The following is a 72,089-nucleotide window of genomic DNA, read 5'->3' as shown; positions in this document are numbered from 1 at the left end:
TATGTATAAATATACTAATGATAGCATCATAGTTGGTAGAGTAACTGGGAACAATGATACTTTTGATGACAATAGAAAGACATGGGCTAACACTTAGGTTAAAAATCATGACATATAAATGTACATGCACCATGACTTTCTACTACATTAGAACTTCTACTGTAGGCATTAGAAGGAAAGGTAAAGACCAGCAGGAAACCTATAAAAATGATTTCCGGGTACACAACACACACACACACACCCAAAATATTCAAACTAGAATAACTGCAGCTTTTCCTCATTCTCCTTCTCCTTCTGGCCTTTGAAGAGGCATCTCTATTTCTCTTCTCTGGGTTTGCTGAATGGCAGGTAGATTGTTGGGAAGGGGAGTGGAAGGGGAATGAGGAGGCTCTTCAATGTGAAAGGAGACACAGACGAAGATGAAGGGGGCTTACGTTAATTTTAAGAAGGGTATGGGGGGAAAATATCCAAGGAAAAGAATGATCTTAAAGGAACCAGTGAGAATAAGGGAAGGGAGCGGGGAATAGAATCTGGTGCCCTACAAGTAGGTGCCAGGCTGTAAACCGGACTAGGGAGCAGCACTTCGATGAGGTAGACTTGGAGGGGAGCAAAGTTTAGAGGGGAGGTTTAGGATGTCTGGCCCAATGACATCTGGCTGTGTATTTTTGATTTCTTCTCATGAAACACCTAAGTTAGGTCTTTACTTTTCAAGATCTGGTAGTATGAAATTTGTGTGTCTTTTGGACACTTCATGACATGGACATGGATATTTAATCTACATATATTTGGTTACATAAGCATTTTTGAAAAGTGAATTGTTTTGTTGTGTTATTGTGGTTGCTAAAACTGGTTTTCTTTGGTATGGGTAAGAAACAATCTTCACCCTTGTCTAAAAAAACTTTCTTGATCCATTTCCTCTCCTTGCATTTTGTTTCCTGTATCTCTCTCTGTTCCCAGAATGACTATCTATTACTTTCTCCTGGGATGAGCTCTATATGTACAGTGACCAACCATCCCAATTTTACTGGAACCGAGGGATTTCCCAATATGCAGGATTTTCAGTGCTAAAACCAGGAAAATCCCCATCAAACCAGGATGAGTTGATCATTCTATATATGTAATCTGGAACTGTTTATGTTCCATGTATGCTTTTTTTTAAAAAAAAGATTATTTATTTATTTGACAGAGAGAGACAGCCAGTGAGAGAGGGAACACAAGCAGGGGGAGTGGGAGAGGAAAAAGCAGGCTCTCAGCAGAGCAGGGAGCCTGATGTGGGGCTCGATCCCAGGACTCTGGGATCACGCCCTGAGCCGAAGGCAGAGGCTTAACGACTGAGCCACCCAGCCACCCCTACTTGTATGCTTTTGACAAAGATTAGACTTTTTATTCATTAAGAGGTGTTTCACAAGTAGACAGATACTCCAAAAATACAGATTTCTTTTGCTTTTACCCCTGGCAGCCATGCAATCTGAGACAGGTCAAACTCCAAGGGCCACTATGTCCTCATCTTTACAACGAGAATAATAATACATATTTCAGAGTTGTTATCAACCTCAAGTGAGATATGCATTTAAAACATGTAGAATATATAAGATACATAAAATGAATAGATCTATATTATATGTTTTCCTTTATATAAAATTATATGTAGTTATTTTTTAAAGAAACTTCTAGTTATGTTAGATTGAGGAACAATGGAAGTCCACAGATGAGGTACAACACTTCACACCATGTATGTGGGGCAGGGACGGAGAGAGATAGATACTGGTTGACTGAGGGAATAGCTTTCTTAGTAGTATCTGTTTCAGCATATGATTTTTCCTTAAATTCAATTCACCAAGATAAGAACGTTTTGTTTTTGAGAGGCTCGATAGCCCAGGAAACAATCAATACTCCATGTTTACAAAAGATAACCTTCTGTGTTAAAAACAAATATTCTATTCGTATCTTTTCCTTTAAGCTGGGGTTGGCATATTTTTCTTTTGTGGGACCAAAATCAACCCTAATTAGGGTGCAATTGTTTTTTTTTTTTAATCACAACTCTGATCTTCTAAATTCTTTTTTTAAAAAAGATTTGTTTATTTGAGAGAGAAAGAGAGAAGGAAGCGCACAGAGGGAGAATGAGAGGGAGAAGCAGATTCCCTGCTTAACTGACTGAGCCACCCAGGTGTCCTTAGAGTGCAATCATAAACATATCCATCCCTAGACAAAACTAGGATATCCAAAGCCATCCTTGGGATAGAAAGATAACCCTACCATATCACTTACTTGACCTCCGGCAACATATGCCCTATGTGATGTCTCTAAAAAAGTGAGGGTACAATTTGGTTTGGGAGCAAAACAAGCATGTACTTAATATCATCATTTTAAACCTGTGCAAAAGTTCATAATCATAAGTCCAGCCCATATTTGAAACCCAAACAAACTGGTTCTACTCCAAGCTTCTTGAGATTTATCAAGAGTTAGAAAATGGGACAATTCTGTTTTGTGCAGTAAAAGAAAATGACAAGGGATAGCCAGACTGGATCAAGTCTGATAGTTATTATATTCAGCTTATTTGTCTGGGAGCAGTTTTTTTCTCCAGATATGCACACGGTTAATCAGTGCTTTTCAAACTTGTTTGTTGGTGGTGGTGTTGTTTTCTATGGAATCCTTTGTTCAAAGGAATTAGTTCATGGAAACTTAACAATGACAAGGCAGAGCTCCTTTAGCACAGACTCATGTGGGAGGCTGACCCAGCTCCCTCTTCTGTAAAACAGTCCCTGCGGAAACGTCCATGAACCTGGGAAGCACAGCTTGAAAGCCACTGAGCTCTAGTACTTATTGCATTCAGTTTTTTAAATATAACTTTCATATATTTAAAAAAATGCATGTACATATTTCTAAAAGCCACATAGGATGATGGAGATTAAAAGAATGTCCCATCCCATACCTACCTCTCCCCGTCCCTAAATCCCAGAGGCAATCACTTTCAACTCTTAACTGTTAATTATGACAATCACTCCATATTTCTAAATGATACTCAATACTCTCATTCGTTTATTTTATTTTTTATTTTTCCAATGTTGATATTATCTATTGGACTCCTACTAAATCCTTATCTTTAGTTCTTAAGGAGACTTCCTCCAGCAGGTGTGCTTTTAATACCTCTCTCCCTCCCTGCCTCCCTCTCTCTTACTTACACACACACACACACACACACACACACACACACACACACACTTACCTTCCCTTAATCCTGCCGATTTAGATACATAACAGTTCTAGGTGAAGCACTAATCAGTGTTTACATTACCTTGGCTAGGCATATATTGCTCACGTGTAAACCACGTGGGATTTATGACTCTATTTCCTTTCCTTTACACAGTTGTTTTTTTTTTTTTTCTCTGACATTGGTAGTTGTGTCATTTTTGTGTGCTTAACTTTTATTTGCCCATATTACATTTTCTTCAAACTCCTCATTAAATATGTAACATTCCTCTTAATATAGACAATTATGTCAACTATTTTTTTAGCACCCCCCCAGCCCCACCCCGAGGTCCTTACTGTGGCAATAGTGCCCTTGAGCTGTCATCCTGGGACTGCCCTTTATAGCTTCCTGAGAAAGACATATAGGGCAAATAAATTTTTGGAGAACTTGAATGCTTGAAAATATCTTTATTCTTTTCTTCCACTAATTGCTAACTTGACTAGATACAGATTTCATTGTTTAGAAATACATTTCCCCCAGAAATTTCAAGGAATTTCTTCACTGTCTTTTAGTTTAGTATGGTTTTCAAGAGGTCATTCTGTTCCTGATCCATTTATTATTTCTTCTTTTTTTTTTTTTGAGATTTTATTTATTTATTTTAGAGAGAGAGAAAGAGCATGAACAGAAGGGGCAGGGGGAGAGGGAGAGAAAATCTCGTGGACTCCAAGCTGAGCATGGAGCCTGACACAGGACTTGATCTCACCACCCTGAAATTGTGACCTGAGCTGAAACCAAGAGTCAGTTGCTTAACTGACTGCGCCACCCAGGTGCCCCTATTATTTCTTCTTTATCCCTGGTGTTCTAATATCTCATGACAGTACACTTTGGTGTGGGCCTCCCTTTTCCCCCCAACTGATTGTGTTTGCAACTCAAGGGATTTTTACTTATATCTTCCAATTCTGGGGAAATTTTATTATATTAAGCGATTTCTGAACTCTATTTCCTCTGTTACTTCATTCTGAAACTAAACTCCTTTTAGTGGGATGTTGGACCCCTTAAACGGAGTCTCTAATTCTATTATCTATTTTCTTCCCTTAATCTTACTGTCACCTCCTCTCTGGAATAATTCCTCATCTCTTTTTTGTTGAATATTCTATTTCTGCTAATGTAACGTTTAATTGCTAAGAATTCTATTTGTCTATAATTATTCCTTTTTAAAAACACCATGTTTTGGTTCATGGATACAATTTCTTTTCTAATATCTATTAAAATATGTATTTTTTAAAGCTTTCGTTTCTTCCCCGCAGTCTTTGTTTCCTTCAATTCGTTGTTTGTTTGCTTCAGTCTCTTCTATGTAAGAGACCTTCCATCATATCTGGTATTCCCTAGTTATCTGCTTACACAATGTATTATGGGTGTTAGGACATTAACATAAGGGGATTAGACAAAGCTGAGCCTTTAATGAAACACCCTCAAGGGTAACTAGATTTCTGGAGTCAGATCTTCCAGAGAAGATACCCTCTTCCAATGTGCTATCTAGGAGGGACAAGCCTGGTTGTCAGTGTCCTGGGAGCAAAGCTAGGTAAGAAGGTTTGAAAGAGAGGTGAGTTTATTACTACTGACCATGCAGATTTCCACTTAATCTAACAGATTTTAGTATTACACCTGACCCCCACCTGCCACTGTTTCCAAGATTGCTGGGGTTTATAGCCTCTCTAGTTAAGTCACTCCAGAGAATAAGGCACCCCACCTCCTGTCTCCTGTAGGGCGAGGGTGGGGGTTGGGGGGTGTAGCTGCCAGGCTGCACAGGTTGCAGAGGGGATTTGGGAGTCCAACTGTTAAGAATCTCAACCAACTCCTGCTTTCAGCTCCACATCTCACCCGTAGCTTCAGCGATCCCATTTGCCTTCACTCCTTGTGCTTTCCCAGGTTCTCTAGGGTGTTTCCATTTGCATCTTGTTGGCCTCTCCTCTGCAGGCACCTGGGTTTCCACATCTCTGCTCAGCTAAATCAAGTACCACTTAATCCATTCCCTTGCCATTTTCCAAAACATATGACAACAGCTCTCTGCTGTTCTATGCTCTCTCATTTTCTTTATTCCAGTTAGTATTTTTTGTTTACTGTCAGTATAGGGTGGCTTTGGGAGGGAGGGGGTGAAATTAAATATGTATTCCACCCACCATTTCAACTGCAATTCTCTGTCTTCACTCTTCAGCACTGCTTTAAAAAGGGAACAAATTCTCCAACCTCTCCGAAGTGATCCTAACAAATTCACATTGGTGCATGTATGTCAGGGGAGGTGACATTGCTGAATGAAATATACTTGCTAAAATGAAAGCAAAATTCCATCAAAGTATACAATTATCTACATCAGACATGGTGAAGTATAACATTTAATTAATCTTTTTATTCTAACATAGGTTGTGGTCCCTTAGGTTAATACTTTTATCATATATCTGTAGAATTAAATATAGGAACATACATAATTATAAATAATTCCTTCATATGCAAAAACTACATATCTTAAAAAGTGAAAATAAATTTTGTTTGTAAATGAAGTTCTGCTTAAACTATCAATTAAACCATAACCCAGCCAAGACAAGAAAATTGTCTTAAAATATCAGCATTCATTTTGTGTTTGCTTTTGGTTGGAAGGCAATGTAAAATCTAACAGTGATGTCATTTCTCTGTTAAGTTGTCATAGTCATGCTCACATAGGTCAAATTTGTGTATTTTGTTATTTGAGGCAAGCTCTGTCTTGAATCATTCTATGCTCTAGTTTTTCTCCTTATAATATGGCCATCTAGAGACATTGGCTTTCTAGAAGAAATACTGTACCCTGTTTCTTTTAGAGTATCCCATCAATATTGAAGCTACCTTCTATTCTTGGAGAGGAGATATATACATTCTATTATCTCTACAGCTATAAGAGTTGGCCCTAGGAAAAGAGTCAAAAGTCATCCTTAGCAACCTTTATTTGCCTTCCACATTTGCCCTCTCTCTATGAAGTTTTCCCACCTGTCTCCAAAATACTAAGTTATCATCAGTACTGCCCTTAAACCTAGCCAAAAGATGGGGGAAGGCCCTGCCCTGGGCCTCACGCTACAGTGGTCCTTGCAGCTCAAGTCCTCCTCTGTCTGTGTATTTCCCCACAGATCTATGAGTTAGAAGAAGAATGAGTGATCCCCTTCTACAGAGTGCTCTGGGTACATGGGAGCCTGCAGTTCTCTGCCAAGACACCCTGAGACTGCTTCCAGGTCTGCCTTCTCAAGGTGGATCTGCCTCTGGTATGCATGCTTAAATACTTAGGAATGGCATAAGGACAATTTTTGGGGGGAGAGGGAGGTGGATGGAGTGGTTATGAAATAACCTACCAAGGAGCTAAAGACTCAAAGACACCGGATAAATTAACTTCCAAAATGGGATTAACCCTTTCCTTGGAGACAATTCTATAGTTTTTATCACTCCTACGGACACAGTGAGAAGAGGAGCACCCTCAGCCCCTGGGGGGAAGTTGAGGATAGTGTAAGAATAACCAGCCCAACTGTTAACAAACTTTTAACAGCTGCAAGTAGGCTGGTATCATAGGTTAGAATTTTGAGGCAGCCCAACCATAGAAAGAATCTGTATTTGCCTGACAACTATTTCCTGCAGGCTTTCACTGAGTGTTTGGGGGTGGTTGAGACAGGCTAGGGCAGGACAAGAGAGCTGACAAAGATCTCCTTAAGGTGCAGAAAAAAAATCTTCATTCCATTCATTGCAGCAGCTCTCCAATGGCTGGAGGTCAGGGCAACATGGTGGAGAGAAAAGTCTTTAGATCTGGACAGTTGGGGACTGGAGTGTGAAAGAGAGATCTCTTGTGTTTCATAAATGTTGGCTGCTGGCATGAAGACATCTCTGGAGAATTTCCAAGTTTAGTCTAGCTAAAGGGAAAGTCCTATTTCCTCCCGCAATACATATAAAGTCAATGGTGAGCTGAATTTAACTAAAGCAATAGTAAAGCTGGGTTCAGATCTAGTATACATTTAGATTATTACAATCCCCTTTTCCACCTCCTTCTCCACACATTAATGGACTGACTGGGGAAGAAATGAGCCCTTTTCTGGGAATAAATGTTATTTACTGCTATGAAAACTGTGAAGGCTGATATATAATAAAAAATTATAGACTGTGTGAAGAAGCAGAAAAATGTGCCCCCCCCAATAAAAATTAAAAACAAGCAACAGAAGCAGAAGACTTACAGATGGCCCAGATGTTGAACTTAGCAGACAAAGATTAAAAGGAAAGCTATGATAAATATGTTAAAATATATAATGGAAAAAGTAGGGAGCATGCATTAACAGTTGGGGAAATTCAGCAGAGATATAGGTACAGTAAGAAAGAACTAAATGGAAGGGCCCCTGGGTGGTTCAGTCAGTTGAGCATCTGAGTTTTGATTTCAGCTCAGGTCATGGTCTCAGGCTCCTGGGATCAAGCCCCGAGTCAAGCTCCCCGTTCAGTAGGAAGTCTGCTTGTCTCTCTCTCTCTGCTCCTTCCCCTGCTCTCTCTCTTTCTCAAATAAATAAATATTTTTTAAAAAGAGAGAGAACCAAATGGAAATGATAAAAATGAAAATTAACCTATCAAAAACACAAAATTCATTTAGTGGGTTGAATAGCAGACTGAACCCAGCAGAAGAAAGGATCAGTAAAATTTAAGACAGGTCAATAAAATCATCCAAATTGAAACACAGGAGAAAAAAAAGAGTAAAGGAAATAGAACAGAAAATCTGTGATTGCAACACAATATCAATGGTCTAACATATGTACAATTGAAGCCCCAGAAGGCTATGAAAGAGAGAATGGGGCAGAAGAAATACTTGAAGAGTTGAGTGTTTTCCAATTGAAGGATTTCAAGTGTGAGAAAAGCTAACTGAAACCCAAATAGGAAAAATGTAACAAAAAAAAGAAACAAACATAAAACCAATAATAACAACACAGTGAGGCATTTTATAACTAAACTGCTTAAAAACAAAGATAAAGAGTAAATCTTAAAAGCTATGAGAGAGGGGCGCCTGGGTGGCACAACGGTTAAGCGTCTGCCTTCGGCTCAGGGCGTGATCCCGGCGTTATGGGATTGAGCCCCACATCAGGCTCCTCTGCTATGAGCCTGCTTCTTCCTCTCCCACTCCCCCCGCTTGTGTTCCCTCTCTCGCTGGCTGTCTCTATCTCTGTTGAATAAATAAATAAAATCTTAAAAAAAAAAAAAGCTACGAGAGAAAAATACATCATATACAGAGAACAACTTTGAGAATGTCTGACTTTTCATCTAACACGTTGGTTTGCCACAAGACAATATAGTAACTGCAAAGTGCTGAAGGAAAGTACCTGTTAACACGGCCTTCACTGTTCAGCAAAAATATCTTTCAATATGAGAGTAAAATAAAACAGGCAAAAGTTGAAAGCATTCATTTTCAGCAGATATGCACTATAAGAGATGAGAAAGGAAATTTTTCAAGGTGAAGGGAAATTATTCCTGATGGAATCCTGGATCCACACAAAGGAATGAAAAGCAGTAGAATGGATAAATGGATAAACATCTAGATAAGTATTAAAGACCTTTTAAAAATTATCTTTCTACATACAAAAGCTAATGACTATTTAATACAAAAATAATCGTATATTTACCTGAGTGCCTACTCATTTACCTATGAGTAAATAACACATAAGACAAAAAGGAAACAAAGAATAGCAAATGAATAAATGGAACTATAATTTTGCAAGGTTTTTAAGACTGCTCTTTTAGTAATATTATTTGAAAGAGACAATGATAAGTTAAAGATGCATATTGTGTAATCTCAAGACACAACCACTGGGGAGAAAAACATTCCACTAAGGTATAGTGAAAACAATCAATGGAGGGGATAAAATGGAATAGTAAGATATTTAATTAACTCAAAAGAAGGCAAAAAATGAGGAACACAAGAACAAGGAACAGATGAACCAAACTGAAAACAAATACCAAGATGGTAGACTTAAACCTAACATTACATTAAATGTAATATAATAGCCACTCCATTGCCAAACTGAATAGAAAAGCACTACCAAACTATATGCTTTTTAAAAGAAATACACTTTAAACATAAAAACACAGATTTGTTGAAAGTAAGAGTACAAAAAGATACACCATAAAAATGTGGGTGTGTCTATATGAAAACACATTGAAGCCATCAGACTATCAGGAGGGGCATTTCATAGTAATAAAAGGAACAACTCATTAAGATGACACACAACTAAAAACAGCTTTAAAATACATGAAGGAAAAATTGACAGAATTAAAGGGAGAAAAGACAAATCTACAATCATTATTTAAAGGCAAGCAGAAACCCTTTTAAGGTTCTTTATCCCAACATGCACATGTACTATTACTGACCAACAATAAACTGGAGTAGGCTGTGTTTTAGGGAGACTTCTCAGGGCAGAATGCATCTCTGGGACTGTAGCCTGGAAGTCTGATACAGAGAAAAAGAAGCCTTGGCACATGACACGGACAGGGGAGTTTCCTGACAGCCAGCAATCTTGGAAGGTTCACAGGTATGACAAATCATGGACTGTTTACTTATTATGGTTTTTCAGGTGGAGTGAGTCCATAAACATCCTCATTCTTCTTCCCTAGAAGTCTTACAAATACCACTATTTTATTTGTGTTCCATGATGAGACAAAACTAAGAGGAAATGTGTCCACATTCTTGACCCCCTCCCTACTAGTTCATCTTTACCGTCTGTTGCTGACTCTGTTCTGAGTGGAATGTGGCTTCCCTGCAGTCTGGTGTGACCAATAGAGCCTTAGCAACCTGAAGCTCTGAATGTGCCACAGAGGCCACACTAACAGACACACAGCTTTACTTCCACAGGCTTATGCCGGAGGGCATGTGCAAGGCTGTGAGGGCTACACCTGTAGGTGTGAGTCCAGGTTCAGGACTCTAATGAGATTTTCCCAGGAGCTGGTGACATAGGCAGCTATCGCTGAATTTTCTATAGCTAAAAATCTTGCTTTATAACCATAGAGCTAAAGAGCTGGATGGAATATTTTCTGTCCTAGATGAAGAAAATTTAAAATTTATGACAGGATCTGGCATTTTAAGAAAGAATATGAAGTATTGGACACCTCTTTGTTGGAGGCCGGACTTGAAACAAAGCTACTTGAAATTGTGAGTATGAAGGCAGATATTTTAAAATGGAATAGGTCTCACTTTTTGAAATTAAAATAGACTTGCTAGAAGAAAAGGGAAGGAAAGAAATCTATCCTGAACCAGATGAGGTGATGGTTGACATTACAAGAATACAGTATAGTCATTGAAGGATACATTGGAAACCATCTACTCCGAAGTGATTTAAATGATAATAATCTTAAAATTTATGTCAGAAGAGTAAAACACAACTGTAGATATTATTGAAGAAAAGTTTTGATAACATTTCCAATCTTTAGGAAAGTTTAAAACTGCTTTCATGTGAAAGCAAGGGATGGAAAGAGTGAGTGAACTCAATGGAGAGGAGGGGGAGAAAGGTTGAAATGCAAAGGTATGTTTGGAAAAGTCTCTTCATAAGGATTGTCAGAACGAGGGTCTGAAAGCTTGTTGACGATGATAGATTTGTTTGCTACCCTTGGAGATGATATAGATGGTGGCCGCTAGGAGCTGGATATAATAAAAGGGTCAAATCTTAGAAGCCACTTAGATGGGAAGCTTTGAAGACACATGTATGCCCTCAAGCAAATAGTTCCTTAAAACCTTTGAAAAAATTAATCATGTATGTAGCAAATTAGCTAGAGAAGATTAAAGCTTTCATATTATATTAACACTCTTCAAAGTCATCGTGCATCTTTAGAATCAGAAAATGCAAAGATTGACAATGAGGTTCAAATGCTTGACAAGAAACCAACAACTAAACTGTATCAAGGAAAGGAAATGAACCTCACAGAAAATTAACTGTACAGGGAGGAAAGCATTGAGAGGGAGGAGAAATACTCCACAGCACATAAAAGTAACAGCCATGCCCCCTGAAGAGTCAGATACTTACAGACAAGAATGACTTCCATTTTATCTTGTACTCTTTAAGTCATAGAAGTATGACTTGATTAACCAGAACACCATAGCAGGAAGAAACACCAGCATTTTTTCCTGAACAGTACAGCAACCGGGCACACTTGGAACTTTAAAGGCTTTTTCAGTTTGCCAAAAACTCTCTTTTCTGTAGTGTAAGACTGTAGTGCAAGTGTGCTCATGTCAGATTTTATTTGTTTAAAAAAATGAATCTGCCTCTTTCAGTCCTTTGCCTGCTCTCATTACGCACGTTCTTGCGACGGCACACGCGAGTGCCAACAGGCACTCATGTGTAAACAAAATAAGGTGACCTAGGCCTTCTTTAGACAAACGTAGTCTCTTCTAGAAGTTCCTTAGTGATATTGGAAGGTGGGAAACTTAGGTATTTGAGTGGATTGTTAGTGGAGGAGTAGTGATTATAAGGTTTTAAGGACATTTTTGTTCCTGATGCGTTTTCTCAGAGCTCTAAACTTCCACGGATAGCTACTACTTTATGTGGCAGGCCTTTCTCACACACAGCTTTGGCAACCCCATACAGCCTTCTCAACACAGAGGTTAAAGGAGTAAGGAAAGCAGAAATGTAGAAGCTAGGTGCAAAGCTAATTGTATATGTGGAACGAGAACAGGGTCAAAGGGAAGGCAACCCAAGTGTGTGGCATGCCTACTATGAGCAGAGGACCTTTAGGTATGTAAATCTGCCTAATCCTTGACATGCTATCATTTAGGCATTATTATTTCCATTTAACAGATGAAGAAACTGAGTATCAGATTAAATGACTCAGGTTATTAGGATTAATAAATAAATGTACATACATCTCATCATGTATCCGCCTGATTCTAAAGCTCTAAATGCTTCCCTTGTATTGAGAAATAAAGAGGTTTCCTTTTTCAAAACAGATTAGCCACCTAACAGTATTTCCTTGGATCTTGAAGACTTGGTGATGTTCTATTGCAAGGCAAATGCTATAGGTATGGGGAGTTAGATGGGTTGGGGAGAAATATCCTTTTCCTTATCACCTAATAATGGGTGAACCAGCACCAGGTTAGACCCTGAAAAAAATCAAAAAGGAGGAAAGAGAATCTGATGGGAGGGAGAGATAGGGTGACATAATCTAATTATTTCATAATCTTACTTGAGGCTGTAAGAGTATGGGGTGTTAGAGCAGTCTCTTAATTCACATTTGACCTCTGCCAAGTCCCACACTGAGTTAATCTCTCTATATCTGGCTTTCACCGCAAAAAGAGGATAATAATATTTCTCTCATAAAATAGCTATTGTGAGTAGTGATTGAGTTATTATATGTGAAATGTGGAAAAGTTGCTTAGCACATAGCAAATTCACTTAGAGTTCCTATCATCATCATCATCATCATCCCCACCACCACCACCACCATCACTGAGAGTAATTATGTGAATCAGAATAGTCTCATTTAATGCCCATCTTTTACAACAGTGGAAGGTCTGGGGAAGGTAAGAAAAACAGCAGATTTGAATCACCTAGAGAGCTTTCATAATAACAAGGTCCAGGCCAAAGTGGACCAACTCTATCAGTCTCATCAATCTCTGGGGGTGGGTTCTGAGCATCTATTTGCTTAAAAAGTCCCCCTAGATTCTAATGTGAAGCCAGGGTAGAGAACTTCTGCTCTATATTATCAAAAATCGATATTATAAATAATATCTGCTCTGTATTATCAAAAATAGTTTTTGCTCCCTAATCTTTCTCATTGGGATTGATATAACATTTATCAGGTTAATGTTTTGCATACATACCTGACTGAGTTTTGATATGATTTCAGGAGCTTGCACGAATACGTTCTATTTCACATGAAGTTAGTGATCATGGACATTAGCTGCAAGCTTTTATAATACAAAGAAAAATGAGTTGGGTCCTCCCAAAATTAATAGAAGAAAATCTGATACTAAACTTAACAACTGCTTCGTGACATCTACCATGGCCTGATTCATTTGTGGGGTGTGTGTGTGTGTGTGTGTGTGTGTGTGTGTGTGGCGCCCAGCATTACCTAACTATTTTTGGAATGAGGTAGGATGTATAAAGCATCAGCTGTGTTATAAAACCCACAAAGACACAGTGGCACTGAGCAGGACCCTTTGTGGAAAGTCAGAGACTCGGCATGGTGTAATCCTTTTATTAACTCAAAGTAACAACGGGATAAAACACTTGCTAACATCAAAGTGGACACCTATTAAGAGCATCTCGAATTACCTGGCAAATATGTAACCATTCAGGCTCCCTTCTCTGAATTGGGGGCAGACCATTTATAAACTGATTGAGTCAAGTCTGTTTCTGGATGAAAGCACCTTTGAGCCCACAATGTGAAGGTTGGTAAAACAAAGGAGAATCTATGGTGTTTGCGGTAGTGGTTTTCTACTGGGGCAGTACTTTAGAAACATAGTGGGATTTCAAATAAAATATAGGTGCTTGGGCCTCTTACCCGGAGAGCCTCCTATAACAGATCTTAAGTGGGGCATAAATTTGGGTGCTTCTGTGCAGTTAGGGTTGAGGACCACCGGTGCGGTGGAGAGAACATAAATGTTGCAGTTAGATAATCAGAGGTTTGAAATGTTGCCACTCTGTACATTTGATGGAGGGTATCAGGGAACTTAATTAAATTATATACACCTCAATTTCCTCATCTGGAAAAAGAACATAACATACTATACCTTGCAGCGCTGTTATGAAGGCAAAGGGCAATCCATGGAAAGCACTTAGCGCGGTGCCTGGTACATGGTAAATAGTCAGAGTGTTTATGAGACATCCCATAACTTTCTCTTCAGTACTTCTCTGGGGGTTGTCCTTCACTCCTCCTCTGGAGCCTGCTCAAAGCCTCTTTCCTGGTGTCCCCATGTGGCCTTGCCTTCCACAGAGGCTCTGTCTATTCTTAACCTCCCTGAACATCTTCCCTCCTTTAACTGTAGCTAGTACAGGGATTCCCAACCACTGGGATCACCTGCAGGACTTTAAAAACTGCTACTGTCTGATTCCTACACCAGCAATTTCTGACCTGTAATCCTAGCTGCTAGTATAATTTCTCCGCATATATAGCAATGCAAGTCTGTGTAAATTTTTCAGAAAAATTCTTTTCAATATTGGAATAAAATCCAAGTAATCAGAGATAAGGAAAAATACAGTAAGCATTTGGGAAGTGACTTATCCATTGATTCCTTCAGTGAGCATTTGTGGAGCCCTTAATTTGTGATAGGTATTGGGTGTAAAACGTATTTTAAAACTGTCCCTGGGGCACCTGGGTGGCTCAGTCGTTAAGCGTCTGCCTTCGGCTCAGGGCATGATCCCGGCATTCTGGGATCGAGCCCCACATCAGGCTCCTCCGCTGGGAAGCCTGCTTCTTCCTCTCTCACTCCCCCTGCTTGTCTCTCTTTCACTGGCTGTCTCTCTCACTGGCTGTCTCTGTGTCAAATAGACAAAATCTTAAAAAAATAAATAAATAAAAAATAAAACTGTCCCTATTTTCAATGAGTTCACAATGTAATAAAACTGAAAGATATTCGTCAACTTCTTATTCAGTGCTTATGATATAGCTGGTGACGCCTGAGGTTCTGAAGATACAGAAGTGGAAAAAAAAAAAAACAACCCATGCTCAAGGACTAGATTCCAGTGGGAGGCATTAAAGAACTGACTCCCACCTGAGAATGGACATAGGGAAAGCTTTCTGAGGAGATGGTAGAACTGATTCTTGAAGAACACAGAGTTAGGCAGCAAAGGGAACACATGTGTGATGGCTCACTTTATATGTCAACTTGACTGGGCCACAGTGCCCAGATCTTTGGCCAAATATTATGTTAGATGTGTTTTTTCGTGAACAAGATTTACATTTAAATTGGCAGACTTTGAATAAAGCAGATTGTCCTTGAGAATGTGGGTGAGCCTCCTCTAATCAGTTGAAGGCCTCCATAGAATAAAGACTGAACTTCCATGAACAGGACACAACTTGAATTGCAATATCCGCTCTTCCCGAGTCTCCAGCCTGCTAGCCCACTCGGCAAATTCTGCACTTGTCAGTCCCCATTATCCTGTGAGCTGAGCAATTCCTTAAAAAAATCTCTTTATCTATGTATACATATCCTATATTGGTTTGGTTTCTCTGGAGAACACTGACAAATAAGGTATGCACTTGAATCAGATATATCTTTTCCTATTCTTCTCAAAACTGAAGTCCCATCCTTGACTTCAAATAGGTGCCATCCAACATGATTTCTTCTAACTCCCTTTCCCTTTACCTGAAAGGTTCCCATTTTCTTTATTAGGTCACTCCTTTCCTGTTTCCAAGGACAAGTACTCCCTTTCTTTCCAATGACCAATCTTTCACTTGTGCTCAGATCCTTCTTCAGCATTCCTTTCAGAGTACAGACCAATAATCATCTCCTCTCTCACAGGTGCAGCTTCTTCTCTGTTTTCCCTTGAGTTGTGCTCATGCCTCCACAAATTGACACACGTCTACACGCATGAATGTGTGTGTGTGTACATTCATGAACATGACATAATCTCCCAGTGGGCTAGATTCAATGAGGTCAGATCCTGTCGGGCTATTTCTTGGGAAAGTGGTGCATTGTACGTGGCTTTGCATGGCTGGAATTAACCTGAAGGGTCACAGTTCTGGACTGGAGAGGACATGAAGTCAGAAGAGTAACACGAGTTTTCTCAGGCCAGTCAGGAGGTGTGATTGACAGTTATGAACATCTTTGTGTAATGAATTAGCACTTGATAAATGATGATTGTCTCAGAGATAAACTTTGAAAAGGAATAATAAATGGAACCCTTTATGATTAGATATGGAGAAATGTAAAATTACAGAAAGAAATAGGGAAAATGATAGGACAAAAGAGAAGGAGGAAAGGAAATCTGGAGATGAAGGGAAGATGAGTGGCACATGGGAAATTGGGGGGGGGGAGTGAGATGAGCCCTAAACAGAAGCACTAAGGTTACTTAACCTAAAACCCTGAATGACCTTTTCTTTGTAAAAAACATCATTTACAACCAAATGCCAGAGAAATTCTGTCTCTCTCAAATTTGTAATGACAGATTGCCTTGACAAATCATAGCACTGTGCTCACACACACACCCCCCCACTGTGTAGAGTATGGCTTGAGGCTACACTGTGCTGAATTATTGGCAGTAAAAATGTCTGCTGATAAACTATGAAATTCCATATTTCATTTTTTCTTGGTCTTATTTTGGTAAAATTACCCTTCATTTTGTGCGAACAACAAAGACAGATTCATGTAGAAGGTGCCTCACTTTGCAATCTATTGCTCATATAGAATATTCCTATTTCTATAGAAACAATAGTTTTTACTTTCCTAACATTTCAAAAGCATTTTCTCCAGAAAGCAACATTCATGTAAAGAAAACTGCATAATTATAACATGCAGGAAAATAACATATAATTGTATCTTTTCAAAAAATAAACCTGCAGAATAAAGAACTTGATAGTGACATTACAAGTAGGGCAAGGATAAAAGCTTTACAGAGATCAGAATTCTCTCTTGGGTGAAAAGCTTTTTAAATTCTAATTAGACACATGTATGTAGTTTGTGAATACAAATTCTAAAAGAGTAGAAAATATACTGCTGGATTTTTCTATGCTCTGTTGAAGAATCCTTAGAATCATGTCTTAATTGAATTTTATATTGAAATAGCAGATAGAATAATAAAGGTTAAGATATTTTTTTTCCCTATTGACCTGTTGATATAAATCCCCAATTTATAGGTTTTGGTATATATCAGTTATTATTAGATGGCATAATAAAATAGCATAAGGAGACTTTGTACATGTTCCAACTTAATTTCTTATTGACCTATATACTTTCTAATTCTGTTTTACCAATTCTAACATGAAATCTTTATAAAACAAAATTTTAAATAATTCCTATAAGGATCACATCCAAATTCTTACATATTCTATCTAAAAATATGTTAACAGAGTTCATTTTAAATCAGTTCTTTGTTTTGCCTGATTTTAAGTCTCTGTTTGTCAAGCTAAGTAATGGCAAGTCCATTTTTAGTTTTTGAAGTGAACACACCTGCCATAATCTCAGTTCATAAAGTAGAGAAAATGATTCAAAATGATAGTTACCATTTAAAATAAGAACATCCAAAAATGTCCAAACTTACTCCCTTTAAAAAAATTGTTTTTAATTAGTTGACACAAATGAACTAGAATATAGTTTCTATTGTTATTACTTCAGAATGGTGTGGGGGAGGGGCACCTGGGTGGCTCAGAGGGTTAAGTGTCTGCCTTCTGCTCAGGTCATGATCTCAGGGTCCTGGAATCAAGACCCGTGTCAGGCTCCCTGCTGAGCGGGGAGCCTGCTTCTCCCTCTGCCCCTCCCCCACTCATGTGCACGCTCTCTCTTTCTCTAATAAATACATAAAAATCTTAAAAAAAAAAAAGAATGTGTGGGGTAGTTACACAGAGAAACCACAATGTTCAACCATTCCTTAATTTCAATGGAATAATTTTAATTTTTAATGGAAGTGAAAAGGCCAAGTTTGTGGAATGTTGACCATATGCAGGGAAGAGTTTGCTCAGTGTCCTTCCAACAGATAAGATTATAGCCATCAGGGTATTTCAGTTACTAACTCAAAAAAACCTAAATTCATTTAACAGCAGATGTCATTGTAAAGGAAAAAGCTGATGATGGCATCAAAGTATAAGGGGGTTTTAAATCTCTAGCATATAAAACTGCAGGGTCCTTCTATTGTGAATATATTTCACACTACTCATCAGGAAGGTCTCTGAGTCCATGTTATGTATGCCCGACTGATGTTTTATAGTGGATTCAGTGGGATGCCTGAAGAACATTCTTTTACATGGAAGATCAGAGTCAGAATCACAGTTTGGAAACAGCATTCTCCCACTGTGAGTGTGATAAGATGTCCAGCAATGAGCAGAGAGGTTACGGATGGAAGACACCAGCACAGCGGCTCTAATGATCTATAACGACTTGCACGGTCTGTCTATGAGATCAAAGGAGAGAGGTCATGGGCATGTATCTGTGCATGGAATTTTTTCACAACCCTTTTTCTGAAACATATATATAGGAGGTTATGGAGGGAAGCCTATGTATTGGTTTCGTTTAATTGTCCTTTAGGACATTTTTAAAAATGTCAAAGCTTCTGCCATTTTTAATCCACTGAAAACTGGCATCTCAACTTCCAAAATTGCTTACATCAAAGTTCCCAAATCCAGACTTTATACTACTTAATCAGCTTAATGTTACCTGACACCTTTTTTTTTCTTCTTCTTTTTAAAGATTCTTTCCTTTGTTGTCTCCTATGCCACCCCTCTCTCCTGGTTTCCCTCCTGTTTTTCCAGCAATTCCTTCTCAGTCTTTTCCAAAGCCGGTTCCTCAGTGATGGGCTCTCTGTCTCTTGGTCCTTGCTTTATTTTTCTCTGTTCTCACACAGCTGCTGTTGGTACTCTTATCCATTCCTCTAACCCACATCTCTCCCCTGATCTCTAGACTTGTATGTCTACTTGCCTGCTGAACACTTTCATGAGTGTATTTCATTAATAATTTCATGTGTTGCTACATGCCAGGCATTGTGCTAAAAGGGGAAAAGACACACCTCCATGCCTAAAAAGAGAACCCACATGTGTTTCCCCTCTCTGTTCAAATCTGTTCTGTAATAGAGTCACCTCCTCTGGGTGTTGTAGTGAGTTGAATGGTGGCCTCCCAAAGATGTCTACCCAGAACCTGTGAAGTAATGTTATTTGGGAAAAGGGTCTTTGCAGATGTAATTAAGTTAAAGATTTTGAGATGTGCTCATCCTGGATTAGGATGGGTCTGAAATCCAATGACACACGTCCTTCTAAGAGACAAGAGAGGAGATGATAGACACATAATGAAAATGGAGGCAGATGGGAGTGATGCAGCCACAATCCAAGGAATGCCTGAAGGCATCAGAAGCTCGAAGAGGCAAGGAAGGATTCCCCCTAGAGCCTTCAGAGGGAGGTAGTACTGTGGGGATTTGATTTTGGACTTCTAGCCTCCAGAACGAGGAAAGAATACATTTCTCTTGTTTCCAGCCACTAAGTTTGTGGTAACTTGTAACAGCAGCCCTAGGAAATGGATACAGTACCCTTTATTAATTTCCCCCAGCCCAAGGGACCCAATTCCATATATTTAAGCTGATTTATAATTGTCTGGTTATTGTCCCTCTTCCCTTTTAGGCTATTACTCTGAAAATAGGACTGAGTTCTTTATTGCGAACACCTAATACTTTGCATGCAGTAGATACGTTGCAAGAATGAAGCAAAGGATTTTTTGTTTGTTTGACTGGTTAGGATAGAAATAGGATCAACCTACATTTAATAAGGATCGGTCTTCTCCTTCTCTAAATAGTCTTGCTGAATACCTTTGGATTTAGTGTAATATTTCTTAAGCTATTCCTTTACACAAAAATATTTATCACCTACACTGATTTTTAAAAGTAAACTCCCATCTCCTTAGCATGGAATTCAAACTGCAATACTACGATTGTGTTAAAATGTGGAACTGATCTTATTGTGAGGAGGGAACCATCTCACAAATATCTCTGAGATCTCTGTGTTAGCTCAAAAATGTAATTAAGAATACTAGAAAGCCGTGTTGATAAATTGAGAATATTAAAAATTTTAGGCGAAACTTGAAAATTAACAGGTTCAGAAATGAGAGCTGTAGAAACAAAACATGGAAGAAAGCCCAGGAAAAATCATGCTCTTAAGCATCTGTGCTTTTAAAAATATTATGTTTAACAAATATTTTTAAAAGATAGCTCTTTGAAGTCATTTACTTTATCAAAGTTGTCTTGTGAAATAGTCCTTTCAATTTTTATGATTCTTTAAAATATATATTTGTATATTAAAATATAGATGCTTTGCTAAGTCATTTGAGGAAAAAACACAGCAGAGGAGCTCATATGGAGCTATTCACATAAGGTACAGTGAATGCAAATCCATTTCCTTAAAGCAGGCTTCCCTAAATATATCATTCATAATTATGTGCGTTTTGTTTTTAGGACACAAAGAGCTCTGCTTGGTAAATGTCTATTCTTTCTTTATCTCAGATCTACAGCTGGAAGCCACCAAAGGCACACACACAGCACTCGCACACTACTCTGATTAACCCTGTTTGTGGAGGGTCATTGCATTTATGACACAACTAAACAGCAACAGAAGGAGACATAGATACATTTAATAGTATTAGTTATTTGCATATAAAATGGTCCAATTAAAAGGGTTGGTATGTATTTGAACAAATGAGTATAAAGCAGCTTAAAAGGCATAATCCACATCAGTCGAAATTTTACTGAAAGACAGATGGATGGGAGATAATAGGCATAATTCCTAACTAAAAATACACAAATGAAAGGGTTTTACATTTAATATTCTTCTAGGAGAGTTTTTTTTTTCTTCAATGATAAATAAGAACATGACTTTCACAGCTAAAGCCAGACTCTTCAAAGATCCTTTGAAAGGATGGGGAAATGGGCAGAAGAGGGGGGGGCAGGGCAGCCTTCTTTACAGAGCATATTTATAAGAAGCTGTTTATGGACCAAGAGTAAGTCAAAGAATACGCATAAAATATAAATTCATAAAATATAAGTCCCCTGCTTTAGTTTTCCACGGCTGCCGTGACAATTGAGCAAAAGCTGGTTGGCTTGAAATGACACCCATTTACTCTATCATAGCTCAGGAGGCCTAAAGTCCTCAGTCAAGGTCAGCAGGCTTGGCTCCTACCGGAGGCTCTGTCTATGTCTCTTTTCCCAGCAAAGTTGTCTACCACCAATCCTTGGTGTTCCCTGGTTTGAGGCAGCAAAACTCCAGTCTGCCTTCATCTTCATAGAACCTCTTCCGTGGTGTCTCCTGACATGCCCTCTGTATGGAGATACCAGGAACTGGATGAGGGCTACCACCTCATCTTAACTATTACATCTGCAAAGACCCTATTTCTAAATAAGGTCACATTCTGAGTTCCAGGTGCACAGGAATTTGGGGGGTACTATTCAATCCAGTGCACCCCCTCAGTCTTTGGAGGTCTCATACTTCAGGTTGTAACCCATGAACTAAACTCCCCATAGTCACAATTGTTTGATGATAACAGTTTCTTAATTTGCAATATGTCCAAAGGCACAGCCTCACTATATCAATTTTTCCTGCATTTAACCAATAAATTTGGGGAAGATCTTTAAAGATAGTACAGAATTGGGGCACCTGGGTGGCTCAGGCATTAAGCATCTGCCTCCGGCTCAGGGCGTGATCCCAGTGTCTGGGGATTGAGCCGTGCATCCGGCTCCCTGCTCTGCTGGGAGCCTGCTTCTTCCTCTCCCACTCCCCCTGCTTGTGTTCCCTCTCTCGCTGGCTGTTTCTCTCTCTGTGTCAAATAAATAAATAAAACCTTTAAAAAAAAAGATACTACAGAATTTTCTGTGCATTCTCAAATGGGCGATTGTCATGGTAACTCTTCTCTAAATCAGTGGTCTTGAAAGTTGGTGTGCCTCACAATCGCCTGGAGGCTTCTTAAAATACACATTTGCTGGGCCCCACCCTCTGAGTTAGACGTTTGTAGTTTTAACAAGCCCCTGGTGATCCTGAGGTCAACACATGGAACCACACTCTGAGATTTCACTGGCCTAACTGATCCTCAGGTCAGAGTCCCTATTACTTTCAGGAAGGAAGTCTTTTCCTTTATTATCCTTTTCCTTCCTTCTATTATTATTATGGATAAGGTGAAGAGAAATAGAATGCAATGGTAAAGACAAGGAGGAAGATGCTGGCATAATATATCTATTATTAACTGCTGAATGACAATGAAGTCTAAGAATAGCATGAGGTGGAATGATTACACCAACCATTGGTTAGTTTGGGGTTCCTGTAGAACTATAACCCATATTTGAAGAACAGGTAAGGTGCTTTTTTTTTTTTTTCCTTATGTTCTGAATGAAGCTTAGCATCTCTAAATTTTGGTATATTTAAGGCAACTTCAGTGGAAAGTAATAAATATTAAATTATGGACATGGTTTACTTTCTTTTATTCAATTAGAGGTGTTTGGTGTTTGCGCGCGCGCGCGTGTGTGTGTGTGTGTGTGTGTGTGCGTGTGTGTGTGCTTATGTGTATACATTTAAAGAAGTTTTTAGCAAAACTATTGTGATAGTTTTTATTTCAAGAAACAGTTGTTGAATAAATCAGGGTCCTACGCCCCCAGCACAAAATGGTTTCAAACTGGTTTTACAGAAAACACAAGTAGAGCCATATAACTTTACCAGAGGCCATAGTATATGGGGAAAAAAAGGAAGTGATATTAATACCTTAAAATATAAATAATGATAATTTGGAGAATAGAAAGAAAAAATACATGCAGCCAATTAACTTTTAATTTGTCTATAATTGAATAGTTGTCCTGATATAGCTTTCTAAATTTTCTCCTGCACAAGTGTAAGTACATAAAAGTAGTTGCAAAAATAAAATTTATTGCTAAATAAAAGTCACAATATGCACAAAATTTGCCAATATAAGAAGGATTATAAGTCATGATGTTGCTAAAAGCATCCAGTTTTAAGCTTTTCCTCTAACCTAATAACCATGTGTGGCAAATTTTTACTATTTTTCTATCAGTTATGAGGTACACTAAGAATGGATTCTTTTTTATATGGTTAAATCATTGATGTGTGAGGAAATCAAAGCATTTTCAGATTTCAGGAGCACTGTAAGAAAGCCATTACTCTGGTAGACTCAGCTATAATATTGGGAAGGCAGCAAATACCAAATTTAGAAGAAAAAGCAAGTTCCTTTGTCAATATTTCAAACACTAAATAGTATAATCTTTTACTACATATGTGTTTTAGAAAACATGCAAATATATCCCTCAAGGGCAGTGGTTTCAGTACTGAGTGCTTGTGTAATATTCCTAAAAATCCCAATGACAGTATTTCAGATTTCATCTCAATTTCTTTTTAAGGATGTTAGGAAAACAGAGTATTTTTAGGGACACCTATTTCATTTTTGAAAGTGCTGTTAAAATCTGTTACTGTCATTGTCATATTTGCTGTAGTATGTGCTGACAAAATTGTTGCTACATATTGAAGAGAGGAGGAAAAACATAATTTTTTTCTCTTTTCTGGTATGACCACCCTCTTCAATATCAAATGATATATAACTATCAAATTTATTGTGTAGCTTATAATCAGCATTCAATTCAAATATATCAAAAATGAAGATGCAGAACTTAATATGTTAAACCAAAGAAATTTTTTATGTTTTTGTTCCCCGTCAATGTCTAATGAAAAAAATATTGTCAAGAAATTTTACTCAAATTTTAAATTGTTACAGATTCTCAAGGGGCTACTATGAAAGAGTAAGATGAATTATACAATCAGGATATTCAGCATTATCAAGACTCATCTAAATGACCGTGAAAATAATTAAGTAAAATACAAATGTGGGTTTATTTCAAGTACTTATGGTAACACTATCATGCATTTATGCATTTATTGTGCATTTAAAAGGAATTCTAAATAGCAAGTATCCTAACGACCTTAGAATTTACTGTAACTTTCTCATTATTATGTTTCGTTAAGTAGCAAAATGTTTGTCTTAGGATTGTGTTCATTCAGTCATTCAACAAATATTTAGAGTGCCTTGCCCTGTTCCTGGCATTGTGTGACATACTGTGGATATTAGAAAAATTAAGATGTAATCCCTGCTCTCGAGGAGTTTGTTGTCTCCTAAAGAAGACACAAAATCATTACAGTGTATTCAATTCCATAATATAGTTACACAGAACACAAATGTGCTAACCAAGAAGGGATGATTAAGGAAGGTTTACAGGAAGAAGTCACTGGAGTCCAGAAAGAGAAATTGGTCAGTCTGGCAAACTGGGATTTGGGCAGGGAAAGAAGGCATTCAAATAAAGGGAACCATCTCTGTAAAAGGTTAAGAGTGAAAAAGAGCAGGGTGAAATGAAGGAATCTCTTCTGGTTTATTAAGGTAAGCACAGTCTAGTACACAATTATAATAATTATAAAATGGGAAGTAATATTTTCAAGTCCTATATAATTTGTATTTTTCTATACATATTTTTGGGGTCAGTGCTTGTAATGATAAAGAAGATGCGGCATTGATCCCAGGTTATTAGGGAAGAAAAAGGAAGCAGTTCAGCTCTGAAAGTAATGATGCATAGAATAAAAGCCTCTAAAAATCAGCTCATCTTACTTTTGATTTTGGGAGGAAGTGCAGGAAGGAAAAGTGAGGATGTAACCTTTATGTTCTATTTCAATTAGACATAGTCAACATCAGATTTAAAGGTCTTCATTAGATGAGCCTGGATGGATGAATGAACTTGATCCAGCCACCATGGAAAGAACTGGCCCCTTCTTTCCTTCTGCATCTCCTATAGGGGTTACAAACTTGCTCTCTTCGTGGTATTATACATGACATTTAGTTCTTATCCCATATCTCTGAAACACAAATATATATGCACTAACTGTAGTTTTTAAGTTTTAATTTAAAAAAATAAAAGACTGTACACATTTAATTTCCATTTGGTATTTCTGGAATACTTCAATTTTCTATTGTTTCCCCCCCCCTTATCCACAGAACTTGATTCAGTTGCGTACACTAGTTACATTGCAATATAGGAAAGCAATTAAACAACTGTGAGTTTGGAGTTTTAAATAACTTTAAAACAATCAGCTCATTTCCTTTTAGGACTATTTCTAATTACTTTTTTATAATTTTCCCTAATCATTTTTACTTTCTCTTCATTCTCTGCCTTCGTGTAATCAACTGGGTGTCATGTATCTACTATTCTTACTAGAACTTAAAGCTTTCAAATAACGTTTTGAATTAAAGCTCACCATCCGCTTGCTTCTATCAGTGACACTATTTCCATGTTCCATGTTCCAACTAGCCAGGACTAATGGTGGCCATGTGTGAGAAGCACATGCAGTCTGTCATGGTCAAAGTCAATGACCTCCATCAATGGTTTTACACTGGCTACTCTTCTGACCTCATTTCCTACTGTTGTCTCCTCCTTTGCTAAACTCCTACTATACCTGTCTCCTGTTGCTCCTCAAAAATGACACATAAATTTCAGTTTCAGAACATTTGTCCTTACTATTCCCTGTATGGCTTTCATCCCAATTTCATTCAGGTCCCTGCTTAAATGTCACCTTACTACAAAAGAACTTCTCCTGACCACCCTATGTAAAATATGTCTCCCATTCCTTGCATGCTCCCACCGCTTTCTCTTCCCTTACTCTGTTTTACTTTTTATGCTCATCACATGGCATATTATATATTTCTCTCATATTTATTTATTGTTTTTCTCCCTCTATTAGAATGTATGCTTCATGAGAGCTGGAACTAGAATAGTGTCTGACACATAATAGGCACTTAGTAAATATTAGTTATGTTAATCAATGAGTAAAAAATAAGCAAAGTAAAATTAGCAACCATGCCTATGATGCCATAGTGATCTATAACTTAGGGACCTGCTTTGTGTTTGCTTATAAAGTGGTTAATGCTAATAAGCTAACATCTCCAAATGAGCTGTTTGTTAAATGCATCTTCAAAAGGTCAATGGGCATGTTGGAAACCTGTCTGCATCGACTATAAAAAGTATTAACTGAAAAATCTGCTTTATATTCATTTCTGAATAAAATTTAAACATAAGGAAGGTAAGAGAATGATATTAGGTAGGATGGCTAGGAAAGGACATTATAAAGAAAGAGGTATTTAAACTGAACGCTGAGATGGAGCCAAGCAGAGTAGCATTGATGACAAATGGCTGAGACAAAGAGAACACCTGGGGTAAGATTCTGAGCTAGAAAAGAACTTTTGCACATTCAAGGACACAAAAGGTCAACTGAATGGAATGAGAGCCAACTGCCATAAGGTAACTGTTGAAGAGACAGGCCAAGATCACATTATTTTGGGTCTTGTAGATAGACATATTTTTACACTGCCAATGAAAACCTTAAACTTGGGACAGTGACACAATGTGATTTATGTTTCCTAAATGGCATTCTGGACTTTCCATGTTTAGACCAGATGTAGTAGATATACTTTTTCCTCTTCTTCCTGCTAAATTCAGCTTACAACCCTAGCCATTACATACAAACAAACATAAGAATGCTGGAAATAAGACGACAAACTGGCTAGGGATCTGTGAGCCTGAGAAACAATACGGTAGAGAGTTCCTTGTGTTTTCTTTCTGCCTCAGACATCCCAGATTGGGCACTGGAGAAGCATACCCGGAAATGCCAACAAGCACAGACAGTAAAAGCTCCAATAAAGGGGAAAATAAGGAGATATTCTGGCTGCTGCATGAAGAGTGTATTAGTTTAGCAGTAGGACCAGTGGAGAAGATACTACACTTGTTCAGGTAAGAGATGTTGGAGACATGCATTTGTGTGAAGGCTGTGGATATGGCTGGGCAGAGGTGAACACCTGTGGGATACAATCTGGAGGCAGAACCGCTTGACCTGGCCTATACATGGGCAGTGTAGAGGGGTGGGCAGGGGAAGGCCCTCATACGAATGACTCACAACAGTAAGAGTTTGAGTGAGAAATGATCAATCACTGTGCAATAAGATAGGAGAGCTAAAACAAAACTCTTTTGTTCTGAGGGCTGACAGGCTAGATCCATCAAGAGAGTATGAATGGAGTCCAGTCTAGTCTCAGTGATGATAAAAATAATAACATCCCAGCCTCAACAGATGGCCTTATATTTCACAGCAAAGGAAAGAAAAGATCCATTGCAGTGTGGATTAAAAAAAAAAAAATTGAGTTAATATGGGACTCAGAGCAGTGCCCAAGGAGGGACTCTATTGAACAATACAGAATACAAGCAAAGTCAGCAAAGAAAGCTGTGCAGTTAACTGAAAGTCATAAAAATAAATATGGTGAGCAGGAGGAATGAGGATAAAACATACTATTGTAGCAAAATGGAAACACTTTATTTTAGAGGGTTGCATCTATTTTTGATTGGGAATGATGCACTCAGAGATATACTGGTTTCTACTTCACCTTGAAAGTAAAGAAAGCAAGCTAAAGATCCCGGGAGGACAGTGCAGTGAACCCAAAGAATTGAAATCACTTGATATCTTAATACATTTTAAGTAAACACAATTAGAACAAAACTAGCTAACTTTCTTGTTCTTTTAGCAACATAATCAATTTGGATTAAATTTTAAAACGTATATAGATCCCAAATGGCAGTTCTTAGAGGGCACCTAAAAATTTAGATAATTTTGATAAATCTGTTGAAAAATGTGCTCATCCATCTGCTCTCCACCCTGATGTGATATAAATACTCACTTGACATCTGGACTCTTTTCTGATAATCCAGCATCACACTGTTACTTTTCTGGGCGAGCCAGAAAGATCCAGGTTAGCACTGCGGTTAGAGCCATAAGCCATAACACGATAAAGCAACCAACCAAGCCCGTAAGTCTTCTAATAGCTACAGCAACACTCTGCTCATTAGACTCTTGGAGAACAGTATATGGGAAAAGCTGGCTGCAGAATTTCTGGGGAAACTCCACCCTCACCCAACCTGTTCAAAGAACTTCTCGTTTAGGATAGTAGAAAAAGGAAAAAGGGTACTATGAAAAGGTTTCTGGTTGTTTACCTGTCTTCCTGGACAATACTTATATTTTAAGGCAGAGAGGGTGATGGGGAACCAATCCTTTAATAACATACCTGGTAAAAAAAATTTAACTGAGCAAATCTGAAGATCTAATTGGCTTTATTTATTTTTTTCTAATTGGCTTTATTAAGTTATTCATGAATCTGACAGCATCCCATCTATCAAGTACAGTACAGTTCCCAGGAGTTGCACGAAATGGAAGGCTTTATTTTGGACAAGGGAGCTTGGGGCAAAGAAGTTATTAGCAAAAGAAAGGAAAGGATTGTTTCAGGCTAGGACCTCTTCTTTTGAGGGGGAAGGGAAAGGCAGGGTTTTTATCATGCAGATTACTTCACTGGTGCTGATCTGGAAATTTCAGATTGACTTTTATAAGGTCACATTCCTTGGATAGGTTAAAATTGTAATTAAGTCTTGGTCTGCTATCCTGAGGGGGCAAATGACTCCAATTTGGGCTCTTTTTTTTTTTTTTCTTTCTTTCTTTCTTTCTTTCTTTCTTTCTTTCTTTCTTTCTTTCTTTCTTTCTTTCTTTCTTTCTCTTTCTTCCTTCCTTCCTTCCTTTTTTTTTTTTGCATACCTAAGGTGCAAAAGGCAACATTTGAAATCAGATAAGACTTTAAATCATTTTTTTAATGGCCAAAGTTCATCGAAACAAATTCATTCATTCAATTTCAAATTATGATTCATATACCAATCACCAGATCAGCTTCAACACTACCCTTTGGGAGACCCCTGCTACGAACTAACTTTCAATGTAACTACAGTCATTATCATTGGTAATAAGTCAGTAGTTGCTGCAGATGATAAAGGATTTTGTCTAATCTGGCTCTAAAATAATGTTCATAGAAGCAAGTAAAGAAAAATCAGCAAAAGGCAAGGAAATAACTATAGTGAAAGCTAACAGGAAAAGAAACAAAAAACCCATCTGGAAATAATAGAACGGCAGATTTATGTGTAGAGTGTTGAGGCCAATTGTAGGCAAACAGCCTAGAGCAGTGGAATGTAGGAGGGCCCACAGCAACCCCCCCATCCCCGGGGCAGAATATGGACAGACCCATCAGGTGACCCACCTCAAAATATCCATAGGCCCTAACTAACCAATGGGCTACTTAAAACCAGGCACAGTTACCAAAAAAAGAATTCCTAAATCCCTATACCTCCCCCTCCCCCTTTAAAAACAGCCCCCATGGACTGCCTCCTTGCAGACAGTTTCTCCTTTGCTGTCCTGTCCACTGCCCCCTTGCAGTGTATTCAATACATTTCTATCTCCTTTGTTCTGCTTAGGGTGAATCCTTTTACAGCCCACAGCACCAGGTTCCAAACCCATCACCCCACATTTGGGGCTGCCCATTTGATGGAGAGAGACACCACAGAGAGTAACTTGCACATTATTAAAAACTAACAAATACTTGTTGGATGACAGCCTATAGGTGTCTAATATTAATGAATGTGTAAGTCACTCGTATTAATAAGTAAGGCACATTGTGCCAGGGTCTAGGACAGAGGTGTGTGCTGGGTACTAGAGCACCCAAAGAAGGGGCATCTCACTCACTTTGAGGGCAGAAAAAAATCTGCCAAGGAAAAGGTGTCTGCACTGCGTCTGAATTATAAGTAGGATGTACCCGTGGGGCAGCACTACACAAACAGCGCTGATTCGGGAATCTGTGAGGCTAGGGCAGACAAAGCTAGAGAACGTCAAGGCTTAGGAATGGGTCCAGGTCCTAAAGGGCTTTGAGTTACACTGAAGCTTCTTCATGTTCTCCTTTAAACCACAGGGAATCCTTCTATGGTTGGATTTAGAGAAGATGCTGGTGTAAGACTGACATTCTAGAGAGATCCCTCTGGGTCCAGTGTGGACAGATCACGGAGGGGCAGATGGTTGGGTAGAAACCAGCACTTCTAAGAAAGAAGTGACCAGGCTCTGGTGAGAAATTATCAGAAGGCACGTCTACAGAGAGGGGCTCTTAGATCACATTTGCTCCTGACGTGGAAGGGATCTGAAAGAAGGTGGTACCTTTTATTCGGGTGGAGATAAGGGCTCAGAGAAACACCATGGCGTGATAATATTGATAAGAATTGTCATTAGCATCACCCTCATGATCACTGTAGATACTTGATAGGAATCAAGAGTTAAAATATAAAAATCTAAGTGGTCCAGAACTTGCTTCCTGTTTCCAATCTGGCTATATCTCCTCCAAGGCAAAATGGTTTTAATTGGCCTGTCATTCAAAAGAACAGAGGGAGAATTACAACCCTCCGGCAGCTCCCCACTATTAACAGCATGAGAATGCCTCTTCTAAGGTCTGAAGGTATTTTTGCTCAGGGGTCAGTAAAAGCCCTCAAGGAAGCAGGAGGTAGAGCCAAAGATCAGTATTGACTCTAGACTTGGGAGTTCAGGAAGTTAACCTAGGTCTAGTCAGGAGCTTGGTGTCAGGGAAGGGATGTGCCATGGACATGATCAAATAATATTTCTTTAAATTCTTTGAAATCAAAGCACATGGTTTGATATCTTTTTAAATCACCTGATACCTTCCTTTTAATACTTTATTTTTAAACAGTGAAAGAAATGGTTCAATTATAAAATGCTCTGCATAATGTTAATTATCATCAAGTCTTCCTGAAGTTAGATTGTTTCTACTGGGGAAAAAAAAAGTGAAAATAATTCAGCACAAGAGAGACAGATCTTCCTTCTTTGGACGGCCTGGTTGAGACATGGCAGGGACTAGACTCGGGTCCTCTCAATCCTGACCATGAAACCCAGTGTTCCTTCATAGTGGAAACCCTATGTCCCTTGAGTAGCATATATTGCAGGAATGTGAAAGGAGGATGCTTACCTAAGGGGGATGCGACTAAAAGACTGGAGAAGATTGGATCAAACCAGTCTGCAGCAAGGTGGACCCCAGTGCTGACCTCTCACTGACATTCTCCCCCATTATAATACCAAAAATCATGGCCAGTGGTGGAGATTTAACACGCTAATGAGACATGCGATACATGATAAACATGTTCTGTCCACTGCCCCTGCACATCCAACTTTCTGTGTCTCTCCCCATCTCTACAGGCTTAGATGTGACTCCTTTCCCACCTTAGCCTCTTTAAAAACTTTCCCTGGCCTTTGTTTGGAAAACCAGAATGAAGAACCCTTTCTTTGTACTGTCTCCCTGTGCTGGAGCATAAGCCCCCCCCCCCCAAAAAGTCTTGCCTCGTTCTCTCTCTTGGCCCCAGTCCATTTCTATTGTTTGGAGAGTCCAAGGACCCAAGTCGGTAACATGGTGATGCTTTCCCTTCACAGCTCTGGCTGGTTCCCTGTCTGGGTAATTCTTCTAAACTGTGTGAATAACCAAAGCCCCTGAACTCAGGCAAGTCTGCTGGTACAGAGGTCACAGCCCTGTTCGTTCAGGCAAAGTAGGCCATTCCTTCTCAATTCAATGTCCAATTGATAAATTCATAGCCGAGAAATACATTTAAGGCAGCTGGAAGACATGGAGGTCATTCTTTAGAAGAGGAAAATCAAAGTCTGTGCTGAATTGTAACCCAAGGATAAATCCCTAGAGCCTCAAGAAAATGGGGGGCTAAAGGCGGCCCCGATGTCCAAAAATATTCACTCTCCCATCCTTAAAATTCAACTATGTTTATATGATACTTCTTCAATCTTTCGTTAAATTGTATTTAGTTTGATTTCTTGTAGACTTATCTCAAAACCATCCAAGAAGGGTTCTGGCTGGATTAACAGTTTGGTGGCTGTGATTAAAATTCATCTGATCCATGTGGACACATATCGTACCTGGGACATATTAAAATTCATATTCTTTTTTTTTTTTAAGATTTTATTTATTTATTTGACAGACAGCCAGCCAGCCAGATAGGGAACACAAGCAGGGGGAGTGGGAGAGGAAGAAGCAGGTTTCCAGCAGAGGAGCCTGATGTGGGGCTCGATCCCATAATGCCGGGATCACGCCCTGAGCCGAAGCCAGACGCTTAACGACTGCGCTACCCAGGCACCCCTAAAATTCATATTCTTAAAGCCAAGGTATAATATCCAATAGTCTTTTCTAAACAGTGTAATCCAACTTTTGTCATTTGAGCTCAGTTCCATGTTTTTTTAGAAGTGATTTTCAAATGTTGAGTTTGTCCTCCTGTATCTATAAATGAAGGACACGTGTAATTTACATACGCAGGAATGTTTTGTTTTCTGCTGAACAAAAAGTGAAAATAAGTCATTTAAGGGAACAAAAAGGTACATTTCTAAGAACCCAGCGTAGTTTGAAAAATAATAACGATGTCTTTCATAAACTTGTCCTCATCAAGGCAGCTGCAATTTTCATTGAGTCAGGCCTTCTACATACAGCTCAGCGCACAGAGTAATTCTCCCCTCGTGTAAGACTTCCCCCAGGACGACTCCAGTGACACACACAATACACTGATTCCTTGGCTGGTTGCAGCTCAGAGCAAAATCCATAGCAAGATCAATTTTTGTTGCTTATAACTCTCTTTTTGATGTGAGCAGAGGGAAAGTAAAGGCAAGAAGATGACAGGTTGACCGAGGCTACCCGGCATGTTTAGAAATTTAATAATTTCAAAATTGTCATTGCAAGATAAAAATAGGTCCTCTGTGTTTTTGAAATATATATTTTCTCTTCTGCTGATGAGTGACAAGACCTGATGATCAAATTTACAAAAGGCAGAAAACAATTTCTCTCAAAATATTCTATAAAAAATCTAATCTTTGTAAAATTGTCTATATTTGTAGTAAATTACCAATATGTGGTAATTTGTGATATAATTATTCCTTCTATATCATTTTGATAATATCATAATAACCAATTTATAATCATATGAAATTACAATGAAATAAGGGTGGGTAATTACTGGGTAATGACTGAGCTTCCCCTTCCCCCATTGTCCCTCCCTAAATGTTACAATCTACCCACAAAAAGTCACTTTAACTTTCTTTGAAGGTTTAGTGCTGCCTTGATGTTTGTGAGAGAATGTTCAATGTATCAATTAGGTCTTGGGTTTTGAGGTTTCTTGGAAAATGGAACCTACGTGATTAATGTGTCACTGGTATATTTATGAGTATAGAATGAGTGGGGCAGGAAGTCATGCACCATCCTAGCTCCTTTCGGGCATCTGAATCCAATGGTAATCTCTGAGGCTCTTCCCCTCACCTATTAAGGGGGCATGATTAATTCATAATTAAAAAAAAAATAACTGAAGTTACTGAAGTAAACAAAGTTTACTGAAATCTTAAGCTTGGTAGGGGTGATCCTTGTCTAGCAGGATGTGAGATAGGTAAATAAGGGCTTGCTCAGGATATCTCAGAATATGAAAAAAGGTGGTTATTCCCTGGTTTACTGAAATAGCACGTATTTGGACACAGCTGATGCTGTCAGGGACTGAAGCAGAATGCTGGATGGGATAAACAATGAATGGTTTAGATGGGATAAACAATGAATGGTTTAGAGTGAATATAGTGAATGGTTTAGAGTATTAGGTTAACTGGGCTCAGTTTATAGGACACATCTCCATATAAATTAAATATAGGACAAATCTCCATGTGAATAGCTAGTATCACTGATAGATGGTCACAGAGAAAACCCAAATCCTCACTTAGGGTGAACTGAAATTCATGCAGAGACCAGAAGGAGGGAATATGAGAACCTGAGAAGAAATATATTCCCATTGCTGGGGGCAGGGGAGACCCACATCTTGCTTATCGGTCATTCACAATCATTTTTGAAAGCATTTGGCATTTCTTATGCTCTTGTGACCAATTTACAAGAACGCTGTATTTAAAAATTCTTCCTATAATATGTAGTACAGTGCTGAGCATCTGTAAGTTCTTAATTAATGATTTCTGAATACGTGTACTGCACATAGTGCTTCGAGAAAGCTACGCACGCTTGGGGCCTAAAGCTTGCTGATAGTGTTGACACAGAAGAAACTACTCATGAGCTATTAACCTTATGCTACAGTCTGGTATGAGAAACCAATAAGATTAATTTCTCTTTCTTATTATTAAAAAAAAAACAAAAAACCCAAAACACCCAGATAGTGAATTGAATAAACTAAACACTACTTATTGCCACTTACGACAAAAACATTTTTTAATCTTTATATTACTAAATGTAATTCAGGAAATCCTACAGTTGGGCCGAGGACTGAGTCTCCCAGATAGTGCAAAGCTGTGCTATTTATTCCAACCTGGGTATCTGGCATTTTTGTTACACACATTGCTTACACAAGGAGGGAAGAATAAAGGTGCTCTCTCAACCATGCCAATGTTGTACATGCTACTGTGAAACCAAATTGTTAGATCTATTTTTTTAGAGTACATACTCTACCTTTAAAAATTAACAAATGCGTTTTTTTGGGCGGGCTGTTAACTATTGCAGTACCTGGTTGAATTTATCATACATTAGGAAATATATAAGAAAAATATAACTGAGACATTTAAAACAGTTAACACTTTTCTATGGAGTGCATATTCCAGCAGGAATACAAATTTGGGTTCATTGCTATCCTTGTCCTCCATTGCGGCACCGTGCACTGGTTCTTCCCTTCTACCCCAGATGGGACACCAGATTCATCGGGAATCCCAGTCTGGAGAGGCAGACTGCAGGCCTGTTTATGCCATTTCCATCACCTCTACTGCCAACCAGATACCCTGTCCTGACTGGCTGGTTGGTTCCCTTTCCATTAGCCTTCAACAAGCTCTATCATAAATTTAGTATCCCACCAAGGACTGACCGGTTCCCTCCCTGTGGCAGAGCTCTGTACCTAGGCCCTCTCACTTACTTTGTAGGGAATCCTGCTGGAGAAGGATGGCTCCCCTTGAACTCTACCTGCTCCCTGCCAGAATCAGGGTACTCAAGCACACCACATTTTCCTGAGGCTGCCTCTGCAAATCTGGAGAAGCAAGTCAGTACCCAGTGCTTCTGACACTATCCCAAATGCTCTTTTCAGCATTGGGCATTTATTGCCAGTAAGTTTTACTCACTGCAAGTCTCCAGGCATCCTCCTCAACACTGCAGGGTGGAGGTAGAAACTACAAGACACGTCCTCATGAATGCATAGGTAGATACCTACAATTTCGCCCAACCACGTTCCAAGGGTGCTATGTAAAATGGCTCTTAATTTTCCAAACAAAACATTACTGTTGATGTAATTATAAATATATACACCCACTAACTGAAAATTCTGATATAACAACTAAGCTTTTGAACTCTCCAAAAAAGGTTCACAATTACATGGAAAATTTCATTGAGACTGCATTCCTTGACTTTCTTCTCTAGTTCTGTTTTAAGACCAAAGGAAGTTCCTACATATGATTTTGTTAGCTGAGCATTGTATGATCCCCTTTTAAGGGATAGTGCCTACTGAAACCCACTTAATAGTGCTCAATTACATCAATAAACTTTGGTTATAGCAAGAGTTTCTAGGGTCATAGAAAAAAACCTATTCTGTTTAACCATAGAGTTGGGACAGGAAATATATGGTTAACATTATAGTATGCTAAGCATTTTTAAATTAATATGAACTGGAGAGTAGCGTGATTTACATGAAAAACTCCCAGTCTTGCCCCATTTCTGCTCTTCCTCATACTGCTAAGTGATGTCCCTGATGATAATTTCAATGTGGTTAGTGGCTAGAAAATATCACACTCTACAATCTCTTTAAGGAAGTATTCTCATTTCTACTTTGCACAGTTAATATTTTCCTGTACTCACAAAACCAGCTGGCTTTTTATGTCAGAGAATCTATCACTTTCACACTTGTCACTCTTTGCAACCACCTCTTGAAGTTAACAGCTGGTCCTGAAATTTTGTGCAAAAAAAGCCCCCCTTCCCTCACATCCTTCCATCCTGATTACTGTAGCTCAGGCTTGTTTTTCTAATCTTTATGGTTTCCCAGATGTCTACTGGCTCTGCCACAATGTTGAAGAACACTTCTGGTGAATCAAGTATTACTTTCCAAGTTTCTGGGGGTGTGTACATGCATGTGCATGCAGAGTATTTATGCGATGGTTTCATTCTGTGGGATATTCTGTTCTCCTCTATTGCCCGTACTTTCTAAGTCCAATTCACCAATCATGATCGAATTCATGAGCATTCCTTCAGGGCTTGTGAAGTTCCAGTCATTGCACCCGGTGTTTTCATATGCTCTATTTTACTGTGGCCAGCAGTAGCAGAGCACAGGGCAAGAAGCAGTATTCTGGTTCTTCCTTTGGATGATTCTGCCATGCTGTTTAACTTCCGTAAGAATTAGCTACAGGTGCAGGGTAATTACTCTACAAAGAGGATAGAGTACTTCGGTCAGGATAGCTTTCCTAGCCAAGAACAAATGTGAGGTGCTAACAGTGCTCTATGGATTTCTGGCTGCCTTTAGAACCTCATGTAATTTTACACATATTGGGTCTACTGTTTGCTAAAGACAACTTCCTCAGAGAGTCCTTTATTCTCATTATAATTTTGCAAAGCAATTATGTATTGCCCATGTACTAGCTGGTGGCTCTGAATATCTTGAGGGATTCCTGGGCCATATATGGGACTTTGTAATGGAAGGAAGACAAACTTTATACTTTTAAAAATTTAGAATTTGGACTGAACCTGGTTTTGAATTCTAGTGCCACCACTTGGTAGCTCTCTGGCCTTGGGCATACTTGACCATTCTGAGTTTCATTTTTATTATCTATAACATGGGGGTTAACAATAAAGTGGTATCATATGGTCTAAGTGAGATAATGCATGAAAACTACTTACAACATAAGCAGTCAATAAATGTGGTCCAGGTAATCAATAACACAGATAATTATTTTTGTTATGTCAGACATAAGTGGCCAATAGATCACTCTTGACTCTACTACCATCTCATAATCAAATTGATATTTTATGAAACTTCATCAAGGAAGAGATGGTGATTAGGAGGAGGAAGGGCTTGCTAGGGAAAAAAAAAATCAATGCAAACTGGCTTCATTTCTTAATGTCACTAGGTGGGAAAACAAGTGGATTAAATTAATCTGAATTTCCCAAGGCCTGACAGAACCTCTGTAAGAAGCTCCAAGGGCAGAAATAGAACTTTCTTCAACCTTATATGTATATACATATATAAAATCTAAATGGGAACTATTTGTAAATATTAATATAGTCAATAAAGGCACAGTGGTTTTTAAATTTTAAGTCTTTATATATCAAATAATTGAAAATTAAAATCAGTAGTTTTGTGTAATTGTGGCATATATTATATTATTGGTAGAAAGGTGGGTTGATTATAATGTTTAGTGGGAGGCTACTCACAAATTACTTTAACAGCCCATAGCACCCAGCACAATTCTTTGCATACATAGGTAATTATAGAAAATTTTAAAATAACAAGAATAGTGTGGAAAGGAAGAAAAGAGTTTAGAGGATTTTATTCTTATGGTACTGATGAATAAGTCTCTGGCAACGTGGAGGTAAATGAACTACTCTTTGTGGCAAGATACATTCCTTCCCTCTCAAGCCTGTCATGGTCAGTTCATCCATGGCTGGGTAGGACATGAAAGACAACTACCCCAAATAGTAGAAGGAAAAAGCTGGGAGAGATACAGACCCACAGAAGGGAGACCTGAAGTATTTACAGGTTGGAAAAGGGGAAATTGAAGTGTGACATTTTACTTAAATATGCCATATAGAACAACATAGAAGTCGAAAAACTGTGAAAAATATATGAAGATATTAGTTGACTATAAAATCAATATATGCTACAGTGTGATGTGCTTGGGAAAAAAGGAAAGAAAATTAGATCTTATGCTGCATTGTAATATATGGAACTGTAAAGTGTTAATTCTATTGTATTTGGTGCTGGTGAAACCATCCTGTGTTGAGTCAGTGTCAAACCAACAAGTTGGAAGACATTTCATGGAAAGAATACAGACTGAGTGGGCTTGAAAACCTATGGGAATGATAAACACAAAAACTGAAGATATTGAGCCTAGAGACAATCTGGGAACAGGAAAGATAAATGCGGCTGAAAAGCCACCAGGTGAAGAAGCAATGAATTTATCTATGTGATGCAAGTCCAGAAAAAGGATAAAGGTGTGGAAGCTATATTTATGAAAAGTAAAATTAATTTTAGAGGTGGCAGATAATAAAATGGGTTTCATGGAGAAGTACTGAATTTCTCATCACTAGGTATTGTTGAGATAAGGCTAGAAAGAAAACTCAAGAGTCCATCTGATGGGGTAGAAACTGATGACCTTTTATATATTGTATAAACCTGCGTATCTATGACTCAGTGGATTTCCTCTCATTGTATGTATGCTTTGTGCTAAAAGGTGTGCTCACGTACATTATGCTTACAACATGCATAAATGTAAACCTATTCACAAAAGTACTAGGAAACATGCCAAAAAGGAAATATTAAATCTAAAGTAAGAAATTATGCATGATTTTTTGTTTTCATCTTTTAAAAATTTTATTTATTTGACACAGAGAAAGAGAGAGAGAGAGAGAGAGACAGAAAGCACAAGCAGGGGGAGCAGGAGAGGGAGAAGCAGGCTCCCCACTGAGCAGGGAGCCTGATGCAGGGCTCCATCCCAGGACCCTGGGATCATGACCTGAGTCAAAGGCAGATGTTTAACCAACTGAGCCACCTAGGCACCTCTCTCATTTTCTTTCAATACTATCACCATTGTGTTTTTACTAAATTATTATATTTTAAAAATAAATATTTATATTTAAGAGTCTGAACTGTCATATCAGATCTGGTAGCAATATTTTAAGACACTACAGCAAAGAAAATATAGAGAGAGACATGAAGATATCAATCCTAATATCATTACTGGAAATTTTATTGAAGTTCTAAGTGGGATTAATAAAGTAGAATGAGTGATGGAGAACCAAGGCACAGTTTTGCACACCACTAAATAATATTACCACGGCATATCAAGTTGATAAGGGCTCAGAGGTCAGCTAATTCAGTTTCCTTAACTCTGGTCTGCAGCTTGTTGTAGATTCATGCTGAGGTTTTTATTAGTACATCACAGAAAGAAGAAAAGAAATGAGGGCAATGTGATACGTTTCTCATAATGTGAAAAGTAATCACTTTTTAAAGTGTGAAAATACCAATTCTTTAATGAAATGTTGGTGAAGATAGGTGTTAGTTGGTTTTTTCTTTTTATTAGAAGGTGATCCTGTGTCTACTTTTCCATTTATAATTATTTAAAAGATTTTTTTGATTGATTGATTGAGAGTGCCCACATGTGCAAGTGGGGACAGGGGCATAGGGAGAGGGAGAGAATTTCAAGCAGACTTGCTCTGAGTGTGGAGCCCGATGTGGGGCTTGATCCCACGACCCTGAGATCATGACCTGAGCTGAAATCAAGAGTTGGACACTTAACTGAGCCATCCAGGTGCCCCCATTTTTAATTAAAAAATGATATAGATCTGTGAACCCCCAAAGTGTAACACTCATTCAAGTGGCAATATCTCCCCAACCTTCTTAATTTCACACTTTTTTTTTATAGAAGAAAAGCAGAATTTCCATACTCTATGGACATTTCTTAAGCAACTTGAATGAGTCAGTAACTTGAATCAAGTAATGATTCACATTAGGAATACCTCAGATTCTACCTTTGCCTCAATTGGCAGGTATGTTAAGCGGAACACTTTGCAATGTAGATTGGCCTTTATCAGAAGTGATTTACTATGGAGACATTAATGACTAGGCATAAAACCAATAAAACCAAAGCAGCATTCCAGTCAGAAAGAAGAAAAATAGTCCATGGGAGGGAATGTATCACCATTGTAGAAATGCATGTCTCACTGATTTTCATGAATTCCAGGAGGCTCAATTCAGGGAGCTAGGAATCTAACAACAAATCACTGAAACAATTTAAAATTGGACTGTTTGAGTTCAGCGGTGGGTTCTCAGTGGTAAATTACAATGATAAAAGTGAATTTGTAGCTTTTTAGATTTGTATGATCAAAAGACATTTTCTAAAATATAAGGCAAAGGGATGAGTAGAAATCAATGGAAGCAAAAATTGGAAGAATTTACTCTGTGTTTCTGGTAAGTTCTGTTCCCCTCTATGTCCTCCAGCCTAAATAAGACACTGTTCACAGCTAGACCAAATGGGAGGCCCACAGATTTCTGTGTACTCCATGAGACCACCACTCTCTTCTGCCCCTTCTCCACTGCCCCTGGGTTCTCCCTAGCCTCCATGCCACAAGCTTCCTATGATTTGTTTATTCCCAAGGAGGAGACATTGATTAGGATTGCTTACTCCCTTTTCCTAACTGACTGCCAGGACTATCACCCCCATACATTACAGCTCTTTAATTCCATCACGACCAGAAGTCCATGGCTCCTGTCCTTCCTCAACTCCAGGACAAATTTCTCCACATTTTCCTGGACATCTTCTAGTTTGACCTCTTACTACTCAATGAGCCCTAAACTCTTCCTTTGTGTCCATCATCAATAAAACCTTCTATATTACCAACCTCTTTTGTGAATGTTCTGAGCACCTTCTTAGAGGTTAGTTCATTTCTTGAACTAAAATGCTTATCCTGTGAGAACAAGTCTTTCCATTCTGAGCCCAGACTTCAGCAAATATCTAATTCACTCTTTCTTCCAAGCCCTTTAACTTTCCTCCTTAAAAACAAGCAAGCAAACAAACCCAGCTCCTTTGGGGGAACATTCCTTTAGATTATAGCACCTAACGTCTTTACTGGTACAAGTATCTACTGCTCTGCTTCCTTCCTTTGATGAAGATTTTAGCCTTGGCTTATTCTCTATAGTTAGAACCACAAGTGGGCTTTCCACACTGCCTGGTAATCTTGCTCCTTTTCCCTGGCCAATTGTCACTTCCACGTATAAAGGCTATTTAATGCCATCTCCTTTCTCCTCCAATCTTCTACATGTTCTCCCCAGTCCTCTCTCTCAGTTACTGATTTGCTTTTTATTCCACTGAAATAATACAAACCAGAAGAAAAGTACATTCTCATTCTCCCAGCACCAACTCTACCAACCTAGCTGCATCTGTAGCTATGTAATTTGCTCTTTCCCATGACAGTGGATAAATTGTCAGAATCACTACCACAGGCTGGAGTCATCACACAGCCACAGGTTTCCATCCTTTCTTGCCTCCAGGACTTTGTTCTTGCAATTATTCCCTTTTCCATTGATTTCTCCCTCTTGGGGTGCCTGGGTGGCACCTGGGTGGTGGTTAAGGGTCTGGCTCTTGGTTTCAGCTCAGGTCATGATCTCAGGGTCCTCTGAGCTGTGCTCAGTGGGGAGTCCACTTGAGATTCTCTCTCTCCCTTCTGCCCCCTCTGACTCTCTCTCTCTCGCAAATAAATAAATAAATCTTTAAAAAAATTTTCCTCCTCTCTATGAGATCATTCTTATCAGCTTACAAAGAATCATACTATAATATCTCCACCTTAAAAGATAAAAAAGAACAAACCCAAAAAACAAATATCCTTAACTGTATATCGCCCTCCAGCTACTCTGACATTTTTTAGTTCCACTTTATAGCAAAATCCAAATTTGCTCTTTCCTTTTCCTTTCCCATTTAAGTCACTGTAATTATACTTCCACCTCCACTCTACTGAAGCAACTCCTGTCAGTCAACTCCGTGGTGCCAAATCCAGTGGTCAAGTTCCAGTTTTCACCATAGCCAACATTTCAATAGCACTGGGCACACATCCTCCTTGCTGAAATGCCTGCTTCAGTTCACTATCCTCCTACTGCACTTCTTTGGGCTTCTCAGACTCTGCTGGGTGGGGCTTCTGGTCATGAGATGTATATGTGGAGTGTCCAGGAGCCTGTGATCAGCTCCTTTTCTCCAAGCACACTTCACTCAGTAGATGATCTCATCCAGTGTCTACCCTAAATAGCATCTAGAGGCAGGTATTTCTCAAATTTATAACCAGCCTAATATACCGCCCAAGAAATCCAGGTTTGTGTATACAACTGCCAGGCAATATCACCTTTGGATGACTAGTAGTTTCTTGTAATTTGGTGTGCTCAACATTGACCTTCTCCCTCCACTCCCCAGCCATCCAGCTTTTCCAACAGTTTTATTGTTGTTGTTTTGTTTGTTTTTAAGTTTGCAATAGACCTATTGAATGCGATTTCTGCTAGTTAATCCATATTTACTTAAAAATTTTTAGTCAAGACTTTATTTTTTAAGAGCAGTTTTAGGTTCAAAGCAAAATTGAAGGGAAGGTACAGAGATTTCTCATATATCTCCTGCCCCTACACAGTCATAGTCTTCCCCTAATCAACATCCCACAGCAGAGTGGGACATTTATTACATTGATGAGTCTACACTGCAACATCATAGCCACTCAAAGTCTGTAATTCACATTATGGTTCTTTCTTGGTGGTATGCATTCTATGGGTTTGGACAAAGGTCTAATGTAGGCATAAAACCAATAAAACCAAAGCAGCATTCCAGTCAGAAAGAAGAAAAATAGTCCATGGGAGGGAATGTATCACCATTGTAGAAATGCATGTCTCACTGATTTTCATGAATTCCAGGAGGCTCAATTCAGGGAGCTAGGAATCTAACAACAAATCACTGAAACAATTTAAAATTGGACTGTTTGAGTTCAGCGGTGGGTTCTCAGTGGTAAATTACAATGATAAAAGTGAATTTGTAGCTTTTTAGATTTGTATGATCAAAAGACATTTTCTAAAATATAAGGCAAAGGGATGAGTAGAAATCAATGGAAGCAAAAATTGGAAGAATTTACTCTGTGTTTCTGGTAAGTTCTGTTCCCCTCTATGTCCTCCAGCCTAAATAAGACACTGTTCACAGCTAGACCAAATGGGAGGCCCACAGATTTCTGTGTACTCCATGAGACCACCACTCTCTTCTGCCCCTTCTCCACTGCCCCTGGGTTCTCCCTAGCCTCCATGCCACAAGCTTCCTATGATTTGTTTATTCCCAAGGAGGAGACATTGATTAGGATTGCTTACTCCCTTTTCCTAACTGACTGCCAGGACTATCACCCCCATACATTACAGCTCTTTAATTCCATCACGACCAGAAGTCCATGGCTCCTGTCCTTCCTCTCCTCCAGGACAAATTTCTCCACATTTTCCTGGACATCTTCTAGTTTGACCTCTTACTACTCAATGAGCCCTAAACTCTTCCTTTGTGTCCATCATCAATAAAACCTTCTATATTACCAACCTCTTTTGTGAATGTTCTGAGCACCTTCTTAGAGGTTAGTTCATTTCTTGAACTAAAATGCTTATCCTGTGAGAACAAGTCTTTCCATTCTGAGCCCAGACTTCAGCAAATATCTAATTCACTCTTTCTTCCAAGCCCTTTAACTTTCCTCCTTAAAAACAAGCAAGCAAACAAACCCAGCTCCTTTGGGGGAACATTCCTTTAGATTATAGCACCTAACGTCTTTACTGGTACAAGTATCTACTGCTCTGCTTCCTTCCTTTGATGAAGATTTTAGCCTTGGCTTATTCTCTATAGTTAGAACCACAAGTGGGCTTTCCACACTGCCTGGTAATCTTGCTCCTTTTCCCTGGCCAATTGTCACTTCCACGTATAAAGGCTATTTAATGCCATCTCCTTTCTCCTCCAATCTTCTACATGTTCTCCCCAGTCCTCTCTCTCAGTTACTGATTTGCTTTTTATTCCACTGAAATAATACAAACCAGAAGAAAAGTACATTCTCATTCTCCCAGCACCAACTCTACCAACCTAGCTGCATCTGTAGCTATGTAATTTGCTCTTTCCCATGACAGTGGATAAATTGTCAGAATCACTACCGCAGGCTGGAGTCATCACACAGCCACAGGTTTCCATCCTTTCTTGCCTCCAGGACTTTGTTCTTGCAATTATTCCCTTTTCCATTGATTTCTCCCTCTTGGGGTGCCTGGGTGGCACCTGGGTGGTGGTTAAGGGTCTGGCTCTTGGTTTCAGCTCAGGTCATGATCTCAGGGTCCTCTGAGCTGTGCTCAGTGGGGAGTCCACTTGAGATTCTCTCTCTCCCTTCTGCCCCCTCTGACTCTCTCTCTCTCGCAAATAAATAAATCTTTAAAAAAATTTTCCTCCTCTCTATGAGATCATTCTTATCAGCTTACAAAGAATCATACTATAATATCTCCACCTTAAAAGATAAAAAAGAACAAACCCAAAAAACAAATATCCTTAACTGTATATCGCCCTCCAGCTACTCTGACATTTTTTAGTTCCACTTTATAGCAAAATCCAAATTTGCTCTTTCCTTTTCCTTTCCCATTTAAGTCACTGTAATTATACTTCCACCTCCACTCTACTGAAGCAACTCCTGTCAGTCAACTCCGTGGTGCCAAATCCAGTGGTCAAGTTCCAGTTTTCACCATAGCCAACATTTCAATAGCACTGGGCACACATCCTCCTTGCTGAAATGCCTGCTTCAGTTCACTATCCTCCTACGGCACTTCTTTGGGCTTCTCAGACTCTGCTGGGTGGGGCTTCTGGTCATGAGATGTATATGTGGAGTGTCCAGGAGCCTGTGATCAGCTCCTTTTCTCCAAGCACACTTCACTCAGTAGATGATCTCATCCAGTGTCTACCCTAAATAGCATCTAGAGGCAGGTATTTCTCAAATTTATAACCAGCCTAATATACCGCCCAAGAAATCCAGGTTTGTGTATACAACTGCCAGGCAATATCACCTTTGGATGACTAGTAGTTTCTTGTAATTTGGTGTGCTCAACATTGACCTTCTCCCTCCACTCCCCAGCCATCCAGCTTTTCCAACAGTTTTATTGTTGTTGTTTTGTTTGTTTTTAAGTTTGCNTGCCAGGCAATATCACCTTTGGATGACTAGTAGTTTCTTGTAATTTGGTGTGCTCAACATTGACCTTCTCCCCTCCACTCCCCAGCCATCCAGCTTTTCCAACAGTTTTATTGTTGTTGTTTTGTTTGTTTTTAAGTTTGTAATAGACCTATTGAATGCGATTTCTGCTAGTTAATCCATATTTACTTAAAAATTTTTAGTCAAGACTTTATTTTTTAAGAGCAGTTTTAGGTTCAAAGCAAAATTGAAGGGAAGGTACAGAGATTTCTCATATATCTCCTGCCCCTACACAGTCATAGTCTTCCCCTAATCAACATCCCACAGCAGAGTGGGACATTTATTACATTGATGAGTCTACATTGCAACATCATAGCCACTCAAAGTCTGTAATTCACATTATGGTTCTTTCTTGGTGGTATGCATTCTATGGGTTTGGACAAAGGTCTAATGACATATACCCACATTATAATATCATATCGAGTATTCTCACTGCCTTACAAATCTTCTGTGCTCTGCCTATTTATCCTTCCCCATCCCCAACCCCTGGCAATCACTGATCATTTTTCTGTCTTCACAGTTCTGTCTTTTCCAGAATGTCATATAGTTGAAATCATATAGTATGTAGTCTCTTAAGTCTGACTTCTTTCTTTGCTTCATATGCATTTGAGTTTCTTCATTCCACAGTTTTTTCATCTCAGAAAGTCACCCAGTTACTCAAACCCTGAAGAAACATTTGACTTTTCTCTTTCTTACATATCCTACATCCTATGCACCAGCAAATCACGTGGTCTTATATTAAAAATGTATTTAGAATTTCACCACTTTTCACAGGCTCTGTTACTCCAACTCTTGACCAACCCACTATCATCTTTCACTTGAACCTGAAAGTAGACTTTTAACTGGTCTCTTTGTCTCCAATTTTGCCTTCTTTCTCCAACTCCTGCCCCCAACCCTAATTCAAAGTCCATTGTCACGCAATAGCCTGAGTGAACTTTTTAAAATATATATCAGATTATGTCGATCAACTGCTCCAGTTCTTCAGTGGTTTCCCATCACTTCGGGAAAATACTCAAATGTCTTACCATGGCTGTGGTGTCCTACCTGAACTTGCTCCTGGTCTTTGCTCCGTGTTCATTTCTTTTTACTCTTTTCTTCTTGTTCACTCTGCTCTGGTGACACAGGTCTTTCCATTTCTTAAAAAATTCAAGCGTTTTCTTGTTTTAAGAACTCTCACAAATACAGATTCCTTGTGAATACTCTTTTCTCATAAATTCAGATGATTTGTTCCTGTTTTTTTTTTTCAAATCCCTGCCCGGCAAGGCTTTTTCTAACTATTGCCTCGATAGTGCCTGTGGTCAATCTCCACCCTATTACTTGCCCCCCCAACTCCCACCACCACTTTAAAAAATCTATCATTATCCAAACATTGTGTGTGTGTGTGTGTTTACATGTTTTGTTTACTTGTTTGTTTGGTCTTCACTAGAACAAAATTTCTAAGACTCCAATAGGACAGAGTGAGATCAGACTTTATCTGTTTTGTTTACTGTGGCATCATATGATGAGTTATATATATTTGGTGAATGAATATATTCGGGGAATGAATAAATGAATGGATAATTAAAGATATTTTATAATGTCTGTATTTCGAATGTGGACATCATTATACTCTATGGAATCTTGCTAGTAATATAAAACATGGTCCTTGTAAATATGTTTTTTTCTTTATAGGATTTAAATTGGAGTAGCATGATAAAAAGTCATGAAATGAAAGCACTTAAAACAAAATCAAAGTAATGTTTACACACTGATATCATTACCTGACTTATAAAACTGTGTTGTTTGACATATGTGAAATTTTGTTTCAAAACTAAACTTTTTATAGAGGTATTTTTACGGTATGTGAGGACAGAAAAAAGATTACCATTTTATAATGCTTTTAAAGTCCCATTTGGTTCTCAGCGCTGGAGGACCTTATGTCTTAGTGCATAATCAATTTTTCACAACACACAGGGATCTTCATTTCATTGAAAGCAGTCATACTCCTGAGTTGACTTAGTAGGTACTCAGCACACAAGCTTCTGTACAGGATGAAAACCCTGCCTTCAAGGAACAATCCGGCTAATGGAACTATTTGATGTATCAAATATGTACAATGACCATAATTAAACCTCAAACTCTTGGCTGTCCAACACTTCATAAACTTGGTTTAGAGAAGTAGCATTTCTGGAGCATAACTGGAAGGATATGAAGTCTATGTTTTTTTCCTGGGGAGTTTACATTTTACCTAAATGAACAGGATTTTCTCTGTGGATTAAACTAGACTATCAGAAGGCAATATCCTTGGGCCATATCATCTTGGCTTCCCACAGACCTTCTTCTATTTAGTTACATACTTTGGTGCCATAAATTTAAATACTATTGAAAGATAATGCCAGGTATTGTTTTATGGACCTCATAATGCATATGTTGTAGGGATATTAATAAAATCGCTCTCCATCTACTGCATCTGAGTGTCCAAAGTCCCTAGTAAGACTACGTTCCAGGTAAAAAAAACTTCTCTTTCCATGGAGATTCAGGATATTTTCTATATTTTGTACAAGGAAAATCATACAAATGATAGGTTTTTTCTTTTTTCACTGTGGTCAATAGGAAACTAGAGGGGCGCCTGGGTGGCACAGCGGTTAAGCGTCTGCCTTCGGCTCAGGGCGTGATCCCTGCATTATGGGATCGAGCCCCACATCAGGCTCCTCTGCTATGGGCCTGCTTCTTCCTCTCCCACTCCCCCTGCTTGTGTTCCCTCTCTCGCTGGCTGTCTCTATCTCTGTCAAATAAATAAATAAAATCTTTAAAAAAAAATAGGAAACGAGAAACAAATACTAATTTCAGCCATCATCTAGATTCTCATGGCTTGCATTTTGTGCTCTATTCTCTTCCTTTCCTCAACTTTTACGTTTTCCATTCGTGATTTTTAAAACATTATTGTTATGATATGAACTCTGCCATATCATTTGCTTATAAAGGGATAAATAACTAAGTAAAAAATATAGCAATTTGATATTCCACATTTTCTTGGATATCCTCAATTCTATGCGTTATTATTTCCAACAAATATGATTCATTAAGTGTAAAGTTTAAAGCAATTTAATATTAATACACAGGATTTTCATAATAACTAACCATTCAAAAATCAGAGTAATATTTATCAGATTTGTCACTTGATTTAGGATTCATAAAATATAGTGACTATGTTGGCAAGAAGTTCTGAAAGCATGTAGCAACAATTAATTTTACTAGTCAAAAAAGTAATTCAAATAGGAAAAAAAATTTTTTGAAGATGACAAAGTATAGACAACTTTTTTTGTGTGGTTTATATATTGTATCTTAATGTTGACAGCACATTCCAACTTCTCCCATTCTTAAATCTCTTTAGTCAGAGGTTTGTATCTTTAAAAGCCCTGCCCTAAAAGAAAAAGATACGTGCTTATGGACAATGATGCAACTATTGCTGGCCCCTAACAAGTCAAGATTGACGCAGCAAATATGAGTGCTTCCATAGGCCAAAAGCAACAGCAGCTATGTTAACAGAAGTGAAATCCCAAGCATGAAGGCAGCAGTAACCATGGTGAACTGGGCTGTCTGGAACCTCTTATTCCTGACCATTCATTAGATTACTCAAAAGGAATTTGTAAATGTAGATTGCCTCCATTTTTTCTAAATTAACAAATCAGTGAACCGCCATTGCCTTCACAGCTCATAAAATTTCCAGTGGACATCTAAGAGTAGTCATTTTTTTTCAGGTTAACTTTAGGAAACTAGAATCAAATTTAGAAGGCAATCCACAGTAAGAGGCAATAAGCCTGTAACTAATTAAGGCAAATATCAATATCAGTTTTAACTAATTAACCAAGGCATAAAATGGAATCCATTTTAGAAATTTTCTTACAGGAATTTTAGTGATTTCCTTGTAGGAGAATATTCAAAATAACCCAACATCGATTTATATTTGGCTTCCATTTTCCAGAATGTATTGATATTCTCACAACAGCTTATTTGAAAATGCAGTTAACTGCTAGTTGTCTCTCAATATCTTTTTTCCCTTCTTTCACACTAATAGAACTTATGTGGACATATGGGTGCTTAGCACAAATTCAGCTTTTCTTAGAGCCAAGCATGACCAACTAAGTTCTACTAGTGTGATGTGGGCAGAAGTGATGTGTGCCATCCTGAATCTTGCCCTTAAAATAATTGTAAGTCCTTCTCTAACCCCCTTCTCCCTCCTCCAAGCTGGGAGATTGCCAGAACATCTTCAGCCCACAAGTAGACACCACATGTGGAGGATGACGGGAACCGCCTGCCAGCCCAAGACAGCTTAGCTCCCACTAGACTGTGACACGAGGCAGAGAAACAAACACCTTACTTGGTTCACTAACTTTGGGGTTTTGTTTTTATGGTAGCTAAGTCTGTTTTCTAATTTGGGAAGTTTGATATAAATACTTAGCACAGAAAGAATACAGAACAATTGAATATATGGCTAGAATCCACTGTATTCATATAAGGTAATATCAGATGTTAATTTAAAATTACATTTATACATAGTTTAATAGCGTGGAAAAATAATCATGTAACAGGTTAGTGAAACTATCTAGGACATAGGAATATTTACAAAGAATGATCTGAAGTCTATAAAAGTGCTTTGAAAAAGTGTCTGTAAGGAAATTTGCCAAAAGACTATCTGAGTTTATCTCTGAATATGATTATAGGTGCTTTTACCTCTAGATCTTTAATACTTTTCCTGTGCTTTCCAACTTACAATTTAGCACAAATTCAGCTTTCCTTAGAGCCAAGCATGACCAACTAAGTTCTACTAAGGTGATGTGGGCAGAAGTGATATGAATTATTATTTATATAACCTCTAAGAAACTATACCAAACAATAATATGCATGACTTCCCTGCATTAGAGCTTTTTGTACCAACTACCCACGAGTAGAAGAGATGGCACCTGCAAGGAAGCTTCTACCCACATCTTTTAGTGGCATATACACTGCTAACCTCCCAACTTAAACCAACCAATGTACCTACTTCTATTTTTTTTCCCTTTTGAATCTCTGAGGATGTATAAGTACATTAAAAGATCTACTGGGGTCAGGAACAATCCCATAGGGTAACCTACACATACCTATGGTTTCCTGTAGTTCAGATAATATGCAGTCTAAAATAAATAAAGTCTGGCAGTTAAAGAAGTGATTAAGAATAACTCCTATTACTTTCTTAAAGACAGAATGCCATATAGCATTATGTTTTACCAATTTAAAAACACATGTAAAACAGTGTAACTGCCATTTGCATTGTTTACATGGAGGAGAGTTACTTCCCCAAATCCCCTGAATACTCTCTCTCTCTCTCTCTCTCTCTCTATCCCAGCCAGAGTGTTCCTTGAAAATCCAAACCCACAGCTCTCCTCTCTCATTTATTTCCTTCTTTCCATTCATGTTCTTATTCTTAAGTGAAAACTGGATATTTTGAATGAAAATTGCTCATCTTTTCATCATAAGTCCTATCTATTTCATCACTTTCCCTTGTTGCTACATCACAAAATCCCAAGAAACAGTTTGCAGTGATAGAAAATTATTTTCAGGCCTTGGTGCTCCCAATGAGTTTCATGTTTTACCTCATTCAGTCTCAGGTACTAAATAGCTTCATCTTTCAATCTTAGCCCCATCAAATTCTCTTTTCCTGATGCCACTGATTAATTACATCAATCAACATAAATTCACAGTGAAAAGCTTTTTATACTATGCAACATCTGACCAATCGATAGTGATTATAACATGTTGAGAATGATTCTGAGGTTGCATCCTTGCCACCAGAAGATTATAAAATGGTATGAGTGAAGTCTGTCATAGTCTCAGGCAAGAACGCTGGTCAAATAGCTTCCATTACTGGTCCAGAGAAAACTTTTATTATGGTTATAAATATAAGCAAAATAAAATATTCCTGAGTAATAAGGAGTTTTATGTACACATTTTCTTCAAATTTACTTTGGACTCATAATGTGAAAATAGACAATTTTCTCTCAAATCCAAGTCTTTACTGTAACACAGCCTCTGTGTGTATTCTTAGCCTATATCCAGGAAACAATTCAATTTTCTATCACATAATAAAGTATGGCTATTATTTAATTTGAGGTTCTTTTTCAATTGCATATGAGAAATATGAACTACCCATTTACTAAACTAACTAAATAAAAACCCATATGCCAATTTACCCTCTTCTCTGTGCTATAACAATGATATCTCTAATGCTTGTATAAAAGCATTCAAATATGTCAGAGCAAAAATGTTCTCTTTTGTTGAACAGCAAATGATATGGGAGGGGAAGGAAGAAAGAGGGTATAGGTGCCTTTGTTGAGTCTCAGGTAGAGAGATAATGTAAGTCAGCCAGCTGCTTTTATAATAGCAGAGTGATACGGACAAATGGGGAAAAAATGCAGGGATAATAAAAGATACTCTCTCCTTTGCTCCCTTAAGTCAAACTGTTCTATGAACTATCAGAACACCTTGCTAATTACTAGCTACACCTGCTTAAATCCATACAACTATTAGGGCAAAACCATGTCCTAGTACATTTTTGAAATGTTCCTTCTTAAACTCCAGGTAAGGGGCTTGGACAAATTTTTACATCATGCTAATGTTACTGTTAACTCAAAATATGAGTATCTGATGTATTCTTAAGTTTATGAGGTCTACCTGTAATCTTCTGTTAACTATCTTATTCTTTCTTGCTAACACAGCAGGACTGACAATCTGTACAGAAAACTTGTAATGCTGAAGATAAGAATCTGAATAACACAATAAAGTCACATAACACCACTTAAAAGTATTTTTTTTAAAAAGAAGAAATTTAAGAAAGTTCTATTATATTAATATGTTAGAATGCAATGCTTATTAAAAATGTAAAACATCATGTGAAAAAAAACTTAAGAAGCATGTTTCAATATCATAATCCCTACAAAGCAAGTTACTCATCTCAGAAATTTACCTCCATATATTTAAATTCTGAAATTTTAGGCACTTCAAATATGATGAATGCATTAAAATAAGAATGGCAATAGTACAGCACACAGATGAAAGGTCTGCTATAAAATTATCAATAACTTGGAACAGTAAGGCACATGCCTTCAGCACATTGTTGAGATCCAGCAAAAGGGGCAGCATAGGAAAATAAAGAAAAAGTGTGCTCCGACTTTTAGGGGGAAAAGGATAGCAAGGTAGATTAACTCTCGACTTTGATGAAAGATTATAAACATCAAAAAATGTGTTGTAAATTTATAAGCAATTATTAGAAAACTGTAAATAATATACATAACTGCAGAATCATTAGAGGGAAAAACCAGAATAAACTGTTCAATTTTTTAAAAGGCATAAAAGAAGCAAAAAAGGGAACAAAAAAGTATGATAAATATAAAAAAATAAATGCAAGGAATGAATCCAAAGTATTTGCAATCACAATATAGGTGAATGAACAAAATAAGTTATGTGACTTTCTCAGTCTGGGTAAGTATCTCTACACTGTCTGTAAGAGCTGTGCTCAGCAAAATGGCAAATACAAGTTGAAAACAAAGGGATAGATAAAAGTTTACCAGGTAAGTGCTAATGAAAAGAAAGCAGTTTTAGCAATCTACATATCAAATCAAATCAAATGAAAGAGAAATAACATTAAACAAATTGAAATGTTTTATAGAAAAGCACTGGGGTAACCATAAATGGGATGGTTGTTCTGCAAGTGACAGATCAAATTGAGAGAAAAATAATCAAGAGAACACTCAATATGTCCCGGTTTGTCTGATGGTCCCAGTTTATGATTATTCTTCCTAAGTAATTATCAATAGCATCCCCTCTCCTACTCAAATGTTCCAATTTGGACGTAAATTATTATTAATTAAGGATAGAGTGGGCTTCAGTAATACAATCAATAGACACTTTTTCCTGTCTTCCTCTCTCTCTTCCTTGATTATGTCACCATCAACAATCGTCAGGTTGGTCCATCTGTCTGCTGCTCTGTTCTCTTATATACTTGAATAAAGGCTCCTCCTCCTCCTCATTCAGTTTATAGTTTCATTATCCTCTTCTCAGAGCATTGATCTAAAGTAGCCACTGCCATTACTTGCCCCCATCACATCTCCCTGTTGCATTTCCCTCAGCATTCATCGTCATCGGTTATCATCCTACTGATATATGTGTTCACCTCTTTAGCATTACCTCTTCCTACTAGAATGCAAGCTCCAGCAGCTCAGGGGCCTCGATGACTCTTCTTTCTTCTGTATTTTAAGTGTCTGGCACACAAAGGTGCTCAGTTGAAAAAATGTAAATATTTTTGCTGTTGAGATTAATCACTATGGGAAGAGTACCTATTCAAATTTATAGGCTGGGATTACAGCAGCGTTTAAGGGGAAAACTTTAATAGTTCAATACCCACAAGAAGAAGCTGGAAACCAGACAAAAATCTACACCTAAAAATTTCTAAATCCAGACAGTTTTCAAGGTGAGGTTCATATAGGAACAAATACTCCCTATCTGAAATAAACTGTTCCAAATCACCAGAAGAGAGAGTGTCCTAGCATGACGGTAATTTTAAAAACAGACAAAGAGTAGTGAGGAGAACATGATAAATTATATAAATAATTATAAGAATCTTGAATACCGTATTGGTGTATGAAGTTCTGCTAGGAGCGCAAACATATTGGTAAAGCAGGCTTTTTCCAAGAATACCGTAACAGTATAGTTAACAGAGCAGCTAACAACAGTATGTACATAAGTAGATTGAAACTGTATTAATAAATTAAAAGAAGAAACCTCTCAGTAGTAATAATGGTGATGATTTTTCAGCTCTTGAAAAACTATTTGATAAAATATAACACCAATTGCTCACATAAACTCTCTGTGAATAGAAGAAACTTCCTATGAAAAGGTATAAGAAATCAATAGCAAACATATTCACTGATGAAACATTAGAAAAATTTCCACTGCAATCAAGAAAATGTAAAAGATGGGGCGCCTGGGTGGCACAGCGGTTAAGCGTCTGCCTTCGGCTCAGGGCGTGATCCCGGCGTTATGGGATCGAGCCCCACATCAGGCTCCTCCGCTATGAGCCTGCTTCTTCCTCTCCCACTCCCCCTACTTGTGTTCCCTCTCTTGCTGGCTGTCTCTATCTCTGTCGAATAAATAAATAAAAAATCTAAACAAAAAAAAAAAGAAAATGTAAAAGATGCCTACTACTATCACTATGACTCAAAATTAAACTGGAAATCCTATCCAAGACAATTAGAAAAGAGGAGAAAACATTTAAAAAATGTTTGCAAAAAAAAAATGTTTGCAGATAATATGGTTGGTAAAAAAAAAAAAATCCAAATAATCATCTATGAAATAATTAGAACTAATAAGAGAGTAAAATCAGTATTTAAAAATTTAATAGCTTTATGTCAGAAATAATGAATTAAAATGCAAAAGTAAAACAAATCCCTTCAGTAGTTCAAGAAATACATAGATGCCTAAAATAAAATCATACATGACATGCCAACAACTTCTATGAAATAGACCCTCAAGTTCTTTCGACAGAAATAAAGAAGACCAGGATTTCTGGAGAGAGACATACCATTTTTCTGGATACCACATTGAAAAGATGTCAGTACACCCACATTTATCTGAGAATTTGATGCAATCCCAATTAAATTCCCACCATGGAATTCAAGAAGATAATTCTCTAGATTATCTGAAGGATAAAATAAACCAGAACACCTCCATTTATAGAACAGAGTTGGCTCATCAGATATCAATACTAATGTACTATAAAGATACAGTAATTTGGATAGTGTCATACTAGTTTAAAAATAGACAAATGTATTAATGCAGTAGAAGAATGTTGAAAAAGAGATCCATATACATGTAGGACTTTAATTCACAGAAAGGGGTGGCATTTCAGATCAATTAAGAAAGCATGGACTATTCCAAGAGCAGTGTTTGACCAACTCAATTGCTCCTTAAGCATATAAGTATCATAAGATAATATGTAATTGTATTATTACAGTCTTGGCTAGGGAAGACCTTCCTTAAAACAAAAACAAAAACTCATAAAGGCAAAGGCTGACAATTTGCTTATTTAGAAATTTAAATTTCTCCACCAAAAGAGAGACTAAAAGAAAATAAAAACATGCCACACTGAGAGAAAAATAATTCAATTGAACAAAAGGAATACTCGTAAAAAGGAAATACAAATACCAAAAAGAAATGAAAAGATGTTAATATCACCAGTAAATGCAATATAAAACAATGACTTACCACTTTTTACAGATCAGATTGGCAAAACATAAGAAAAAATCAATCATGTGCACTGATGGCCAGAGAGAAAGAACAGCACACTCAGCTCTTAATGTAACTTCACTTGGGTAAACCGTTCTAGAGGAAAGGTTAGTAACGTTAGTGAGATTACACTTTCAGGAATCCATTCTAAAAAAAAAAATGTTGGCCATGAATGTGAAGAAGGTTGTCCAAGGAAGACAAATTCACGTTTGTTTGTTTGTTTAAAAAGTTAAAATCAAGTAATACATCAGTCAATAAGGGAATGATTTTACAAATTGTCAGCACATATTTGTGGTTTATTTAGGCAACCGTTAAAAATTAGAAAGGTCCATATATTTAGGAATGAAACTATTGCCAGAATAAATGAAGCCCCAAAAAAGTATGTACTTCCCAGTCCATTTTATGTTAGACAACTCTGTGTGTGTGTGTGTGTGTGTGTGTGTGTAGGTGTAATTTTGAGGAGAGAGGAATTATTTGAGAAGTGAAGACAATTTGATGCTGTAGACTTCTGTATTTAAAGTTTTTATCATGAGAATGCATTCATGTGCTATTTGCATAATTAGAGTACAGAATTCTGGTATTTCGTGGGCAGGAGTTAAAGATGCTTGATTTTCTGCCCATGTGTGTGGGACAGTGTCTCACAACTAAGAATTGTTCTGACCTTTCATGCTCTTAATCACAGTATTTTTAGCCTTTCATAGCATTACCATGGTAAGAGTAATTTCCTCAGCAAAAATGTTATTTTAAAATACTATTTTAACTGATTGGCATATAGGCCTCAATACTACAGAACAAGGTTGAAAACACAGGTATGGTACCAGAATACCTAGGTTCAAATCCCAGGTCTTCCATTCTACTTATATGACCTATGACCTCTCACCTGTAAAGTGGGAACTGTTCTGAAAATGAAATGATTTAACATGTGTAAAGCGCTTAGAACAGTGTCTGGCACATAGGAAGCAGTATATGAGTGTTAGTGGTTCTTGTTAATGCTGAAGGCATATATCTGCAAAATCTTCCACCTTACTCTTCCATTAAGAAGAAAATTAGTTTTTTCCTTTTCCACAAACTGTGTATCTTGGCCCAACTATTCTCAATATGTTTTTCTCAATTCTCTATTACCCTGTATTTTCCTTTCCATATTTCCCTTTGTTTATAAATGATAGTGTTTCAGTCCATCTAATTGTAACTCAAAAACTTTCTTTGTTGTTGTTGTTCACCTTTGTCTTAATAGAGCACATATACAAAGGTTGGAAGATATATTCCCTCCTTTCCTTCTTCTTTTTTTTTAATCCTCAAGTGTTTTTGATTTTCTAATATGTTAGATATTGAGGACAGTAAGAGCTCAAAAGATAGGTCAAATTCCTGTCAGCTAAGATGGCTCAAAGCAAACTAATGCCAAAACTCACGTAAAGTAAATATGCGGCTCAATATCATGAAAAGTACTTTAAAAACGAAATTTTGCTGTAATCTGAAGAAAACAGTGAGTCTATTCATCTACTCCAGAGCAGGTGGTAGCTCCTTTTACTATGTGGTAAGCAGAGGTCAAGGATGCTTGACGTCCGGCAATACACTTGGCTCACTTCACAGGAGTTGCCCCGAGTCTTGCAAGACCTTTAAATGTTGCCTGGGATATTCACCTACGTGAAAAACGTGTTTACCATTTTTTGCACCTATAACCTAAAAAAATCGAACAAAGTAGTTTTGTATAATTACCTATAGGACTGGAGCAAAGCTTGTACTCTTTAGGGAAATTTACTAAGTCTTTTTCACCGTTCTGGAAAATCATATCACCCTACCAACCACCGTGCCACTAGCACTATTTGAGTCATCAATCAAGTGTGTGTGCGCCAACACCAACATACTGCGATTTGTGTCTGTAGCTACTGCATCCATGGTGAGCCTATGAGCTGGTGAAAGCCTCTTAATATTTCATTATGCTTTTCTGTAGTGACGTCTGAGCACTCACATGTTGAAATACATATTATTTTACTCTAAATTGTTTTCCTTTAATTTCTCTTTCAGGTTTTACTTAGAGGATTATATTGATATTTTGTGTTAGTTGTGTGTAAATGAGGTTGTATTATCTATGAGTTTTATCTCAGGAGACTGTAAGGCAAGACAAGACATTTGTTTTAAAGAGAGGTTTTGGGTTTGACAGACTAACAATTGAAGTTACTCAAATCGGAGGTCAGACTGGCCACTTAACTGGAAAGATGAGAGCTAGGGTTCCGTGAGGTTAGTTTTTGCCTCACTCCAGAGAAACAAAGAATGAAAATTTAAAGCTGGAAGTGAGTTCAGAGTTACCCAATGCAACCTCTTCATTTAACACATGAAGAAACTGAGAACCAAAGGATATGACAGATATCAACCACCAGTTAGTGGGTGGACATTGGATCAAACCTCAACATCAGTGACAATTCTTTGGGTAATCCTTTTAGAACACCGCACTGTCCTCTGTAACAGACAAAGGGAATCCGGGTTGATAGGATGGAGAAGACACAAACAGAATGGGCAAGCCAGAAATTCCAAAGCTGGCAGTCCGTTTGGTGATTGATTTGTTAACCAGTAATATTTAATTCTCAGCCTTTAAGGTTTGCTTGTAGCTAAGAGGTAAGTGATGAAGGAAGTTTAAGAATAGAAGGACCTTGGGAAAAAAAATGGAAAAGTCAGTTCTGGAAACACTGACACATACAACCATACAAATTATTTTGCCATAACTGATCCGAGAATCCATTACCATTATTTTCACTTTCTCTTTTAATTATAGATGGTTAATATAGAAATGTATCTTGGGGGAGTCTTCACCTACTGGATACTTGAGATTACAATGAAGGCCAGCTTTTTGCATAATGTCTAACAGTAAACATTTGTTGCTCATAATTGGTTAAAATGCAAAGACTATTATGGAAAACCTCAATCAAAGCACCTCTCCTTGGAGATGGTTGAAATTCCACTTCCTGAGCATGCCAGCAAGAATGAAAATTTTGGTGGAATGGGGGAAGAGAGAAAGGGGTGGCAACAACACTGATTTGATGGTTATGGTATCCCCAGGGCCAGCCCCAATATCTCAACCTAAGAGTCACTCAAATGTTCAGAAGGTGGGGGAGGGAGGCCAGGGGAAGGGAAGTGGGAAAAAGGAAGGAATCAATCCATTCTTGGGCCTCTTCTAATATTTAAATACCTTTAGAGGGGATAATATGTATTTTTCCCGGCATTTTTGTGTGACTCTATTTAACACATCTTACTGTTCTGGCTGTACCAGCAAGGTCAACGTTGATCTGGTGTGGCCTCCATCCTGTTTGCTTGCTTACCTAGGGCATACATTGTTGTGATTCAACAAGGCCTTATAGCTGAAGCTTTTCTCCAGAAGAAAAATATTCTCTTCAAGCACTATTTAATTAATTCTCTACTAAGGATGTGCTTTTGAAGTCCCTTCTGTTCCCACTCTGAGCTAAGGAAACTGAGTTTCAAATGGTTAAGGTCTTAGAAGACTGATAATGAAGCAAATCTATATTCTCTTTAAAATTCATTCATTTCTCAAAGCCATTTAAATTGCTTCTGCAGAATCCAAGCAAAAACGTCTCACCAAATTTAAGGAACACAGAACAGTTAAAGCCCGGGCTTATTTTTAGAACAACTGTCAGCAGATTTTCATCTGTATCATAAAGTGCCTCCATCAAGATCTTTTAATAGAATACCTAGAAGAGTGTCAGGTATTTACATATTGAACATACACTTTATTTCTTGTATGGTTTAGGCATTTACCACGTATGTTTTTCAGATTTCTCTTTTTCTCTCACTGTAATGATTTCTGTGTGTATCCTTCTTCCCTTGAGAAAAGGGCTGAGTTTTCAGAATGTACGTGCTGCCGATGAGTCACGAAACTACAACACAACAACTCAAGACTTTGAAGACCTTTCCGCAGGAGGGTGCATTAAAGGTGGTTTTAGCCATTCTTATTGGTGGATGGTTGTCTTCTGGTCCCAGGGACACACAGTCAAGAGCTACTCTCTAGACTTAGCAGAGGTTAAGTGCTGATATTTAATCAGTGTGGAAGATGGCATGTGCAGAGTCCACTACACTGGGCAAGCACCATCATGTGCTGCACTGTGCATTTTGATCAACGAGACCGTGAGTCTATTTTCAATAGCCAGATTTGGGGAGAATAAAAACCTATCATTTTGTTCACTTCCCAAAGCCTTCTACATTATTTAAGAAGCAAAAATGTCCTATATTTCTGCATTCTAGTATCACAGAGTGGTGAAGAGCTAAACCTCTTGAGTTAGTCTGTGTGGATTTTAATCTTGGCTCTAACACTTAGAAGCTACATGAACTTGGGCCTCCATTTCCTCATCAGTAAAAGGCAGTTAATAATAATACTCAATGTATGGGGTTATTTAAGGCTTCAATGAGTTTATATACGTGTAAAGTGCTTAGGAAAGCATAATAAATATTTTAATGATTAAATTCCATTGCTTATCTTTGATTTCACTTTCTATAAGGGACAGAGACTTAACACTGCAGTAGCCATTGATGTGACATCAGCTTCAGATTCACCAAAACAGAATTCATCATCTCCCTCTCCTGTGTGTGTCCCCAAAACCTGCTCCTTCTATTCTATCCCCTATCTGGCTAAGGGCATAGTCAATTCCTTGTTTACAAGCTAGAAAACTCAAAGACCTCTTCATTCCCTTTATTCCCTCTCCTTTAATCTCAAACTCAAGGAGTCACCAAATCTCACCCAAATTACATCCTCAATATCCTGTTTCAGTATCTTCTTTCTTCCTCCCGAGGGAACTACAAAAGCTCTCCCTGTGTCTAACTACTCTCTACTTTGCGATCCATCCTATGCACGATCACCAAATTTCTCTTTCTAAAACACAGCCCTGACCATATGGCTTCTACTTTTTTCATGTATTCATTCTGTGAATATATATAAAGTAAAAACCATTTGCTTCCTATTGTACTAGCTAGATGCTGATGATAGAGCAACAGATGGATCCTGCTCTCAAAGGGCTTACAACCTAGCAGCGCAAGATAAGCAAGTAGGGAATTTTAACACGGTGTGATCCTACTATTTTTGATGGTATGCATAATGTTCTATGACATTAGGGAAGGGGCAGTAACATGGACTAGGGAGAGGGGTATTTAAAAGAGGTTTCCTTTTAAGGTGTTAATTGCTGAAATCATCATCATCATCATCATCATCATCATCATCATCATCATCATCATCTTCAATCGCTTCCTATTACATATGGTGGGTTCCAAACAGTGTGGCATTCATACCCTCCATAAAGCAGCCTCAAGTGAACCTTCCAGCAGCTTCCCACCCTCTACAATCCAGTCAACGTGTCTTTTTTCAGATTCTCAAAGGAGCCCAAGTACCAGCACTTTTGTTTTCATTTCTTTGCTCATTTAGTTCTTTCAGCCAAGAATGGCCTCTAGCCGTTGATCATTTTTCAAAGAACAGCTTACATGATCCCTTCTCCTCAGTGAAGCCTGCTAAAATGCCCTCGTCAGAAAGAACCTGTTTTTCTCCTCCTCCCTCACATCACTTCACGCTTCCATTAGCGCTTATTCCAGTCTGCCCCTTTTTCCAGTAAAGTATGCATGTGTCTTTTTCTTCCCCTGGATTGTGCACTAGAGAAGGCTGGTGCCATGTCTCACTCATCTTTCTGTTCCCCGGAGGGGCTTTTACAATAACCGACACCTAGGAGTCGCTCAGTAAATGCTTGCTGAATTAAATTAAATTAAATGGTTGAAAAGGCATTTTTATTCTTCGTGACCTTTGGGCACTTCCCTGAAAGGTCCTCTATTCAAAGGAGTTAACCTTTTGCCTGAAGATTTTCACGGGTTTCCCCCCCCCCAACTCTGAGGAAGAGGATTTTTAACAGTAAGAAGAAAAACTTCCACTTAGCTATTTTAAAATCATGTTGAAACAAAGTATTACCCTTCTGTGTTTCAGGGCTTTTCAAAATGCTTCTGAGAAATTCTATACACCCGAAGTCAGAAATGGTTTAGACGTCTTACCTGATTGGACAGAGAACAATGAATGAATTTTAGAATAATTCAAAAAACTGCACTGAAACTAACTGAGGTATTCAAACTGCTTTGTATTTTCTGACTGCAAAGTCTTAGTTATTAAACATTTTGTGTTTGGGTTTGCAGAGTTGAATGATTTACATAAAATATAGTCTAATGAATGAAATGATAGTGAAAAAAAGGGGCAAAAAGTCATAAGCTGGATAATGGATGCATAAATGAAAGGCAAAAGGAGTGCAAAATACTTTTGTTATCACTTACTCATAGCATAGTTTTAAATTTTCAAAGGAAAAAAATGGCTTATTTAATCACGTCTTCATAACGCTAGTGTAATGGAAAGTCCTAGCAGAGTCTTGAATGCTTAGGAGAGATGAGGAAACAAAACCTGGCTTAAATTCACACAGCTAGTGAAAGCTAGACTAGAATCTTCATCTCTTGGCCATTAGTCCTCTGCTTGTCTCCCTGGTGTTAGGTCTTGATGCCTCCAATAAAGCATCATAAATTACACTCAAGAGTTGAACACACCATTTATAGGCTGAGCAAGGGTTTTCCAGAAAAACTGTTTCTTATGTGTCCTTCACTTTTAATACCATGTTCCCATTCAGCCTAATCTGTCGATCTAAATGACTGTGTAATCACCTCCACCTCACATCAGTGGTTTTCCAGACGCCACTATAATTTTAAAGCATTAGAAAAATAAATTCCCCAGGTTCTAGCTACTGAATGATTGCACACAAATGTCTAACTGGACATTTGATACATGCTGTAGACTGTGTTCTGGGAGTGTAGGTCGGGGTGGAGCGGAAGCCACCAGGGGCTGCTGATGGATTAGGAGAAGGCATTCCCTGCTGATTCCTGGGTAACCAGGACAAAGATCTTTTGTTCTATACTTTCACTGTCAGCTGGGCTTCTAGAAGGAGGACAAGCAGAGTGGTTAAGAGTGGGGGCGCTGGATCAGATAGCTAGAGTTTGAACTCTGACTCTACTGTTTAGTGTGACTACAGTTTCTACCAGTAAAATTGGGTTAAAAATAGTCATCTTCTTTCTAGTGTTGTTACATGGCTTAAATGACATGATATGTGCCAAAGTGCTTAGCAAAGATTTTGGCACTTCATAAATCCCCAATAATTTAGCGATCATTATTATTTGTGGTAGCACAGAATTATTAATTTTGCTTTTCCACATATGATATCAGGAAGCAGAGATAGGGGTTGGGGTGGGAACGGAGATAGGGTGACTGAAGAAGAGGAAGGGTATGCAGGAGAAGAAACTGGAAGTGATTTTGGAGACAGATTCCCTACTGATAAATATACCACAGTTTCATCATGATTTTGGAATGATTTCCTTTCTCTTGAAGGAGAAAGAAAAAGAACTGGAGTAAAAGTCAGAGGGACCCAGACTGCTGGGGCAAGAATACGCGAGGAGGAGGAGTAAATGGTCCATCTGACAGACTTAGCATTTTCATTCAAATGTGATCATTCTTTGAATCCCAAATTAGGATACATTAGCCTTGATGAAAATGTGCATCTCCTCCCTCTGAACATCAGGCTTGAACTGACCGCTGTGGGAGTGTGCTCTGCCTTAGAAGGCTGTTGGCTGACAGACCAGTTTATTCTCCACCTGCCACGGACGAGAGGACCAATCAGCACTATCAAGTACTTTCCCAAGGGTAACATGGCTTAGATGGATCTCCACAGCTCCTGCTGCCACTCATAATCTCACAGAGTGAAAGGAACATGCTATTGCTCTTCTCCTCAAGGAATCAAGGAAAGCCCTCATAATGACGTTATTAAAAATATTTTGTGACTCGGTATTTCTTAAGAGCTACCAAAACTCTGGTTGAGAGAAACTAGCAAAGAAGGACCTTCTGAAGCACACACAGTCTCACATCCCATTTTTCTAAATACTCTTAGCTCTACCCTGGATGAAACCCAACTCTGAGAGAATCATGAGTTTATATTGCATTATGGTTACTTATAAAGTTGGTTGTGACTTATAAAGTTCTTTTTGTTAAAGTGCAATCTGGCATGATAACATCAGCATATATTAACAGACAGCCCAAGGGGAAAAACCTATAAAACATGTAACTGTATGAAAATAGTTGCAGATTTTGTTCTTTCCAGTACACAATGACCACTTTGTGACTATTCACAGGGGAAATGTCTATCATTTCCTAGTCAGTAGCAGTTGGTCTTCTGCTAAGCAACCGGTTTGTTTTTCCCTTATGGACACTCAATTGTCTAATACATCATGTGTGCCCCTTTACGCTGGATGCTGAGAAGTTTAAGCCAAATTTTTGTTTAATCTCTAAAAATATATCTAAAACTATTAGGTACACTTTTGTGTTCTTTTGGAGTTATTTCACTTTTCTGTCATTATATCATCTTTGCCTTTTATTTCTCAGCATTAAAATTTGATTTTACCTTGCCATATTGTATGCTGACTTCAGTCATGCTCTAACTTCATAAATCATGAATGAATGAATGAGTGGGTCAGTACTTCTGATGATGAAGTTAAAATATGATATTTAATAGGATAAAGAACAGAGGGCATATCAATGTATGCAAATATATTGAGTTCTAAAAATTCACGTGGCAAGGATTCTAGAGGAGACGGTCATTAGCGTGGGTTCAATCGTTCAAATGTGTTGAGCTTTATGTCTCAGATTCTTTAGGCCTTTTCCTCATGGTGACATGACAGTTGCTGCAGCTCCACTAATTCTGTGGATCAAGCAGGATGAAAGGAGTGGGAGCAGGCAGAGCCAGTGGACAACCAGCGGCATCTCAGTGGGCAGGGCTGTGTCACATTGGCACCCATACTTACAAGGGACACTAGAAAAGAAACTCTATCACATTTCCAATTTATAAAGCAGGAGAAGGCAAGTGAATAGGGTTGGGATTAGGTACTGGGTGTGTCCACATAAATCGTGTCACACACAACAAGCATGGAGATACAGCAATTTATTAAAATGACTCTAAACTTTCAACCGTCAGTTTGTGTCCCAATATATCCCTATTTTCTAACTTTTCAAAGAAAATAGGGGCTCATGTTTAAAACACAGAAGCACTTACGTAACTGGTGGTTGTTTAAGGGATACAATACAGCCTGATGATGGAGAGATACTTTTTCTAGACAACTTAGCCGGTCCTGCACCCTTTAAGACTGATCTCATTATGGAACATGACGCCAATGCACTAGTGCTGGGTATTGCTTTTCTTTCGGAAAAGCATTCAACCTAAAACTCTTTCAGTAACCCAGAGTACAAATAATCATTTACTTAGCTGTATCTAAATCAGGAAGAATCTATGAATATATTTGGTGTTCCTTTTGTTTTTAGTCTGACTCTCATGTTTTATTCTGTAGCCACATCTTGTTGTATGAGTTGATATGAATAACCCATGACTGTTCATCTGTTTGGAGTAGGCACTACCAGCTGGATTGGCAATTCTAAAATTTTAAATGGAGGGGCACCAGGGCGGCTCAGTCAGCTAAGCTTCTGCCTTTGGCTCAGGTCATGATCCCAGAGTCCTGGGATCGAGTCCCGCATCGGGCTCCCTGCTCAGCAGGGAGTCTGTGTTTCCCTCTCCTTCTGCCCCTCCCCCCACTCGTGTTCTCTCTCACTCTCGGTCGATTGTCTAATTTCAAGGTCTTGTCCAACACATGATAGTTGTACAGGAGATCCAGGTTTCAAGGGCATACTTTCGTAGCAACCATGTATTAGAAACATATGGGTTTTTAAGACATAGGCATGGAGATTCTTTAAAAAAAGAGGAAATAAAAAATAGAATTAAATAATGAATCAATCACAATAGTTGGTATATTAACATTCTCGGGTACTCTAGAAAGAGAAAACACTCATCTTACAAATCCTCTGCTAAAGTGCACATAAAAGCACTTTCACTGGACAACAGCTGTCTAAACTAACTTCAAGAAGGAATTCCCAGAGAAATACCCCAAATTCATGTCTTTGTTGAGCTTGACACAGACACAAGCAAAGCTTGGAATTATGTTTAGCTGCAGTATGTGGAGTTATTTACTATGGTTTGGTGGTTAAAGTAACAGTTAAATAACTAAAACTTGAGTGTTCCAATCTCTGTCTTACCAGCAATTTTCTCTAATCTTGTATGAGGCATTTGATTCTACAGAATTACTTTCCCGGGCTCTTATTTTTGTTTTGTAGAGTAAAAATAGCTTTAAAAAATGATAGATCAAATATACGAGTCATGAAACTGGAGAAATGAAACTAGTAACAATGGGTCTTCATTCTAAATATAGACTTGTTTTTGCCACTTAAATGATTTCACCTTTTTTGTAGGAAGCACGGGACCTTGAATGAAAACAAAATGAAACACTGTCTTTTTTCACTGAGGTTTCTGTCTGTGTCTAGAATGTCTACTATTAAAATGCCATTCTTTATTAACTGTTGGCAGCATTGGGTGAACCCCTAAAAATACTCTTTGATACAAGACAAAAGGAAGATAAGAAATCTATTTCTTGATGAGTAGACAATTCTCCTTGGTTTGTGGGAAGTACTATTTGACATAAAGAGTCTGCCTAGATGACCTTTTGAGTTCTGGGTAATCAACACTACCCTCAGCAGAAAGAATTTATCTACTAGATCTGAGTATGGCAAAAGGCATACACACATCCCCACCACATTTCCATGTATGCATGTATCTAGGTGTTCACAATTAGGGGAGGGGTTAGAGAAACGACAGGTGTAGAGAGAACGAAACAGAAAAAAAATGGTGGCCAAATCCTTTAAAAGCAGTAAGACTGAGAAAAACAGTAGAAGTATGCAGAGTTTTCCATGAAATTCTGCCCAAAATTTCAGTGTCTGTTCCTTTTTAGTGGGGCCAACAGATCACCCTGGTGCCCCTTGCAGATGAAATCCACGTACACTTGTAAGATAACGTATTTCAACTTCAAAAAAAAGTAGAGTGAGGAAAAGAAACAGCCTCTATCGAAATGATTTCTCTTCTCTTGTTCATTGAGAAAACAGCAAAATTCCAAGAATGGGCAAAAATACAAATTGTGCATCCTGAAATAAATAGAAGGGTCAACTTCATATGCTGGGGATAGTCAAATATTGTTTGCATAGGATTGAGTTAACTCTGTGAAATACAGTTCCACAAAATTATAATTTTATATATTCTTATATTAAATATTTCTATGATGATTTTTTTTTTTTTGAGAGAGAGAGAGAACACTTGAGCTGGGGGAAGAGCAGAGAGAGAGGGAGAGACAGAATCTCAAGCAGGCTCCACACCTAGTGAGGAGCCCGACACAGGGCTGGATCTCACGACCCTGACATCATGACCTGAGCCGAAATAAGAGTTGGGCGCCTAACTGACTGAGCCACCCACACACCCCTCTGTGATGACGTTTTTGGTGATGATTTAAATATAGGAATACAGCAGTCTTCTTTTATTGGCTGATTGTAATAATAATAGTTAATACTTACAGGGCATCCCAGGAAGCACTATTCTCAGTATTTTGCATTCAGTGTGCATGTACTGACCACAATCTTATGTTGTAGATACCATTATTATTCTCATTTTCACAAGTGAAAATTTTGAAGCAAATTTCCCAAGAGCACACAAACAGCTAAGAGTGAGATGTGCGGACTGAGCTTATTGTATGTGGGTCTACAGTCCCTGCTCCTAACCATGACAACGTACTACCATCTAAGAGTGTTTTATATTCATTGTATTTTTAAATTAGTCAATCTCAGTCTAAAGAGTGGAAGAATAGCATATTCAAGAAGACAAAAGACAAAAGCCATGAAGTCACAACTATTTCTGTTTAAGTCCCCACCTTCTTTCTCAGGAAACAAAATTTTATGAAAAACTGCTAATCTCTCAAGATCTTAATGGCAAAAGCCTAGGTAATAGTGGATCCTTGGTTTCTAACTGGAACATGTGTGGCCATGTTCTTTTATCATGTGTCACCAACTACACTTTTGTACTAGCAAACATTTTTCTAAAGAACATGGCTCAGGGTTCCAAAGAAGTGCTGAGTTCAAGGAAATGCCAACCATTATAATCTCACAACACTCAGCAACCTACCCAAAAGAGCACTGGACTATACCACAGGGACTAGAGTATGTGACGTGGAAATGATATTAACTTATTCATAGCAAGGGTCAACGCATGAATAAGACAGATGCATGGATCCTTTAAAATTCCTGGAAGTACCTTGCCTGTCAGTCTGTTGTCTATTTGCTTTCATTATGTCCAAATAGAATTTCGTAGGAATGATTATATATCTCATTCTCTTTGGTTGCAACTAAAACCTATTGGCTCTTTTCTAGATCTGTTGATGGATTATTCATTTCTAGTTCTACCACTGCATGTCAGAGGAGTGATTTTCTTTGAAGAGTGGAACAGCCTCCTATGGAACAAAATGATTGCTAACTATGTTTTCCTTTAGCAAAAGGTCTGAAGGACAAAGAAGATCTGCTGGTCTTACAATGCTTTTTCAAAACTTACGAGCCAAAAGTCTAAACATTTCCTCAAGTAGTAATAAGGAAGTAACGCTCAGAAAAGCATAAGGTAGGTATTGATGACCTTTGGGAGTCAGACAGGAGTTGCCGCAAGAGCAGCAGAGGGCAGAAGGCAGAGTTGAAGCTGGAGAAATGACAGAAAGCCAGAGGAGGTGGGGTAAGGGGAAGAGAGAAAAAGAGATGGGGGGAGAAAGGAATGATAGTGGAGGTAAGACATCTCTGCCCTGGTCGTTCAGAAGATTTGGGGTCTGGAGCAGGAGGGCAGGAACAAATGGTCTGGACATCCCTGCACCACTGGGCTCCTGATGCCTTAGGAAGTAGAGTACTTACGCATCACCATTTGGCGCATTGTTCTTTGGAGATTCACGCAGACTTTGAGGATTGAGCAACAAGGAACTCTGTCTCTGTCCTCCCAAGAATGTTTGCTTCCACATGTACTACAAAGTTGGCATCAACTCTGATTTCTTTTTAAAATTTGTCCCCTTGGGTATGTGTTGAATTTAATTATTCCCCTTTTGTATGACCTCAAGGCTGAATTAAGGAATTGGTGGGTTTTAGAAATTTAGCTGTCGCCCACTCCAATGTATAATTGATCTAATAGGTACAGCTCCTGTGTGTGCCCCAGACTCACTTTTTCCTGAGTGCTAGGCCCTCGACACAAGTGATTAAGTCGAGTCCTCTATCAGACACAAAAGGCCCGGCTGTCACAGCTTCCTGGAATATTTTTTCTTTTACATTCTGAGAAACATATAAACCTTTGAAAAAATCCTTTCGTGTCTCTGCAAAGCCCTAAAAATTATAATTTTTCTGCAAACCACTGACAAGAGAAAGGGCACTCTATCTTTGCATACCAGAGCACCAGCCGCCATAAAAAAATAAATAAATAAAAAATTCTGCTTTGTCCAAATCCAGTAATGGATATCAATTATTTGGAAAACAGTTTGTAATTTAACTTACTGCTATCTCTTCAAACAGGGTATTTGTAATAGGAGTCACATGATATTCCAAGCTTCATGCGGAGAGTGGTTTTCTGGGTTTCTTTAAGTGAGCTGACTTTCAAAAGCTTTTTGATTGGTTCTAAAGACTAGAAAATTGCATTATCAGCTTTAGGTCTAAATGTAAAATCCATAAGCCTTAATGGTACATGTAAACAGTAATCATGGCATGTTGTTTGCAGCATGTCAGAATAAGAACATAGACTTTCTAGTTTGGAGAGGGGGGGGACTCAAAGTGGGCACAGTAGTATAAAATTAAAATTTATTTTTTTTCAAGCGTATTTTCATACAGTGAATCCACAGCGCACAGCAATTTACTACAGAGTTCTACTTATTGCTGTTATTTTGGTTAAAGGTCACCATGTGAGTTTATAAAGCAACAAGAGCACCATATGGCTCAACCCACAGTTCCCTAGAGCAGTGACATTGTTTTAATATCTGTAAGAGAAACTGATGGAGAATACAGCAGAGCAAAGATCACAACCATCAGCATGATTATTCAAAAATGTAACACATGCTAGGCAACTCAGTAACCTACTCAAAGCTCTAGAAGACTGACTGTTGTCAAAAACATAAGTAGAAGTCAACCAGCAGCTGTCAAATGTGATTTTGCAGTCAGTGGCCAAGACACTTGAGACATATGAGTTCTTATGTCTCCACTGCCAGATTTCATTAATAAAACCAAGAGTAGAAAGCAATTGCAAAGACTATGACAATTTAGAAGCCATCACTAGATAACTTCTCATGATGTAACAGCCCCCAAAGTAAAGTTAAAAATCAGGGAAGACAAATGATCTTGGAAGTTTGAACTTGCATGATTGTACTTCCACAATCCTCAGTGTCCTCAACTGCAGAGTGAAACTAACAGGCTTTACTTGCCTCACAAGGTAATTGTGAGGCTCAAGCAATATATGTGAAAATATGTGGGAAGTATAAGGTGCTAAGTAAATGTGATACTATTTTAATATGCCCAAATTATATGTAGGGTCTGTGAGAGACCCTTTTTTCTTTTTGTTTCTGTCTTCTATTTGAATGGATACAATGTTTATAGATTTTCTAAGGTGATTTATATATTTTTAGTAATCACAATTATTCTTCTCTCTTTCAAGTTTTCCACTTGGGTAAATGGGGCATTCCACAGGTAATATTAAAGAAGATTTTCAACATGTAAATATTTTTGCTTAAGCTCTAATACCTTAGAGGCATCTTCTGAAGTGAGCAGGAAAAGGACTGTTTTATTAAAATGGGACAACTAAAGAGAGGAAAATAGTTTTGGAAAATAATTCTAATAGTATTTTCAGACGATGTATGCTGGTAAAATAAATTTCCTTGCATGCAGCAACTCTCCTTACATCTCTGATCTTTTCTGAAAAAAGATTAAGCTACCCAGTGAGTTTGCAAGTGAAAACTAGCTGGAGAAGACAGGGCATCCCCTTCAGTGATGAGTGATTTGGGATTAAGGAGGGTTTGTAACAAGTTAATGTATAAGCTTAAGTAAATGAGATCAAAATGTTGATTTCTTTTCTCGCATGTTTTAATTAAGGCTGAAAGCTCATCCTTCCTGACTCTTATTTTGTAAGCTTGGCCTTTCCATTCAAGAATTTGTCTCCTGTAAATAAAAGGCACAAACGGTAAATACGCATGTGGCTGGAACGGACATGCGTGCTCTGCTGCCTGCCCCTGCTCGGGCCCATCTGCTCTGAGAGCAAGGTGCCCACTGGCAAGCTGGACCCCTCTATTTCAGCTGTGCTGCCAGCCTTCCACGGGTCTGTGTGTGGGTGCACTGTGGGGAGAGTGAGCTTTCCGCAAGGAACCCTTCCCACCCAACCTGCATATGGGTCTGTTTGCACTTGACCACACTTGTTGGCTCTCATGTGTCATCAAACAAATGCTCTTAGTGTGAAAAAGAAGGCAGAGTTATACTAGTATTTCAGGCGTCAGTGAACATAGAACACATGCAAAACTTCCTGTAGCAAATAGCTCATAGTGGACAAGGAAGCCATGCACAAAAGGGGAGGAAAATCTTCCATCTATACATTTTTAGTGGGAGAAATAAGGAGGAATATTAGCCAGAGGGTCCCAGAGTAAGCCTTTTTATTGTCCACCTATAAGTGTGTTTCCCTCACTCACATGGCTCTATAAAGGTCAGGGAGAGGCAGTAAATGTGCATGGAGTATTTTCCTGTCTATGGGGACATTGATGACCCAATGTTGCACGCCCTTTTTATAGCTCTCTTTCAACCTAAATCTGAAAGTGCTGAGGCAAAGGGTAGGAGGCAAAGCCTAGCAGCTTTAGTTTTGGGGATAATAGTGAAGTATTTTAAGGACTGTTCCAGGAAAGGCTCTGTTCTTAATAAATATTAAAGAACAGTAACAAAAGGCAAAGAAGATCATGAGTATAACGATTGAGAGATAGAACGTATGTCATCGAAGTTTACAGGAATTCCTTGTACATCTGGGGCATAAGAATCAAAGGCACAGGTGCCGGAGAACCCAGAGAGTAACAATAGCTATATTTACTCATTCATTCATTTGTTCATTCATTCATTCAGCAAATATTTTATAAGTACTGACTATGTGCCAAGTGCCAGGGATACAAAGATGGACAAGACACAGACAGACATTCCTTCCCTCATGGAGCTGAAATGCCAGTTGGAGAGACAACCAACCAACCAAAGAAATGTGTTCCACGATGTTAGGTAGTAATAACAGCTATGAAGAAAAGTGAAGCGGGAAAGGGAATAGAGAGGCAGGAGTGCTATTTCAGGAAGACCATGCAGGGAACACCTTACCAAGATGTTATTTAAACAGAGATCTGTGTGAAATGAGAGGGAGCCATGGGAAGTTCTGGGGCAAGAGAGGTCGGATAAGGGGAATAGTAAGTGTAAAGGCCCTGAGGTGGGCAAACATGGGGCTTATTTAGGGAACAGTAGTGAAGTAAAGGTAAGGGGGACAAGGAATAGAGTGATATGAGAAGAATTTGGGGGAGAGAGACTAAGCCAGATCATGTAGAACTTACATGTAATGTTTGGTAAGGACACTGATGTTTTGGGTCCGTGAATGGATGACATCTCTGATTCTCACTTTTATATGATTATTCTTGCTTCGTCTCTGGTGGGCCAGCCATAGGAAGCAAAAGTAGCCCACTCACCAGCTACTATTGTAATAGAGACAAGAAACAATAGAGATTTGGATTGAATGGCGCTTGGTGGAGGAGGGTAGAAGTGGTTAGATTGGGGTAGATTTGTAGGGCATGGCTGACAGATTTACTGCTGGACTGGTTATGGTCTGTGAGGGGAAATGGGAGGCAAGAATAGACCTGGGCATGAGCAACTGGCTGACTGCTGGGAAGGTACCGAGGGAAGACTGGGATAGGATCATCGATCAGTGAAGGGAGTCACCAAGGGTTCTGTTGGAAATACTGAGTAGGCAGTTGTAAATGAAAGTCTAAAGG

The sequence above is a fragment of the Ailuropoda melanoleuca genome, chromosome 14 (genome assembly GCF_002007445.2).
Source record: "Ailuropoda melanoleuca isolate Jingjing chromosome 14, ASM200744v2, whole genome shotgun sequence".
NCBI classification, from domain to species: Eukaryota; Metazoa; Chordata; class Mammalia; order Carnivora; family Ursidae; genus Ailuropoda; species Ailuropoda melanoleuca.
The sequence above is the reverse complement of the archived record's forward strand: the minus strand, read 5'-3'. Positions refer to the sequence as shown.